A 72,089-nucleotide genomic window follows, 5' to 3' on the forward strand; every position below is an offset into this window, starting at 1 on the left:
GGACATGTTCCATATGCAGGCAGACATTGACAAGGCACTGATGAGCATACCCCGGTCACTGAGGGGCTTGTCCCAGATATAGGTGGACATTGCAGAGCATGGCCCAGTCACTGAGCAGCATCGCTGAGGGTGTCAACACCATGTTGCTGACAATGGGGAGGTGCCAGGGCTGGCAGTGACAGATGACAGAGAGGCCTCTGGAGTTCAAGCTACCTGACCCTCCATGGGACCCCCAGGGCGCTATGGGCACCATTAAGTTGGAGGAAGCATTGGAGGGAAATGGGCGGGTGAGCTGATGGACAAAGCCTTGTCGTATAATTCACGGGCAAAAATGAGGACCTCCCTTGCCCTCTGGACTCTTTCCAGCACCTGTCCTCCATTCTCTGGCTCCACCCCGGGCTTGCCCACCACCCCCTCCTGATCCGGCTCCGCCTCCTCTTCCTCAGATGAAGTCGCTCCTCCTCCAGCATGCCGCACTGCTGCTGTGCCAAGTTGTGCCACAAGGCAGGATATCCTTTGGGGGGTGCACTGCAATGCACCACCAGAATGACCCAGGCATTAGATCCGCATATTCAGCGGTCTGATCACATCAGGAGCCCCTAGACCCCAGATCCTTGCCGAGACCATTAGGGAGACCATGCTCAGGTGCCTCTACTGATTCACACACACTTTATGGCCACGAGGATATCCCCAGTGCTGAAATCCAGCACTTGAGTGCTGGCTGCTGCTTCTATGATGCTGACTGTTCAGGCTTCAAAGTTTGATTGGAATGCAATGTAATAATCATCCTCTGAGACATGACATGTGTGCCCTCGAGAAGCCACTTGAAAATATTATGTTTATTAAACGGTCAACAGTAACAAAGATTTGAGAATCAACTACGTAACATGCCACATACCACACTAACCATTAAACAACAAGGAAACATCACCATTCCATATTGGTACCAATACAAAGCTATATCAGCTCATAGAATCCTGGAATTTACAGTGCTGAAGGAGGCAATTTGGCCCATCGAGTCTGCATCGACCCTTGAAAAGAGCACCCCACTTAAGCCCACGCCTTCACCCTATCTCTATAACTCAGTAACCCCACCTAATCTTTTGGACACCAAGGGCAATTTATCATGGCCAATCCACCTAACCTGCACTTCTTTGGACTGCGGGAGGAAACCAGAGCACCCGGAGGAAACCCACGCAGACACGGGGAGAACGTGCAGATTCCGCACAGACAGTGACCCAGCGGGGAATTGAACCTGGGCCCCTGGAGCTGTGAAACAACTGTGCTAACCACCATGCTACCCTTTCCATACACAAAAAATAAACATACAATATCACCCATTGCAGATCCTCAACAGAAACGGACAATAAGCCTGAGAATGTGCTATGTCCAGAACTTTGTCAGAGAACTGATCTGTCCATCAATGTGTGACTTATTCCACGTATCAGTGCCATTCTCTATCCAGGAACCGCAACTGTGCAGGCCCTCCCACACGGCCTAATCTCACCGGAATCAAATCCTGGCATCCACATATTCCACTGGTGCTCGATGTGCAGTTGAACATCCTTGACTTCCAACGGTGTCAATCCACGGTGACGTGCCAGTTCCATGCAGCACTCACCACACCAGCAACAAAAGCATCAGCGATCTGCGAAAGCATTTTTTCAGCAGCGTCAGCAGGTGGCCTATATGGAACAATGCTCAGCAGGTCACGCAGCGTCTTCTTGATTCAAACCAGGTTGCCTTCTGGAGTCATAGTCCCCCTGGTGTTCCAGAACCCAACTATCTTAGAAAAAAAAACCTGTCCTTTTTGCTGGCTACAGAAAAGGAAGGAAACAGCAACAGCAGTCTCCAGGCACCTGCAGCCACCAACAGGAGCAAGCACAACCTGCAGCTGTGAAGTGCTCTCACAACTGACAATACCAATTCCTTATTAGCAACAGCCTTCAGCTGTGGAGCTGGATGCTGCTCACAGTCAAAGAGAGTTAAAATGACCTTCAGCATATAAGGAAGAGCAGGGCTCTGTCCTGGAAGTGTTCGGTAGGACAGACAGGCAGCAGCTGTAGTTACTCCTGTTATGGGTAACCACAATATTTAAAAATGTCTTGAAGGCTTCCGGATGAAAAGCCCCCACTGTCCCACTCTTCCCACCCCGGCCGCCCACAAACCCGGATTAGGGGAGACGCCTAACCTGGAATGCCTCAGCGCCCTGACCAAGCCCAACCCCCCCCCCCCCCCCCCTCTGAGGAGACCCCACCCACCAGGACCCCACTCACACCCTCGAGCAGCAGCTCCAGTGCCCTTGAGCTGCATGTCGGAAAATGGAAATGACCACTCACCTCAGTTTTCCTCAGCAGCCATTCACGTTTTTAAAAAGGAGTATTAAACAATGTGATTTCTCGCTAGGGAGCTGGTTAATTCCCAGGAGGCCGTTGCATTCAATTTCTATTGGGTGGCACGGTGGTTAGCACTGCTGCCTCAGAACACCAGGGTTCCGGATTCAATTCCAGCCTTGAGTCACTGTCGAGTTTGTACATTCTCTCTGTGTGTGCGTGGGTTTCCTCCGGGTGCTCCGGTTTCCTCCCACAGTCCAAAGATGTGCAGGTTAGGTTGATTGGCTATGAAAAATTGCCCCTTAGTGTCAAACCTTACGTGGGGTTACTGGGTTGAGATGAAAGGGTGGGCGCTTGGGCCTAGGTAACGTGCTCTTTCAGAGAGTCTGTGCAGATCCGATGGGCCGAATTGTCTCCTTTTGCACTGTAGTGATTCTATCACTCTCGCTTAATGCTCATTGGGGTTAATGTTATGCTCGCCATAGTATAGCGAGATCTGTAATTCACCATTGGGAGCAGGCCATTTAGATTGCAAACTGAATCCCGCCTGGTCCTTTCCCACTATTTAACCAGCGTGCCCAGATCTGCGGGAGCATCGTGGTGGCCCAAAATGTCAAACCCGAAAAAGTGACACCAAAACTGAGTCCTCTTTAAGACACAGTTGAAGAACTCCAAAGATGTTTCACTGATGAAGTGGGGGCAGGATGAGTCACAAAATCATCTTTCAACGTCATGCAGGGCTGCAGCACAGCACTTGGTGGTCGCTGAAGAAAATCCTGATCCAGTGATCGCCCACTTTGAGTTGGAGAACCAAGCAAAGATTATGGAACTGGTGAGGAACTCTTAAAAAGGGTGGACATCAGTTTTAACCATGCACTGGGTAGGCAGCACTGGGAGAACCTGATCCCCAGCAAAGGGAGGTTTTGGTAAACCTTGCAGGTCCCAGTCCTTTACACATGATGACCGTGAGGCAGTGCAAAAGAACGGACTGCCAATCCGCGATGCTCCAGGGATGCAGATGAAGAGGTTATTGGAATAACTTGAAGCAAAAGCAATTTTTAACAGCTTTGCAGCGTTCAAGAAATAAATACCGAATTGTTTAGCTGAGGGCGGCAAAATAGCATAGTGGTTAGCACTATGGCTTCACAGGGCCAGGGCCCCGGGTTCGATTCCGACCTTGGATAACTGTCTGTATGGAGTTTACCCATTCTCCCCAAGTCTGTGTGGTTTCCTCCGGGTGCTCCGGTTTCCTCCCACAGTCCCAAAGATGTGCAGGTTAGGTGGAGTGGCCTTGCTAAATTGCCCCTTAGTGTTCAGGGATGTGTAGGTCAGGTTACAGGGTTGTGTGGGGGGTGGGGGGGCGGTGGTGCTCTTTCAGAAGGTCAGTGCGGACTCGATGGGCCGAATGGCCTCCTTCTGCACTGTGATTCTGAGAGATCCCTCGGGGAGAGACAGTGCCCACCGCGGAAAACGTCAAATACTGGAAGATAAAAGTTAAAACTTTGGGTAAACCGGCAGAAAGCTGAGAAAAGCCATGGATCCTGTGTGCTGTCTAAGAGGTTTGGACACATGGAATGATCCAGTCAAACTCAAAATTGAGCACTTTGTATAAAAAGGCTCCCGAAGTTCTAAATTGCTTCAGGGATGGCCATTATGTCTGCAGCTGAACAGGTCAACACATTGATATACTCCATAGGCACAGTAGCAGATGATGTGATTGCAAGACAGGAATTTAAAGAAGTTAAAAGCTTTGATAATCATTTCTAACTGAGGAGCAGTAAGACTCTAGAAAATGTAGTTTCAGCAAATTTCCAGTGACTACACAGTTCCTTAAGCCCAGAAATGTAAAATAAATATCTGGAAAAAGGTACAATTTGAAGGGAAAGTAAAAGACACCAGAAAACCCTGACAGTGCTGTGGAACCAAAAAATGCCCACAGGAGCAAACAGTGTCTCACAAACATTGCAGATTGCTTTCTCTGGGGAAGACTTCACCATTTCAGGAAGATGTGCCAAAGTAATGCCTCTAGTTTCAAAGGTTTTAAAAAGGTCTTCATGCATAACGCTATTAATGACAGTGAAAAATTTCTATCTGAGGAGGAAAAAATGTTTCCTGGGTGAGATGAACCGTGCATTCTGGTACACAGATATATGTACCAATGGACATATCACCAACTTTAAAATAGGTCCTGGAATAGATGTGACAGTTTTATTGGACAACAAACCATAGTTACCAATGCATTGCCTGCAGCCAATCGAAATCCAGCTAGATGATCCGGGAAAGATTGAACTAATAGGGGGAATTTGCAGGCAACACTTCAGAACAAGGGAAAGCAACTATTGGAAGCATTGTTTGTTGTACAGGATCAGGAATTTTCTCTTTACAATCTGATCAGGAAAGTTGAGGAAGTCAAGAGTTATAGAAATTAATGAAGAACAAGATGATACAGGTGGGATTTTACCGATAATCATGGGGACATTCAAAACTCCATTGACTTCAGCAGGAAGGCAAGATCCCGCCGGCCGGATGGGCTGTACAATTCTGCCCTACAACTCGCAGTGAAGACCGTTCAAGTTAAGAGAAAGGAGTTCAGGGAAGAGACTACTGAACTGCCAAGGCTGACGAGAACAGGATCAGGGAGCGTTGTAAAGCCTCCTGGCTGATTGAATCTATAATGTTAGAGACTTAAGGGGATATGAGGCAGCATGGAAATATGAATGTAAAAAAAAAAAGGACAAAGCCTTGGCTGAGATGTACTATTAGTTTTGGAAAAATTAATGTGTGGGACTGTATAAATAACACCTGCCATAAAGATGATGTAAAAGAGGAGTGGCGAGGAGTCGAGTGAGAGAAGGTTTATGGATTCAACAGAGTAGCAAATTGTCATGAGTAGCTGTACATCCTTTAGCTGTATATAATAAGCCAGTTATTGTTTGGTTAAACCATTGTCTCAATAATCAATCTGAAGCTAGACTGGGCAACATACAACAAGCTTCGCTGAAAGGTTCATACTGTTTACTCTATTATACACCTGCATGGCAGTCAGGTTAGAAGAACATTAAGAGAGTAGTAATCACAATATGATAAAGTTTAAGATCATGATTTAGTGAAATACATATTGCGCAATATTTTTTTTAAGCCTACAATGTGGATGGAGGCAAATTTGAGAAAAATATTGAGAGGTAGAGAGTTAGCACATGAGAGTTCAGGAGAAATGTACACTAGTAAAATATGAGAACAAAGTAGCTAAGAACAATATTCCACAGATTAACAGAGACAAGAATCAAACTGAATCTAAAAGTGAAGGCATACACAAAAAGTAGTAAACAATAGTTGAGTTGACAAAAGAATATGATGAGATTAGGAAAGTGGTAAAACAAGCACTTAGGATTATAGGGAGGAAATATCAGTGGAGTCCATAAAATACAAAGGATGTATCGGTGCATAAGTAACAAAATTCAGGCAGCGCTCAGACAACTAGGAGGAGATAAGTTTGAAAACAAACTCCAAGGAGATGATCCTAAAATGGCCAGGATAACGAATGGATGCCTTGCCTCAGTTTTCACTGAAGAGCTGAACTGGAGGAAAGACATAAGAAAAGTCAAGTGAGGTATTATGGCACTTTGGATAAAAGCAATGGAAATACAAGACAAACTAACCAAATATAAAGAGAATAAGATTCAAAGTCCAGATGGATTGCACCGACAAAGAAACAAGAGAGGAGTTAACACAGATGCTGGTATCCATGTGTAAAAGTTCAACACAAAATGGAAATGACTGCCCAACAGCAACTGTAATTCCTAACTTCAAGAAAGCAGATGGAATAAATTCAGGGAACTATGGACTAGTAGGAAGGATATGGTAGGAAGGATAGTAGAATCTTTGCTAAAGGACAGGAAATTGAATCCAGAGCTGGAGAACATGTAGCCACCTTGGATTTCTAAGACCAATGTCTTTTTAATTAACTTTGAAGACAGTGGATGCGGTTCATGTGGATTTTCAGAATTAAGGCCTAGACTACATAAAGACTCACGATGGAGGTGGGTGAAGCTGAAGTCCAGGTTGAAGAAGATGACTGCAAAAGAAAAATCAGAGGGTGGGAGGTAAGGGGAATCTCTTGGGGTGGCATCAAGTGGTGAGCCACCGACACCTATACTGTGGGACCCTTATTTCTCATACACAGAAATGTCTTGGACTCAGGAAGCAGAGACATGGTGTTGAATGTGTTCAGGTGGCCACATTAGGAAGTAGAACTAATAATCTGGGGGACTTTGCCAAGGTACAAGAAGAAATAAGGAGGCTTGATGAGTGGGTCAGTAAATGGGAAGTACAATTAAATATAGTGAGGTGGTACCAATTGGTGGGAGAAAATCGGAAGCTACTTATTCCTTGGAAGATAAATTAAATTCAATGCAGGAGAAGAGCAAATAAATTTTGGAATTGAGATACATAAAGTGCCAAATGTAGCAATACAAATTGATAAGCTCAGCAAGAGTGCATTTTTAGCGAAATACTAATAAAAATCAGGGGGAGGCAATGATGGATTCATATAATGCATTGGTTCAACCACACACTTTGAGTGTTGTGTGCAGTTATGGTCTCTATTTTAAAAAAATATATATATTGAAGGATTGTAGGAATTTCTGCATGAACATATTCAGGGTGTAGCTTGAATAGTCAGGTGAAACTATCAGGAAAATTGACCAGATTGTGTCACTTTGTACTGGAAAATAGATGGAGGTTGGATACTAGAGGTCATAAAAATTTAGAAGTGGGTCAAAGTGGAGAATCTATTTCTACTTGTCGGTGAGCCCAGGCACAAGGGCACAAACATATAAAATAGCCTCGAGCAGTTCAAGTAAAGACTTTGGGAAAATGTCTTCATCCGGAGAGTGGTGTGAACGTGGGTCTCGCTTTCAAATAGAATGGTTGAAGCAGATTGCGTGGACACGGTTAACGGGAAACTTGCTGCGTTCATGTGAGCGAAGGGAAGAGTGGGACAGGGTGGGAATAGGTGGCCAGAGAGATTGGAGTTTTATATCAAGCATTAACACTGGCAATTGACCAGTTGTGCCAAACCATCCATTTCCACGTTGCAATATGATTGTGTTGTGTGGTGAAAAGCCTCTTGCATTCCTCAGTGCTAAAGAAATTCAAATATCACAAAGGGCTAAATGACTAATTTTCTCCAAGGAAAAACATGCACAGTGATTTCATAAGTAAACTGTTTATGCTAAATTGCCAGACACTTAAGTCTGCAAATGATGCTGCGCAATCATGTTTAACCTTCTGTGTCAAGTAAGGAGGAACGGCAAAGTTTGCAAAACTACACAAGTAATTAGTAGTTACTTTTCTTCTCCAACCCAAGTGTGTGCATTTATTAAGTATCATAAATGGAAGAATCATTGAGACTGAAAAATAAATGACTGCCTGCCAGTTCTAATTGATCAAATTCCTTGCTGTTAAATTAGGTCATAAATTGCCTCTTCTGCCCCATTTGTACATCACTATTTAATATGCAGGCAGCAGGAATAGCATCAGAATTACTTGTATTTACAGCGTCCAATGACTTTTCGTGGTAGTTCGGCACTTTCTCTTGAAGGTAAAAACAAATACTCAAATGGGACTAATATATGTTTTACTTGGGCCAACCTTGGTTGTAGGTCAAGCATATTCAAATTGGTGGACTAACCTTTGTTTGAGGAGCATCTTCCAAAATTGGGTTAGATTAACCCAATCAGAATAACCAGGTCGGCCGGGGGCCTTGCTCATGGAACTTAAAGGGACCACTGCAAGCTGGCAAGAAAAAGATACGTATTTTTGAAAAATAACCAGTCGTCCTTGGAACTGTGAGGAGCAGAAATGCACATCTCGTCTCCAAACAAACCCTGGTACTTTTTCTGGCCCTACTATTCCTGAATTCTGATTTTCTGCCTATACCTTATGGTTTTATCCCTCCCCCCTCCCTCAATCGTCACAGCCCCTACTTTCCCTCCCCTCCCCCTCAATTCCACAACCTTCAATCAACCCCCTACTTTTCCCAGGACCTACCAGTTGACCACTGGCAGTACGACAGACAGCCTAGCATTGTCCTTGTGGCGCTGCCTCCGGGCACCTGATTGGCATCTGCAGCGCAACAGTGATGGATGGATAAGTTTGGAGACTCCCTGAAGTTGCTGCTGTTCAGCAGGCAGAGTTTACACTGTCAATCCTCCTCTGTCTTGGAGGTGGTGTTATCAAACATTCCTACACTAGAAACCCATAATGTCCCGACCTTTATCTTCCTTCAGTTACCTTGCCCTAAAAAGTAATTGATGACCACAGGCCTCCAGGTTGACCTTGCTCCAGAAGCATGGTTCACCTTCATTGGTGTGCATTCATCCACTTTTAGAGGCCCTTTAAAAGTATTGTTCCTTTCCTGCCCCCACTCTTTTATCATCGATCTTTCCCATCATCATCAGACTTTACAGGCCCAAGATATTCCAACCATCTCTTCTTGATCTTGGTCAGCAGAGTTCTTGTGGTCTCAGATATTACTAGCATCTCTTCATTGGTAGTGTGACTTGTCCAAGATCTCTTCATTACTCACCTTAAAAGTCACAACTCTGCAGCCTCGATTCTTCTCTGCATTACTTCACTGATCTCCCAAAACTCGCTTACATTTGTCAAACTCGATGTGATGTAGTATTTCAGGATTCTCAGCTTCAATTTTGTGGCTAATTTTGAATCAGTCATAATCTTTTTCATTTTTTAAAATGCATCTTTGGCCATTTTAGTCCTTCGTCTTAATTCTTGGTCGCGCTTTCTGTCCGATGTTAACATACGTCCGAGAAAACAAAACGTGTCCACCTTTTCAATCTTTTCATTCTTCATTGCGACCTTACATTCTGCCATGATTTTCTGTTTGGATTCTACTAGACATTTTGTTTTCTTACAATTTATGCTCAGCCCTTTCACAGCCTGTAATTGTGAAATCGTCTTTTGATTAGAAATAACACTTCAGACATAGATCAGAAGTTAAAAAAAGAACATTTGGAGAAGCTTCATAAAACACAAAAGACAAGTGGCCCTTGATTTGTTAACAAAATAAGTATTGCTGAAAAAGCACATGCTGTTGAAGTTTTTTTTTTCACCCATCAGGACAATTCACAAGCATACTAAATGTTAAGGGAACAACAACTTATATTTATACAGGAAGAGAGTATTGATCGGTTGGTAATTAAAAGGTCCAGCTCTGGCAAGGCTTAATGCCTATTTATTTGCAAAACTTGATTAAAATGCAAGCCACTTCATCATCTAACTGGATGTTACTTGTGCTCCGAAATTCATCCTTTTGTTCCTGTTTTCCACCCTGAGTCACAATGATGATCAACTGGAACATCAGTGTGTGCAATTTCCGGACTCGAGTTGTTGATGGACATTTACAAAAATTGGCTGCGACATTAAATAATCACTGCTTCATAATCAAAATCAAAGTGTATATTTCCTTAAGCTGACCAACATTTCATCTCACTGACTAATTAGTAATGCTACCAATTTCAGGCCAATTAATAAAAGAAGGTGGGAAAAGGTTCCATTTGTTAGCCAACTGGAGTTTCTCATTACGGCATGGCAGTTACTCGGGGTACGGGGAGGCTGTGGTTATATTATTGGACTAGTAACCTGGAGTAGTCATTCAGAATATGTGAGTTCAACTGCTAGATTGTCACTTCAGACCAACTAGTTCACAAAAGCTCGTTACGGAAGAACATATCGCCAGCTCTGCCTTTAATATGTCTCCAATCTCAGACCAACATGCAAACTCTTACAGCATCTGAAGTGAAAGCCACGTCACTGAGGAATGGACAATCACTCCCTTTACAGGAGTACCCAGATCCAAAGAAAGTTCTTTTTAACTCTTCAATAAGTGCATTTGTTGCCCTTGGAATTTACTATTTGAATAATATTTCTATTAGTCAACATCTTTTCCCAAAGGTAGGGGAGTCTAAAACTAGAGGGCATAGGTTTAAGGTGAGAGGGGTGGGATTCAGAAGGGCCCAGAGGGGCAATTTCTTCACTCAGAGGGTAGTGAGTGTCTGGAATGGGCTGCCAGAGGTAGTAGTAGAGGCGGGTACAATTGTGTCTTTTAAAAAGCATTTAGATAGTTACATGGGTAAGATGGGTATAGAGGGTTATGGGCCAAGTGCGGGCAACTGGGACTAGCTTAATGGTAAAAACTGGGCGGCATGGACTGGTTGGGCCGAAGTGCCTGTTTCCATGCTGTAAACTTCTATGATTCTATAACGTGTTCGAGTTTCCTGTGAACCATGATTATAATACTACAGAACACTATTGGTGCTGCAGTTCCAAAGTAAATTGAAATATAAGATGATTAATTGACCACAGATTACTTTTATTGCAATTCTTAATGTAATAACCCCCCCAAGACCCACAGGGCCAACCTGATTGATCTCCCCATGGGGCTCGTGGAATATGAACTCCCCTGCTAATGGGCAGAGGCCTATCAGCTGGGACTCACAGAAATCACCTCTTAAAAGCCGACCCGGATTGGGACCGGAATGATCAGTATTCCCGGTTGGGAACTTTGTGCTGAATGCTGCATTACTGCTTTTTCTTTTGACTCAAAATAGATTGCCATTTGGATTTACCTTGGGTCCCCTGGGCTTTTATAATCTAACTTGTCAGCTGGGATTCAGTGGGTAGAACTCTCACCTCTCGAGTCAGAGGGCTGTGGGTGCAAAGTCCACTCCAGAGACTTGAGCATGCATGTCTAGGCTGAGAGGTCAGTACAGTGCTGAGGGACTTCTGCATTATTGGCGATGCTGCCTTTCAGCTGAGCCATGTGAGTGAGCGAGTTAGAACCATGGCACCACAGAAATGTTAAGGTGCACAAAGGGGCCATTCAGCCCTTTGTGTCTGCACCGGCCAAAAAAAGAAATAAAAGAAACAAGCCGGTTATTTAAACCCCATTTTCCAGCACCACAGCCTTGCAGGTTAGAGCACTCCAGATGCAGATCCAGGTATCATTTAAATGAGTTGAGTGTTTCCGCCTCAACAAGGACTCCTGCAACAGATTCCTATTTATTGACTACAGCTCCACCTTCAACACTATAATCCCAGCCAAGCTCATATCAAAGCTCCAAAACCTAGGTAATTTCTTCTCACTCTGCAACTGTATCCTCGACTTTATGACCCACAGACCACAATCAGTAAGAATAAACAACAACAGCTCCTCCACGATAGTCCTCAATACCGGGGCCCTACAAGGCTGTGTACTTAGCCCCCTACTATACTCCCTGTACACACACGACTGCGTGGCAAAATTTGGTTCCAACTCCATCTACATGTTTGCTGCCGATATGACCATAGTGGGCCGGACCTCGAATAACGATGAGTCAGAATACAGGAGGGAGATAGAGAACCTAGTGGAGTGGTGCAGCGACAACAATCTATCTATCAATGCCAGCAAAACTAAAGAGCTGGTCATTGACTTCAGGAAGCAAAGTACCCTACACACCGCTGTCTGCATCAATGAGGCCGAGGTGGAGATGGTTAGCAGTTTCAAATTCCTAGGGGCACACATCTCCAAAAATCTGTCGTAGTCCACCCACGTCAACGCTACCACCAAAAAGCACAACAACGCCTATACTTCCTCAGGAAACTAAGGAAACTGACTCTTACCAACTTTTACAGATGCACCAGAGAAAGCATCCTATTTGGCTGCATCACAGCTTGGTATGGCAACTCGGCCCAAGACCGCAAGGAACTTCAGCGAGTCGTGAACACAGCCCAGTCCAACACACAAACCTGCCTCCCATCCATTGTCTCTATCTATACCTACCGCTGCCTGGGGAAAGTGGACAGCATAATCAAAGACCCCTCCCACCCGGCGTACTCACTCTTCCAACTTCTTCCATCGGGCAGGAGATACAAAAGTCTGAGAACACACACGAACAGACTCAAAAACAGCTTCTTCCCCGCTGTTACCACACTCCTAAACGACCCTCTTACAGACTGACCTAATTAATACTACACTCCTGTATGCTTCACCTGATGCGATGTCTATGTATTTACATTGTGTACCTTGTGTTGCCCTCTAATGTATTTTCTTTTTCTTTTATATTATTGTTATTTACTAAATGATTGTTTGAGCTGCTCCCAGAAAAATACATGTCCCCTCTGTTCCTGCTACTAATCACCTTAAATCTATACCCCCCGGTAATTAATCCCTCAGATAGAGAAAAAAGTCTTTCCTGTCTACCCTATCTGGCCCCTCAGAATTTTGTACACCTCCATAATAAGACCATAAGAAATAGGAGTAGGAGTAGGCCATTCGACCCCTCCAGCCTGCTCCACCATTCAATAGGATCATGGCTGATCCGAAATTCCTCACGTCCACTTTCTTGCCCTCTCCCCCGTAACCCTTGATTCCCTTACTTATCAAGAATGCATCTATTTCAGTCTTAAATATATGCAAGGAATCTGCCCCACAGCTCTCTTGTGTCACTGTGCTGTCCATGATTATTGCTCTATTCTTTTTAAATGTTCCTATTATTTGTTGATTTATACTCTTTCATACAGTGTGGCTACTGTTTGGGGGCTTATACACAACTCCTACCACCAAAGTCAGACTGACCAGCTTATAGTTTTCTGGCCTATCCATCTCACCCTTTTAAAATAATGGTACACACTCTTAAACCTCCAATCCTCTAGGACCTGACCTGTATCGAGTGAGGATTGAAAAATGACTTTCAGAACATCAATATTTCCTCCCTGGCTTCCTTCAATAGCCTGGGATACAATCCATTTAGCCCTGGTGACTTATCCACCTTCAAGGATGTCAGTCCCTCCAGTACTTCCTCGCTCGCTATGCTTATTGCGCCAAATATTTCATATTCCTTCTCTTTAACTAGAATGCCCAAATCATCTCTCTTCTTAGTGAGGACAGAGACAAAGTACCAATTGAGAGCCCTGCCCACGTATTCTGAATTGACCCACAAGTTATCATATACACCTCTGATAGGCCCTACCTTTTCCTTAATTATTCTCTTGCTCTTAATGGATTGGTAAAACATCTAAGACTTTTCTTTGATTTTACCTGCAAATATTTTCTCGTACCCTCTCTTCCCTTTCCTAATTTCCATATGGTCTTCACTCCCGTACTTTCTATACTCCGCTGGGATTTCTCCAATATTAAGTCTGTTGTGACCATCATGAGCTTTCTTTTTATGCTTTACCTTGGCCTGTATGCTTCTGGATAACCAGGGGGCTCTAGATTTGGCAGTGTCACCCTTTTTCTTTTTGGGGACATGTTTACACTATGTCTGCAGAATTGAGCCTTTGAATATCTCCCGCTGTTTTGACAGTTTTTCCTTCTGAAGCAGTATCCAGCTCATTTTTCAGCTTTGTAAAATCTGTCTTCCCCCAATTTAGAACTTTTAATCCTGTTCTATCTTTGTCTTTTCCCATAATGATAAATCTAACTATATTATGTTCACTATCTTCAAAATGGTCTCCTATTGCTACTTCATCCACTTGCCCAGCTTCATTTCCTGAGACTAACTCTAGTTGGGCATATTACTTGCTGGCTAAAAAAGTTCTCTTCGATGCAGTTCAAGAATTTTACGCCTTCTGTGTCCTTCACTGTTTACACCCCAATTGATATTACTGTAGTTGGAAGTCCCTACCGCTGACCATTGAGCTCAGAAATCTGGCTACATATTTGCTCTTCAAATCCCTTCCTCCATTTGGGGGTCGACAGTACACTCCTAGCAATGTAGCTGCCCCTTTTTTATTTCTGAGCTCAACTCATATGGGCACCACGGTAGTGGTTAGCACTATAGCTTCACAGCGCTAGGGTCCCAGGTTCGATACCCGGCTTGGGTCATTGTCTGTGCGCACCCTGCACGTTCTCCCCGTGTCTGCATGCGTTCCCTCCGGGTGCTCCTGTTTCCTCCCACAAGTCCCAAAAGACGTATATTAGGTAATTTGGACATTCTGAATTCTCCCTCTGTGTACCCGAACGGGTGCCGGAATGTGGCGACTAGGGGCTTTTCACAGTAACTTCATTGCAGTGTTAATGTAAGCCTACTTGTGACAAGAAAGATTATTATTATTTGGCATAATTTGCGGTTTACTTTATTATTGTCATGTGAGAGTATCTTTAAGAAATGGGTGTTTAAGAAATGTACCTTTAAGAAATGGGTGTTTATCAGTGATGTCAGAGTGTGGGGGAATCTGGACTGTCTGTCAGCTTTTTACTTTCATTTAAGGCTGTTTGCTGCAGGGTGTGTTTTAGTTTCATTTTCAGTGTTGGAGCTGAAGCCAAACCGAGCAGGTACACTGTTGATCTCTCTGCCATGAAAAGACTATCTCTTGATCATTTGGTGAATTCAGAATTATAAATGTTCTCAGTAGTGAATGTAAACGTAATGCGCTTCTGTTAAAAGATGTTTCTTCTGTCTTCTGGATGTTGTTTGGGAATTTATTAAGGATTACTTAGTGTTGTATTCTTTGGGGGTTGTATTTGAATTGATGGTTGCTAGGTGTTCACTGTATGTTTTAAAAAGGTTAACTTGAGTTCATAGAATAAACATTGTTTTGCTTGAAAAAATACTTTCCATTTCTGCTGTACCACACCTGTAGAATCGGCCATGTGCTCCCCATACAACAATCTATTAGAAATTGTGGGTCAGGTGAACTCCATGATACACTTTGGGGTTCTCTAAACCCTGGCCCATAACAAATTGGGGCTCGTGGGGATAAAAGTCTATCTATTGGATTGGCTTAGTGAACTTAAAGACAGTGAGGGGTGAGCATATTGTGCTTTTCAGGTGTAGTATTTTAGTTTAAGTGGGGAGTGTGCTGTGGACAATAGCTCTTTCAGAGGCTTTGAAGTTTTTGGGGGTGGAAACGGTCACACGCAGTACCTTACGGACAGAGACTAAAAGCAGACTGTTAGATTTGGCAAAATCATTGCAGTTAACATTACCTGACAAAATGTGAAAAGGTGAGGTAATTATGGCGGTGGCTAAGCATTTAAAGTTGCCTGAGATACAGCCTGACTCATTAGAAATGGCAAAGATCCAGTTGCAGATTAAGCAACTTGAACATGAAAAAGAATTAAAGCAGCTTGAATATGCATTGAGAGAAAAAGAAAGAGAAAGAGAAGTACAGATCAAGAAAAAAGAAAAGGAGAGAGAAGAAAGAAACAAAGAAAGAATAGCCTTGGCAGAACAAAAAGAAAGAGATAGACTGGAAAGGGAAAAAGAGAGAGAGTTTGAACTTCAGAAAATGGCTATGAAACATAACAGTCAATTAAAATTGGCAGACATAAAGAGAAACGTCCATTTGGAGGATAGTGATGAGGATAGTGAGAAAGAGCATCATAGTTGAAGGGTTGGTGGGACCTATTTGAATATGTCAAAGCATTGCCAAGGTTTGATGAGAAGGAGGTAGAAGCCTTTTTAATTTCATTTGAGAAGGTATGTAAACAAATGAAATGGCCACAGGACATGTGGGTATTACTGATTCAAACAAAGCTGGTAGGTAGGGCTGGTGAAGTATTTGCATCACTGCCGGAGGAGGTATCTGAGACGTATGAGGAGGTGGAAAAATCCATCTTGGGTGCATATGAACTAGTGCCTGAAGCCTACAGACAAAGATTTAGAAATTTAAGGGAAGAATTTGGTCAAACATAATGGAGTTTGAAAGGCTCAAAGAGTAATTTTGATAGGTAGATAAGGGCTTTGAAAATAGACCAAACGTATGAAGCGCTCAGAGAAATTATACTTTTGGAGGAGTTTAAAAATTCAATTCCTGATGTATTGAGAATTCATGTGGAAAAGCAGAGGGTTAAAACTGCGAGATTAGCAGCAGAAATGGGAGATGATTATGAATTAGTTCATAAATCAAAGCTTGGATTCCGACATCAGTTTCAGCCTGTGAGGTAAAGAAACTGGGGACATGAGAAATGCTCAAGTGGAAAAGGTAAAGGTGATCTGATGGGAGATAATAATGAGAGTGCACCTCAGATTAAAAAAGAAATCCAGGAGGGTGGAAAAGAAATGAAAAGTTTCAAAATTTTTCACTGTAATAAACTAGGCCAGGTAAAGTCACAGTGTTGGTGATTGAAGAAAAGCACTGGGAAGGCTGATGTGGTAAAACAGGATAAGACAGTGGGGTTTGTTAAAGTGGGAAAGGAAAGCCCAAGTGAAGCTAAAGAGGTGCAAAAGATTGTACAGCCCGATCAAGAGGTAATTGATAAGAAGGTGCCAGATCTCTTTAACGAATTTACTTGTGTGGGTAAAGTTTACTCATGTGTATCAGTAAGATCAGGTAAAGAAGTCGCAATTTGAAGAGATATGGGAGCTAGTCAATCTTTAATGGTAAGAGATGAGGAGTTATGTAGTTTGGGAAGAATGTCGCCAAAAAAGGTGGTAATATGTGGAATTCAGGGTGAGAGGAGTAGTGCTCCATTATATAAGGTAAGGTTGGAAAGTCCAGTGAAGAGTGGTGAAGTGGTAGTAGGAGAAATAGAGAAACTATCTTGTCCAGGAATACAGTTTATCTTGGGTAATGATGTAGCTGGATCGCAAGTTGGAGTGATGCCTACTGTGGTTGATAAGCCAGTGGAAAATCAGACAACTGAAGTGTTGAAGGACGAATATCCTGGGATTTTTCATGATTGTGTAGTAACAAGGTCGCAAAGTCACAGGTTAAGAGAAGAGGAGAAATCAAAGAGTGAAGATGAAGTTGAAGTGCAATTATCAGAAACTATTTTTGATCAGATGGTTTAAAAAGAACAAGAACATATGGAAGATGAGGCGGACATTTTTAGTTCAGGGTAATTGGCGGAGTTACAACAAAATGATATAGAAATAAAACGGAGGTATCAGAAAGTATATACGGAAGATGAATTTGAGTGAATACCAGAGTGTTATTACGGTAAAAGTGATGTCTTGATGAGAAAATGGAGACCTTGACATATACAGGCCAATGAAAAGTGGGCAGACGTTCATCAAGTAGTATTGCCGGTAGGGTATAGAAAGAAGGTTTTGTGAGTTGCACATGAGGTACCAGTGGGAGCTCATTTGGGAATAAGGAAAACTCAAGCTAAAATCCAGAAACATATTTATTGGCCTGGACTACATAAAGATGTAGTTATATTTTGACAATCATGTCACACATGTCAAGTGATAGGGAAACCTCAAGCAGTGATAAAACCATCGCCTTTAATACCCATTCCAGCATTTGAGGAACCTTTTACAAGGGTCCTAATTGATTGCGTAGGACCGCTTCCTAAAACAAAAAGTGGGAATCAATATCTTTTGACTATAATGGATGTGTCTACTAGGTTTCCAGAGGCCATTCCAGTACGTAATATTACAGCTAAAAAGATTGTGGAGGAGTTATTACATTCTTTAATAGATATGGACTATCCACAGAAATTCAATCGGATCAAGGATCGAATTTTACCTCGAGGTTATTCAAAGAAGTTATGGATAGCTCAGGAATAAAACAATTTAAATCAACTGCATACCATCCAGAATCACAGAGAGCGTTAGAAACGTGGCATCAGACATTAAAGACAATATTGAGGGCTTATGTCACGATTATCCAGAGGATTGGGATAAAGGAATTCCATTTGTACTGTTTGCAATTAGGGGTGCACCTAATGAGTAAACCAAATTTAGTCCTTTTGAACTAATTTTTGGTCATGAGGTAAGAGGAGCACTAAAATTGATTAAGGAAAAATTGGTGAGTGAGAAATCAGAAACTGCATTATTGGATTACGTGTCAAATTTTAGGGAGCGATTAAATAGAGCAGGTGAATTGGCTTGACAACATTTAAAAGTTGTACAAAATGTGATGAAATGGGTAGTGGGCAAGAAATCCAATGTTCGATGTTTTGCCTGTGGAGATAAGTATTGTTAGTATTGTTACCAGTGGTAAGTGAACCTTTAAAAGCTAGGTTTTGTGGACCTTATGAGATTGAAAGGAAATTAAGTGAAGTGAATTATATGGTAAAAACACCAGATAGAAAGAGACTCACCGAATGTGTCATGTGAATATGCCTAAAAAGTACTTTGAAAGGGAAGGAGAGAAAAAGGAGGAGGTTTTAATGATTCTAACTCAAAGTGACGAACCAAATCCAGATGATTGTGAATTTGACATACTTCAAATTAAATTGGAAAACGAGAATGGTCTTAAAAATTGGGATACATAGTTGAGTTACCTTCCAGAGGAAAAACAGACTGACCTGAAAGAGTTATTGATATCACGTGGGCAAGTTTGTGGAGGTAAATTGGGAAGTACTAAAATGGCTACACATGATGTAGATGTGAGAAATGCAATTCCAATCAAACAACATCCATATAGACTTAACCCTTTGTTAAGTCTCGGAACATGTTTACAAAGAGATTGAGAGTATGCTTAAAAATGGCATAATTGAAGTGGGTTGCAGTCAATGGAGCTCACCCATAGTGATGCCACCAAAACCAGATGGTACCCAACGGTTGTGTATGGACTATAGAAAAGTTAATGCAGTTACAAGAACGGACCCTTATCCTATCCCACGTTTGGAGGATTGCATTGAGAAAGTGGGACAATCAGCTTTTATTTCCAAACTGGATTTACTTCAAGGTTACTGGCAGGTACCTTTATCCAAAAGGACGAAGGAGATTTCAGCTTTTGTGACACCAGATTCCATATACCAATTCAAAGTTATGCCATTTGTTATGAAAAATGCCCCAGCCACATTTCAACGGTTAACTAACAAAGTCCTTTCAGGATTACCCAATTGTGCGGTGCACATCGACAATCTGGTAATTTTCAGCCAGACATGGACAGAACATTTGAAACATCTGATGGAGTTATTCGATTGATTTCAGGAGGCGGGTTTGGTGATAAACCGAGTCAAAAGTGAATTTGGAAAGACCCAAGTCACTTTCCTTGGCCATACATTCGGACAGGGTCAAATGGTCCCACGGGATGTGAAAACAAAAGTTATTGGGGAGTTTCCGATGCCCTCGACACAATGGGAAATAATGCGATTTCTTGGCATGAGTGGATTTTACTGGAAATTTGTACCAAATTTAAGCAGTGTGGTCGCTTGCTCAAGAAGCGTAACAAATTCCAGTGGACAGCGAAGTGTCAACAGGCATTTGACGGCTTGAAGGCTGTGTTAACCACTGCTCCTGTGTTAGCCATCCCAAATTATACGAAACAATTCAAAGTAGCAGTTGATGCGAGTAATGTGGGTGTGGGTGTGGTGCTTCTACAAGACGACGACGAAGGGCTAGAGCGACCTATTGATTATTTTTCAAAGAAATTGAATTCTCACCAGAAAAAGTATTCCAGGATTGAGAAGGAGACTTTGAGTTTGGTGCTGGCTTTGCAACATTTTCACATTTATGTGACCAGCAATCCACCTGACACAGTTATATATACTGATCATAATCCGTTGACATTTTTGGAGCGATTCCGGAATAACAATGCAAGGCTGTTTCGCTGGAGTTTATTGTTACAGCCATTTCATTTAAAAATAGTACACGTGGCAGGACGAGAAGATAACCGATGCTTTGTTTCAGTTGGAGGAAGAAGAACGAAAAAAAAAGGACTATATTATTATTCCTGTTTGCGTTTGTTGTTTTTTTTAAACGAAAAAGTATATTTACTGTGTGCATTTGTTCAAGGATAGTGACAAGGTGAAAAATGAAACCATCTTGAAGTTGATGGTTTATTTTTTGTTCTTGGGGGGAGGTGTCATGTGAGAGCACCTTTAAGAAATGGGTGTTTCAGAAATGTACCTTTGAGAAATGGGTGTTTTTCAGTGATGTGAGAATGTGGGTGGAGCTGGTCTCTGTCAGCTTTTTACTTTGATTTTAGGCTGTTTGGTGTGTTTTAGTTTCGTTTTCAGTGTTGGAGCTGAAGCCAGACAGAGCAGGTGTACTGTTGATCTCTCTGCCATGAAAAGACTATCTCTTGATCATTTGGTGAATTCAGAATTATAAATGTTCTCAGTAGTGAATGTAAACCTAATGTGCTTCTGTTAAAAGGTGTTTCTTCTGTCTTCTGGATGTTGGGAAATTATTAAGGATTAGTTTGTGTTGTATTCACTGGGGGTTGTACTTGAATTGGTGGTTGCTAAGATGTTCACTGTATGTTTTAAAAAAGGTTAACTTGAGTTCATAGAATAAACATTGTTTTGCTTTAAAAAATACATTTCCATTTCTGCTCTACCACACCTGTAGAGTGGGCCGTGTGCTCCCCATACCACAATCTATTAAAAGTTGTGGGTCAGGTGAACTCCATGATACACTATGGGGTTCGCTTAATCCTGGCCCATAACATTATATCATCCCTCCTAACAACTGTAATTGATCCTTTCACCAATAATGTTACTTTCACCCCACTTTTTTTTCTCTCCTCCACCCCCACCCTGCTTGAAAACTCCTTATCCAAGGATGTTGAGCTGCTGTATTTGCCCCGCCGAAAAACAAGATTTTGTTATAGTGATGATATGTTGCCATGTGTCCATCTGTACTCTCAGATCATTGGCTTTATTTACTATGCTCCTTGCATTTACATGGAAACCTTCTAACGCTGCCTAATTCTTGTACTGTACACTTTTTAAACCCGTGCTGCTTCTGTCTTGCAGAGTCATTCGCTAATTCTCCACCTACATACCCTGCTTTGAATTTCCCCCCCAGGTTCCCATCCCCCTGCCAATCACGTTTATACCTTCTGTCAGAACTCGCAAATCTCTCTGCAATTATATACATCCCAGTCCTGTTCAGGTGTTCTATGTTCTATCCAATTAATTATTAAAATTCCACGGAGAATTGAGAGTATCCCTGAGATTACCGCTTTAAAGGTTCTGTTTATCATTTCCCTTCCTCGATCCCTGAAGTCTGCTTTCAGCACCTTATCCCCTTTTCTACCTAGGTCATTGGTAGCAATGTGGACCACAACCTCTGGTTGATCACCCTCCCACAGAAGAATGTCCTGCAGCCGCTTTGTGACATCCTTGACCCTACCATCAGGAGGGCAACATGCCATCCTGGAGTTATGTCTGCAGCCACAGAAACACCTGTCTGTTCCCTTAACTAACAAGTCCCCCATCTCTACTGCTCTTCCTCTATTCTTTCTCCACTCCTGTACAGCTGAGCCACCTGTTGTGCCACAAACCTGGCTCTGATTGCACTGCTATGAGGAACTTCACTGTTATCCAAAATGGAAAACTGATTAATGAGAGGGATCTCAGGGGGTTCCTGCACCACCTGCCTAGTTTTCCTGGACTGCCTGGCAGTCACCCATTCCCTTTATGCCTCCAGGTTCCTAAGCTGTGGCATAAGTACTTCCCTGATGTGCTATCCACTTAACTCTCAGCCTTGCGGATGCACCACAGTGACCACAGTTGCCGCCCGAGCTCTGAAACCCAGAGATCAAGGTTCTGCAGCTGGAAACACTTTCTGAATATATGGTCACCTAGGACACCAGGAGTCTCCATGTCTTCCCACGTGTTACAAGACACGCATCCCACATGACTGAACTGTCCTGCCGTAGTTTCAATTTACTTCTCTTCCTTTAACTTAGTTTTACTTTAGTTGACTTATGCAACTTTATTTTACCTGACCTCGACTTAACTTTATGCTTGTGTTTCTTATTTAAATGTAAGTGCACCCTTATTTTAAAAACATGTTTTTCTAATTCTCAGCTACTTGATGACCCTCCCGAACAGCAATTTCTCACCAACCACGAACTTACGTTTGTCTTATAATGTGGTATGTGAAGGCGTTAGTTCCTCTGAGGAGTGCAATCAGAGCCAGATTTGTGGCACAACAGGTGGCTCTTATAATGTTAGGTGGTAACTGCATGGCTCAGTGTCCTCGGCTTAGGGTCCATCTCTTGCCCTCTTAAGTACTACTGGCTGCCCGGTATGATGTCCTCCTCTCGCATACTCCTCTAGATGCTGCTGACTGCCTGTCTCTGGGTCCTCCTCTCGTGCTCCCCAGTTATCCCCAGTTTCCTGGCAAATAGTTATCCCTCAATCAACATCATCAAAACAGATCATTGGCACATTAGCACATCACTATTTGTGGGAGCTTGCTGTGCGCAAATTGACTTTTCCATTTCCTAAAATATCACCGTGACTACACTTTAAAAGTATTTCATTGGCTGTAAAGCACTTGAGGATGTCCTGAGCTTGTGAAAAATGCAAGTTTTCATTCAGTTTCAAAATTCACTTCTGTTGCAAATGGAATTCTTATTTAAATTCCAAATTTTCTTGACAGATCGCAGGATATTAAATGCATTCCTTCTCTGTGTACTCGAGACTGATAAACTACCCTGTCCTTTGTAAAATTGAGCATGAAATCGCCAGCAAGCAAACTTCTCGATCATTTTCACACAGCAATCTCATGATTTTTACCTTACCTAAGATTCAAAAGGAATAATGCCAGAGCGAGTTCCTCTTTGTCATAGTTATAAGTCACATTTTGTTCAAGTTTTTAGTTACTGAAGAGTTTTCGAACACATAATTTCATCTGCGCTTTCTAACCCTGACAATTAGTTTGGTTGAAACTATTGCCAGAGAGCTGTTGAATCAATCGATTAGCACCCTCTACAGGATGTCTGTGCAAATGGCTGCCAAATTGTCTTCTGACATGAAAGCTGTGAATCCTTGGAGTGTTGGAATGTGTGTATAACTGGGATTGTGATTTGTGCTTATAATGTTGCATTCTGTAATAATGGCCTGTTACAGCACAATGAAACTTTTTCCAGCTATTTAGAAACACATTTACCAACGCATCTTTGAAATAAAGCCTCACTGAGAGCTGGGTGAAAATTTCCACAGAGAGAAGAATCATTTATCTTGTCACAATGTCTGTCTAACAGATGCTGGCAATTTTCCAACGCTAAACTTTGTCTCTTTGTACTCCATGACAACCTGTGCAATGTGCAGCTGGCTTACCTGCAAACGCTGCGACAGAATCCCACTGTTAAACTGTGCCTGTGAGGTCCCTCCTTATTTACTGCCAATGCTGTGCAGTTCCTTTCAGTTAATTCTAATGCGCAAATGAGCAAAGTGCTTCTTTTTTAATGTATTTTCATGGGGGCACAGCAGGCTAGTGGTTCTGGCACAGAGATGGTAAGCTCACGATCCCGATCATAGGAAACTGAATTTTGTAAATTGGGAATATGTGGACTCCCACCAGATAAAGTGAGCACGATTATGATAAATCATCATGCTTTGCGGGGTGTCCAAAATCATCTTTTATGGGGAGTTTGGGGATTTCCTCAAACACATCCTCATCTATGGTTGTGTCGCAGTTTAGGAATTCTTTAAGTGTTCTCTCCATTGGGGGCTGATATTTTCTCTTGTCTCTCAAAAGGGTTCCGTCCTTGCTACGTACCGATTTGAGGCCGAGAATGCTGGGTCGTTATTTTGCCTCGGTGGTACTGAAAAAGCTCCGGGTGTCGTGCTTGGCGGCAAGGTGTTTCAGTTCCTTAGCTTTCTCAGTCCATCATTGGTTCTTAATTTCCCTGATTCTTCTTTGTACCTCCATTAGTTCTCCTCTTTGCCTTGCTGGTGAAGTTGTTTTGCCAGGCACAGGAATCTTTGCTCTTCTTGCAGATGAGGTCTTGGATTGTGTGGTCATTCTCATCGAACCAGTCTTGCTGTTTCCTGGTCTTGTATCCGATGGCTTTTTCACAGCTTGAGATGATGCCTGTCTTCAGCTTTTTCCCATTTTCCCCAACTCCATTAGAAGAGGGCACTTTTGGAGATTTTGGCGAAGACATTTTTGGAGGTTCACTCGCATGCTTGGCTCATGAAGCCGCTGAACGTTAATCTTTTTAGAGCTGTTTCCTCATCTTCTGCTGCTTCTGGTGGAGTTTGATGGACATAGAGGAGCAGATGAGCCGGTAGTCTGTCTAGCAGTCATCTGATTTGGTGATGAGGGCATTCTTTTAATCTCAGAACTGGACAATGATTAAGTCAATCATGTGCCAATGCTTTAATCGTGGATGTTTACAGGAAATTCTGAACTTGACATTTTGTTAGTGATGGCAAGTTGGTGTTTCACGCATTTGGTGAGCAGGAGAACACTATTGAGCTGTAATTTCCAACTCACTCCTTTCAAATAGTTCCTTTCAAAAGTTTTGAGTCCTTTCCAAACCTGGAGTTGAAGATCCTAAGGATCTTACTTCGGAATATTGGAAAGTATGGTGTCCATGGTGGAGTAGGATCTTCCTTTGGACTCCTCATTGGTATCAAGGATTGGGGTGTAGGCACTCATGATGTTGCCTGCTGGTTCTTGGTAAGTTGTAGATGGAGAGTCATGAGTCATTCTTTGATGCCAACGGGGAACTCCAGCAGTTGGATGATGAGTTTGTTCTTAATGGCGAATCCTATTCATACGTCCTGGGCTGAACCTTCGGTTTTCCTCTCCAGAAAAAGGTGTAACCACTGCCTTATTTCCTCAGCTGCCCTTCACCCGTTCTTCGGGTCTCTTGCTGGGCAGCGACATCAATGCTGGTGTCTGGGTTCACGGGCAACAAGTTCAGGGGCAGTCCTCTGTTCCGGCCGATTGCTTTGCTCATTATCCATGAGGGTTTGTACGTTCTAGGTTAACTTTGATTCTCTGATTCAGTTAAATGAGCCTGCTGAATGCGTTTTTCCAACCAGGTCGGAGATGGAACAGACTATTGTTGGGGCACCTTTTCTAAGTCCTTTCCCCATGCGGGGTGGGCAGAGTGGATCCTGAAGAGGGCTTCTCAGTCATGAAGAAAGCTGCCAAAATGCTCTTCTGTTCCTATTCGAAGAACAAAATGGCTGAACAAACTCCACCGCCTAGGCGCAGTTCCGAAGCTAGGGACTTCCAGGTCTCCCAGTCAGGTCCCCATGATCTATCGCCAATCGTCACAGGCTTGATAATGTGGGGTTTCTTGGTTTCCTATAGGTACATACCCTATATAATCTTTATTATCACAAGTAGGCTTACATTAACACTGCAATGAAGTTACTGTGAACAGCCCCGAGTTGCCAATTTCCGGCGCCTGTTCGGGTCCACAGAGGGAGAATTTAGAATGTCCAATTCACCTAACAAGTACGTCTTTGGACTGTGGGAGGCAACAGGAGCACTCGGAGGAAACCCACGCAGACACAGGGAGAACGTGCAGACTCCTCACAGGCAGTGACCCAAGCCGGGAATCGAATCTGGGATCCTGGCGCTGTGAAGCAACAGTATTAACATCTGTGCTACCGTGCCACCATGCAGGACATCTTTTAATGTGGGTATGTCTTTGCACATCAGCAGACAAATGGTGCTTGACAGAGAGTAGGTCCAGTTCCAGTGGGAAGGGAACCTTGACGACTGGGGATTTCCCCCCTGCTGCAGCCTTCATTCGCCATCGCAGCCTTTGATATCATACAAGTATCTTCCACCGCTGTTTTGGATTGCGCTTTGTCTGGTTCCTTCCCTTCAACTTTACCTTCATGGTCAACCCTCATATGAGTTTAAGACTCCGGAAGGTATCGCTCTTGGGACCAATGGAACGGTCAAGCCTCTCCACCGTGGCTAGGTGGCAATCCACGGAAGGAGGCCTCAGCACTGTACAGCAATACTGAAAAATAAGAATATCTCCACCAAGTGGTGTTGACCAGTGTGCTCAACGTGGTGAGTCCAACAACTAATGATGACCGCATGAGTTAAAGCAAGCCAGTTCTTCACATCATACAGCTGTAGCCTATGCTGTCTTCCATGCACTAATTGTATTTTTAACCCTCATCTCTCACAAGGTACAGACCATTGGACCATTCGTCAGAACTGCGCAGAATTGTTAAAGTGCCCAGAATTATTTGTTGCTGAACATTGCCCTGGTGTAAGCAAAATGAAGATGCCCTGCCACTGCCTCCTTCTCATCGGCATTTAAGCCGACATGTTTGACAATCTTAGCATGCCAGTGTAAATGGGGTGACAGCTGGCAAAAATGACCTGGGTTAGAACATTGTGATGCCTGCCAGGAAATGTTGGCACATTTCCCATATTTGATATTTCATTTCCTTAACACAAGGTATGAAGTATTAAAAGTAATGTCACAGCACTCGAGCCGCCTGCACTTAGTGCAAAGCTTCCACTTTATGCCTCTGATTTATTTTCTGAGTTTTGTGTACAGCATGATGCACACTGGTACCTGAACAATACATGACAAAGCCATATTGATATGCAAACAGTGTACAAGCGCATCCATTTTGCTGCCTTCTCGCCTCTCTCAGGAGCTGGTATGAGAAGTACTGGTTCTTCTCCAGTCACAAACAACTGAAAATGAATGCAACAAATGTAGTTAGTCCAGGTTAGTGTGAACGTTGATAGATTCCTAATGCATTTAAACCAAAGGAAACTGGTTAACCCTAAATTAATACATCACTTTCGGAAGCGACTATATACGCCTTTGGTTAGATAACATTTCATGTAATGAATAAAGCTGATAGAATGGATCTGCATATAGGTTTCTCGTCTTTTAAAAAAAATAATTGAATGTGGGTGTCTCTGGCTGGGCCAGTATTTATTGCCCATCTTTATTTGCCCTTCAGCTGAATGTCATTCTGGACTCAACCTCATTACTGTGATTCTGGAGTCAAGTGCAGGCCAGACCAGTTAAGGATGGTAGATTTCTTTCCCCAAAGGACATGATAGGAACCAGATGGTGTCTTTATTTTTTTTAATTTTTCAAATTAAGGGGCAATTTAGCGTGGCCAATCCATCTACCCTGCACATCTTTATGGTTGTGGGGGTGAGGCACATGCCAACACGGGGAGAATGTGCAAACTCCACAAGAACATTGACCTGGGGCTGGGATCGAATCCAGGTCCTCGGCACCGTGAGGCAGCTGTGCTAGCCACCGTGCCACTCCTTCAGATGTTTTTTTTTAAATGATACTCGTTTCATGGTCATCCTTAATTCCAAATGTTATTGGATTCAAATCTCAGCATCTGCCGTGGTAGGATTCGAACCCCGGTCCCCAAAGCTTTGCACTGGGTCTCTGGATTGCGAGTCCAATGAAAATAGTGTGACATTATGGGAATGTTCAGAATACAAAGAGTTAATGTCATATTATAATTCACCACTAGATGGAGCTAGATGCAGAATTATATAGAGCACTGACTCACAGACTTCTGGGATAAGGCTGGAGAGAAGATTATAGGAGTAGTGAGAGAGAGCACAGTTATAGATAGTGTAGAGACTCGTGTTAGTTGAGTGTAGACTGCAGCTTACTAGATTATTGTTTACTATAGGAGCAAGTGGTTGAGCTTTAATAAGTAGTGTAAATAAATGTTAGCTTTGTTAATGAACTTAGCTTCTGTGGTCTTTGTGAACACTACAACATCCATCCCGAGAATCACAAAGAGCACCACAAATACCATTATGGCATCGCTTCTCCAATGAGTCACATTTAATGTGGAGAAATGAAAGATAATGAGGTTAGAGGAGAGAAAAAACAGTGGAAAAATGAACGTGACTCAACACAGATCATGAGGATATTGGTGGGCAGAAAGCATTAGCACCATGTGCGATAAGGAAAGCTAACTGAATCATGAGGTGTTTACACATGTTTTAATGAGGTGAAGTAACATGGCAATCATTCCATTAATTTAGAATCATAGAATCCCTATTGTGCAGAAGAAAGCCATTCGGCCCATCGAGCTGCACCAACGTTCTGAAAAAGTACACCACCTGGGTCCACTCCCCTGCCCACCCACCCTAGCTTCTGAACCTAATCTGCACATCCCTGGACACTGAAGGACAATTTAGCATGGCCAATCGACCTAACCTGCACATCTTTGGACACAAAGGGACAATTTAGCATAGCCAATCCGCCTAACCTGCACACCTTTGGACTGTGGGAAGAAATTAGGGCATCCGTAGGAAACCCACGCAGCCACTGGGAGTACGTGCAAATGACAGTAACCAAAAGCCGAAATGAACATGCACTGTGAGACAGCAAGTGCTAGCCTCGTTGCTACCATGCTGGAAAATTCTCTCTACATTTGAAGAAAGGTAAAAAATCATTGATTAGCTTCAGTCAGCCATGTTACGATACCAGACCAGACCCCAATATTTTATTTGAATTTTGTAAGACAATGAGGAAAAGATATCTCGCTCCAGGAGTGATTTCACAAAGAAATAGGCATATGGTATATTAAAACAAACATTATTACCAACGCAGTATTGAAACATTTTTAACATCACACCAGAAAATAGCTTACAACCCCTTAAACAATACTGCTTGATACAGTGAATACAATACCCTTAACTGCTATCTTTATTCCCACTCAAATAACAAGGAAAACAAAATTCAGCTCTCAATTCATAATTAAATACCATTGGCACTCAGGAATACTTGCTTCACAGAGATGTTTTTTGAGAAAGGGAAATCTATGGGCACTGCTCTAAAGAAAAGATCTGACTCCTGTCAGACCAATGCAGAAGACCTGGCAGTATTTCTTCAGGAGCTGCTTCAGCTGGTTTGTTCATCTTTCCAACCACGCAGCTCTTCTCTCTGCAGGCATATCTTTTAACTGAACTGCATGAGCAAACTGCTTACCTTGTGGTCACAGCTTCAGCTAGAACGGCACTGACCTTATCCTGCAAAATGCCTGATGCCTTGGCTCCGCCCAGCAATGATATCATCCAACCAAGCTGAAATCTAATTAACTCCACAGGGGATCCCCTTAATCAAAAACAAGTTTTTAAACGATGCTTTAATTGCACACGTGGCTCCCAAAAGCTTTGTTGTCATTCAAACTAGGATGTCTTTTAAAACATTGTTGCAGCAGTAACACACACTACCCCAGGCTTTTAACCCTTAATGCGCCAAATACCTATAATACAATACATCTGAAATTCCAACATTCATCACAGTCATAGCATTGAAACTGTGTTTCTGATGAAGCATCATATTGGACTCAAAACATTCACTGTTTTTCTCTCCCCAGATGCTGCCAGACCTGCTGGATCTTTCCAACAAATTTAGATTTTTATTTCAGATTTCCAGCAGCTGAAGTATTTTGCTTGGGCTTGGTTGACATTGGCCTGACTTTAAAGTGCAACCCCCCCCCCCTCGCTTTGTCTCGGCAGATCATCCCACCTGAATTAGAATTGGCTTTTCTACCCCACTCCTTGTAACTTCTGACCACAGAAGTGTGCAAGAAGTTAATCCGATTTCATTCGTATATGAGAGATTCCCCTCTCAAGAGTACTTTCTCAGCGGGCACCATAATGCTTGGCTATAATGAATGAGGTTTGAAATATAGTTCCAGTCTGAGAAGAGGTTGCTCGTGGTCCTTTATTAATCAGTAAGGGGATCAGGGTTCTGGGGATAAGGTGGGGAAGTGGAGTTATAATACCAGATCAGTCATGATCTCATTGAATGGTGGAGCAGACTTGGGCCGAATGGCCTATTTCTGCTCCTACTACTTATGGTCTGATTGTCTTATGTTCCCCAAAGTGGGTGGATGTTGTCATTGGCCTGTGTGTGTGTTGAAGAGCAAAGCTAAGCGCGGCTCATGCCAAAAAGTGTTGTACCTTGTGGGAGAGTGGCAAGATTGTGAGGACTACACCTCAGTAAACAGTCAGCATCTTACAGGAAGAAAGCCTCCTGAAGAAAGTCACTGAGCAGCAAGTCTGAAATTTAATACCTGATTTATGCAAAGTTTGCTGATCGCAACTATAGCCACGATGGGGGAGAGGCATAAATTACCTCAGGGTACCAGAGTTAGGCAGGATGTAATAGTCAGGGGCCCCTAACTGCGCTTTAGCAAGAGGCTCTGTTCCTCACTGTTATTTAACAACAGGATAGATTACTTCCTCTTCCTACAGTAACATGCCCTAGAATGATAGAGTCACAGAGGTCTACAGCACAGAAAAGGCCTTTTCTCCCATCGCATCTGCCCCAGTCAAAAACAACCACCTAATTATTCTAATCTCATTTTCCGGCACTTGGCCCATAGCCTTGACATCGCAAGGGCATTGTGATGAGAGTCTCAACCTCCACCACCCTTTCAGGTAGCGGGATCGAGACTCCCACCAGCCTCTGGGTGAAAGTTTTTCCTCACATCCCCTCTAAACCTCCTATGCCTCCTAGTAACAGCCTCCACGAACAGGCACCGGAATGTGGCGACTAGGGGCTTTTCACAGTAACTTCATTGAAGCCTACTTGTGACAAGCGATTTTCATTTCATTTCATTGATCCCTCCACCAAGGGGAAAGTTTCTTCATGTCTATTCTAAGAGTGTTGGCGACCATGGACTTTTATTGAAATAAAAACAGAAAATGCTGGATAAAGTCTGTTGATAGAGAAACAGAGTTAACTTTAAGCAAGTTACAGAACTGATTTATTTTGATTGTTTTGGACTTCCATTGCTTGAGTCCGTGATTATGTTTGGCAAAAAATGCAGTATGGCCGACCTGGAAACTCTCCTGTTGTTTACCACCTGCTAGTGGGTCTATTGAAAGGATTTACAGGCTAATCTTGAACCTACTTGGCCACATTAGAAATATACTCCCTGAAGTGGGACTTGCACCTCGAGCTTCTGGCCCATGGGTAGGAACACTAGCCACTGCACCACAAAGCCCTCCAGCACGTATTACTTGCTGGAAGAAAATGTAAGAAATATACAGCAATTCTATCAGCTTCTCTGAGTGAGAGAAAAGGGTTAACATTTCAGATCAATGTCCTTTCATCATAAACAAAGTTCAGCATTTCATGGCCTTTTCTTTTTTTATTTCAGATTCCCAACATCGACAGTATTTTGCTTTTGTGGCATATTCCTCACTGTTGTTTGGCAAAGGTCGATCTGTATGAAAAGGTCAATGTCTTGAGCAAGGAGCTGTTCTCTTGGACTGGCATCCCATCTGCACATTAAAGCAATTGAAGGTTGTTGCTTGGCCCCAGCTTCAGCATGGATTATAAAACGTTTTGTTCCAAGTGGATGATCTGGCAACCAAAAGATTTGCCCGCTGTGGAAGTCTGCACCGTTTTCCCCGCAGTTTGACGATCAGTCGATAGTACCAATGCAAGAATCTTTCATCTTCCCAAGGACTCAAGGTGACAAGATGTGTTGGTGGTAATCTGAGATCCAAGGGTAGGTACCTAAAGCCCTGCCAGCAACCCAATCTGAGAACACAAAGTTAAATAGTTTGGGCTGGTTTAGCTCACTGGGCTAAATCACTGGCTTTTAAGGCAGGCCAGCAGCGTGGGTTCAATTCCCGTAACAGGCGCCGGAATGTGGCGACTAGGGGCTGTTCACAGTAACTTCATTGAAGCCTACTTGTGACAATAAGCCTTTTTGGGGCAGCACGGTAGCCTTGTGGATAGCACAATTGCTTCACAGCTCCAGGGTCCCAGGTTCGATTCCGGCTTGGGTCACTGTCTGTGCGGAGTCTGTACATTCTCCCCGTGTGTGCGTGGGTTTCCTCCGGGTGCTCCGGTTTCCTCCCACAGTCCAAAGATGTGCAGGTTAGGTGGATTGGCCATGATAAATTGCCCTTAGTGTCCAAAATTGCCCTTAGTGTTGGGTGGGGTTACTGGATTATGGGGATAGGGTGGAGGTGTTGACTTTGGGTAGGGTGCTCTTTCCAAGAGCCGGTGCAGACTCGATGGGCCGAATGGCCTCCTTCTGCACTGTAAATTCTATGATAATCTAGGTCAATTACAACTATGATAATATTCCCTCTGAGAGCTTGGATCCGGGAAAACGCATGACATCAGGAGTTCTTAAAATATAATCTGAGTGTTGCCCTGGAGTATTCATCGCGACCTTCCTGGTAAATCACCACTATCCCATTTAAGTGCACAGCTGCAAGCATTCAGAAACGATCAAAGCCTGGTATTATCAGTTACAGAACACCAACTACCGAACATACCTCATGGAAATCTTGATGAACGGAAAACTGTTGGACTATCCGACTGTAATGTTATGGGCCAGGGTTTAGAGAACACCAAAGTGTATCACGGAGTTCACCTGACACACAACTTTTAATAGATTTTGGTTATGGGGAGCACAAGGGCCCACTTTACAAGTGTGATGCAACAGAAATCTAAATTATTTTTAAAGTAAAAACAATGTTTATTCAATGGATCCAGTTAACATTTTATAAACACACAGTAAATTTCTTATCAACTACCAACACTGATACATTCCCCAAAGGTACAGTACTTTATAGGTAACCCTTAGTAACTTTCCTAACAACACCCATAAGTCAAAGACAGTAGGTTTGCATTTCTCACAGAAATAGGTATTACTTTTAAATCATCAAGTGACCTGGACACATTCGTTAGCATGCAGAGAGAGAAAATCTGAAAATACACCTCCTTGGTTTGAATGCAGCTCTCCAACTGAAAATGAAACTAAAACTCAGAGCCCAAAACAGCTTCCAGCTCAAAGCGAAAGTAAAAAGCAGAGCCAGAGCCCAGCTCCACCCACCCACATCACTGCAGCCACATGAGAAGACAAACATTTCTTAAAGTGACATTCCCATGACAGTGGGGACTTGCCATCAAACCACAACTTACATGTAACTCTTAACTGCCCTCTGAAATGGCTAAGCAAGCTACTTAGTTCAAGGACAATTAGGGAGGGGCAACAAATTCTGGCCTTGCCAGTGATGCCCATATCCCATAGATGTCGTAATCATTATTTAACCCTTTAAAAGCCTCCATTCAATTTTGGTGAATTTTGCATGGTTTACTTGTAGTTAATATTAAGATATCTCTTAAATAATAATGCCCAAATATTTTTGGCCAGTGCAAGAAAAATAATAAATGTTGTCTGGGAGTGAACGTAATCACCATTTGTTGTGTGGAAGTACACAGATCAAGTGACATATACATTATATAAGAATGAGGGTTATCATTATAGGGTGTATGCTGCATGACAGATTTTGCACCCTAATATAACAGTGGGGTGCCTGTTAAGTGTGCTCAACAATTCCAAGTGGTCATAGAATAGAAATGTTTGGAGGCGGCACATTGGCACAGTGGTGAGCATTGTTACCTCAGAGCACCAAGGCGCAGGGTTCAAAGCCGGCCTTGAGTGATTGTCTGTGGGGAGTTTGCACTTTCTCACTCTGTGTTTTCCTCCGGGTGCTCCGGTTTCCACCCACAGTCCAAAATGTGCAGGTTAAGTGTCATCACAGGGTTAGAGCAGGGGAATGGGCCTGGATAGGGTGCTCTTTCAGGAAAAAGGCAGTGGAGACCGGATTTTGTTCCGGGAGTCTGAAGATGGGGCAGTGATGGTGCAGCCTGGAGTAGGAGTTTGCGCTCTGCCCATGGACCAAGTGCTTTGGAGGTGGCCTTAATGGAAGGTCTGTCCTTTGGCATTTTGTTGGAGCTAATTAAAAAAATTATTTGAGAAAAATACAACAACCTTCGAATCTTCACCCCGTGAGCTCACCCCGTGAGCACTCCCTATGCCTCATCCATACTAACCGATGTTGCCTCATGTCCCTACCCACCCCAATGCCACTCTATGTCCTGCTACACACCCTCCATGGCTTCCATCCCCCTATGACACCCTATGTCCCTCTATTCTTTATAGCTCCTATGCCAACTTAGTGACAGCTCAAAGCAGCCCATGCCCACCACCCTTTTCCCTTACCTCCCTTCTGCCAACTCAATTTTTATCTGTCATGAGAAAATCTCAGGAGCCATAACAACATGATATAATTATATCTACTGATAGCATTGCTATTTTAAAAATAACCTCTCATTGGTAAAAAAAATTGGAATACATTGTAGTTTTTTTCCACTAATTTCTTAAGAAAACAAACATTTCTAGTCTAGAACCATGATAACCCTCATGCTTACAACCACAGACTGAGTTGAATAGCATGCACTGATTTTTGTAAAAACTCCAAATCAAAGCCCAACAGCGTTAAATCTCTTGACAGTTTTGGCAGTTCTAATAGCCTTTGATAGTTCCAATGAATTTTGACAGTCCTTTTTAAGCTTTGAAATTTCTTTGACAGCTTGACAGTTCTTTGACAGCTTGACAGTTCTTTGATAGATTGACAGTTATGTGACAGCTTTCACTGTTGTTTGACAGATTGACAGTTCTAATTAGTTATGCACTTTTTACACACTCGTGTCTAATTTTAACAATCCCAGGGGCATCCAACCTACATCAACCTACATCCCTTACCTCTACCAAGGGGTGCCTTACCAACCCAAAGTGTACCATATCTCCATCAAATGACTCCCAAAGGTGTCCCAAGGCTATATGAAGGCACTAGATACAGCAAAGGCTGTGGGCTCTGACAATCTTCTGGCAATAGCACTGAAGACTTGTGCTTCAGAGCTTGACGTGCACCTAGCCAAGCTGTTCCAGTACAGCTAAAACATTGGCAGCTACCTGGCAATTTGGAAAATTGCTCAGGTATATCCTATTCACAAAAGCGGGACAAATGCAACCCAGATAATTACTTCCCCATCAATCTACTCTGGATCATCAGCAAAGTGGTATCGGAGGGCAGCAACAGTGCTATCAAAAAGCACTGGCTCAGCAACAACCTGCACACAGATGCCCAATTTGTGTTCCCTCAGGGTCACTCAGTTCCTGCCCTCATTATAGCCTTGGTTCAAATATGGACAAAATTGCTGAACTCAGGTGAGGTAAGAGTTATTGCACTTGACATCAAGGCTGCACTTGATGGAGTATGGCTTCAAGGAACTCCAGCAAAACTGGAGGCAATGGGAATTGGTTGGGGGGGGGGGGGGGGGGGGGGAACTCTCCGCTGGTTGGAGTCATACCTGACGTAAAGGAAGATGGTTGTGGTTTTTGGAGGTCAGTCATTTCAGTCCCAGAACATCACTGCAGGAGTTACTCAGAATAGTGTCCTAGACCCAATCATCTTCATCTGCTTCATCAATGGCCTCCCTTTCAATATGGTGGGAAGTGGGGATATTTGCAGATGACTACATAATGTTCAGAACCATTTGCGACTCATCAGATACTGAAATAGTCCATGTCCCAATGCAGCAAGACCCAAACAATATCCAGGCTTGTGCTGACAAGTGGCAAGTAGCATTTGTGCCAGGCATTGACCGTCTCCAACAAGAGAGAATTTTACCATCACCCTGTGGCATTCAATGGTGTTACCATCGCTGAATCGCTCACCATCAACATCCTGGGGGTTATCACTGTCTAGAAACTGAACTGGACCAGCCATTTTAATATTGTTGATTCAAGAGCAGGGCAGAGGCAAAGGGTCCTGCAGGAAATAACTGACCTCCTGACTTTTCAAAGCCTATCCACAATCAACAAGGTACAAGTCAGGAGTGTGATGGAATATTCTCCCCTTGCCAGAGTGAATGCAACATCACTCAAGAAGCTCAACAGCATCCAAGACAAATCATCCCGCTAGATTGACATCCGTTCCACAAATAGTCACTCCTTCCACCACCAACGCACAGTAGTAGCCGTGTGTACCATCTACAAGATGCACTGTAGTAACTCACCACGGCTCCTTAGGCCGCATCGAAACCCACGGCTATTTCCCATCTAGATGGACAAGGACAGAAGACACCACCACTTATAGTTCCCCTCCAAAACAATCACCAACCTGACTCGGAAAGAGATCACCATTCCTTCGCTGTCGCAGTGTTAAAATCCTGGAACTCCCTGTGAGTGTACCTATACCACAGGGACTTCAGTGATTTAAGAAGGCAGCTCACTCCACCTTCTTGAGGGCAATTATTAATGGGCAATAAATTTTGGCCTAACCAGTGAAGCACACATCCCTTGCAAAAAGCAAATCATCCAAAGATGTACCTTACCTCTCCAAAAGGGTACTCAAGGTTATCCAAACAAATCCATAAGGTTCAGAGGGTTTCAGACATCTACGTCTCAAAAATCATGAGCGGGCTCTGCTGCTGATTTTTATGGGCAGCTGTGTGATTTATAACCAGACCCCATTACCCCATCCCCCACTAACATGGCAGAGGCTGAGGGTTTAAGGGTGGGACCTTCAGTTTTGGGCCTGCCACTCGTATTTCCCGCAGATGAAGAGCTTTTCCAGCCACAGTTTTTGTTACAACTACTTACTTAGACCATAAGACAGGAGCAGAATTAGGCCACTCAGCCCATCGGGTCTGCTCCGCCATTCAATCATGGCTGATATTTTTCTCATCTCCATTCTCCCGCCTTCTCCCCATAAACCCTGATCCCCTTATGAATCAAGAACCTATCTATCTCTGTCTTAAAGGTGCTCCGTGATTTGGCCTCCACAGCCTTCTGCGGCAAAGAGTTCCACAGATTCACCATCCTCTAGCTGAAGAAATTCCTCATCTCTGTTTTGAAGGATCATCACTTACTACGTCGAGACACGCACTGTACCCATTCCAATCTTGATTTGCTTGGTTACTCCAGTTATTATAAAATAAGGAACATGATACATGGAGAGGAGATACAAGATGTGGGTCTGTAACAAGGTACAGACAAACTAGGCAAGCACCAATTTGTTTACATTGCAAATTAGTTGAGCTGCGACGCATTCAGTCGATCACAAACAGAATGATTCTCTTGCTGCTTGTCACAAAGGGGGCGGGGCCAGAAAATGCGGCAAGTCATTCAGAAGCCCATTTACCTCAACGGGTCGAGAAGTTCCCGCCAACGTGAGGGGCTGGAAAATTCCAGCCTCCGAGATACAGCAGTCGTAATTTGCGATGCTTCTCGGGTTCTCTCTATAATGTATGACGGGCTGTCAAATGTTTTTACGGTTTAAAATCTACAAATATTGAGATCCTCCAGGCGATTCCCAATAAATGCCGAGATGCTTTTCAGGCAAATATTGATACATATTGACCAAACAAAAGTCACCTCACGTCGTATTCTTTTGAAGTAAGGGAGAAAGACTCTCCTTCGTTAAGACCTGCTTAAAACCCATCACTTTGACCAAGTTTTAGGTTACCCCCTTAACATGTCCTTAATTTTTCACTGTCCATTTTTTGATTACATCTCTCTGAAGATTTTTGATTCATTGAACTACATTAAATTTCTTTAAAAATTAGTCTCTGTTCAGCAATAGGAGAAGCTTTTATCCTATTGCTGTTTCTGCATCCCTGTTGTACACTAATTGGGTGCAGCGTTTACCTACATAACAGTAGTTATTGTGAATCAAAGCTATTTCATTGGCAGTCAGTCATTTTGGTACTTCCTGCGGCTAGGTAATACACCCTCATCTTCCTCTTTGTGCACAGTGCTGGCTGAGGCGAGAAAACCGACACAGCCATATTTTCTCTCCAGATTGAGGTGCACTCTAAGAAGAAGTGTGGAGGGATGGCTTTCACCATCACTCTGGCAGAGCGGGGCCTGATAGAGCCTAATTCACCCAGCTGAATGCTACCATGCATATCATTAGTCAAACACTATGCCCAACACTACTCCCTCGGCTTCCTGTCCTGACAAACATCACCCCTCCACATATCTACCAACTTGCACCAACCAACAAAATTGTCGAAAGATTTTACAATGCCCCCCACCTGCCAGATCAAGCTGATCTCTTCAGACGACCCCAAGGGCACTCCGAGGTTTTCCTGCCATATCTTTTGACGATTAATTTTTAAAAACGTGATGGAGGTGGGTCCCACAATTTTATGCTGCTGGGGCGGGCTCTGACTCAACCCAATGCGTCAGAAGCCTCAGTCAGGGGGCAGTACCAAGGGTTTCTGCCAGGGTACTGCCCAGGCTTAACCGTCTCCCCTGCTGCAGGCTGTACTTACCTGTGAGTATCCGGTGGTTCTCTCCGCTAGGTCCCTGCTTGTCAGGACCTGGTATAAACTCTTCTAACGTGACGTCGGTAGGGGGGGGGACTTCCTAATGTGGGAGGATAGTACAGTGGGGAATCCCTTGAATGATATATTAATGTATGGTGATGGACGGCACGGTAGCACAGTGGTTAGCACTGTTGTTTTACAGCACCCTGGTCCCAGGTTCAATTCCCGGCTTGGGTCACTGTCTGTGCAGAGTCTGCACGTTCTCCCTGTGTTTGCCTGGGTTTCCTCCAGGTGCTCCGGTTTCCTCCCACAAGTCCCAAAGACGTTTGTTCGGTAATTTGGACATCATGAATTCTCCCTCTGTGTACCTGAACAGTGCCGGAGTGTGGCGACTAGGGGATTTTCACAGTAACTTAATTGCAGTGTTAATGTAAGCCACTTGTGACAATAATGATTATCATTATCGTCATTAAAAAACCTTTCATGATGGGAACGCAAGACGCCATTGGCAATGGGCGGAAACAATCAGAACGAGATATCCTGCTGGATAGAACATTTTTTAGGGAATCCCGATGGATTCTCCAACCTGCCCAGCGTTCCTGCCCACCAAAAACAGGGTGTCATGTGAGGGTCCCTTCAGGAAAAGTGTGTTTTATCAAATGGCTGCAGTGATGTCATTGTGTGGGTGGAGCTGGAATGTGATTCTGGTATTTTACTTTCGTTTTGAGCTGGAAGCTCTTTTTGGCTCTGTGTTTTGGTTTCGCTTTCAATTTGAGAGCTGCATTCAAACCAAGCAGATGCATACTGGTGTCTCTCTGTATGTTAACCAAGGTGTTTCGATCACTTGATGATTTAAAAGTGATAATTGTCCTCTGTAGAGAATTCAAACCTACTGTCTTTGTTAAAAAGTGTTTAGGCTTATGGATGTTGCTCGGAAAGTTACTAAGGGTTACCTATAGAGCACTATATCTTTTTGGGGTTATCAGTGTTGGTAGTTGGTAAGATGTTTACTGTGGGTTTATAAAAATATTAACTGGATTCATAGAATAAACATTGTTTAGTTTTAAAAATACTTTTAGATCTCTGTTTCATCACACCTGTAAAGTGGGCCCTTGTGCTCCCCATAACCAAAATCTATTCAAAGTTGTGGGTCAGGTGAACTCCATGATATACTTTGGTGTTCTCTCAACGCTGGCCCATAATAAGGGGCAGAGAGTCCCGGCCCTAGTTTCAATGATGGTGACCATGAACCTATCGTCAATTATAGCGAAAAACCCACCTGATTCATTAGTGTCCTTCGGGGAAGAAAACCTGCCATCCTTACCTGATCTGGCCTACATGTGACTCTTAACTGCCCGCTGAAATGGCCAAGCAAGCCACTCAGTTCCAGGGCAATTAGGAAGGGGCAACAAATTCTGGCCTTTCCGGTGATGTCCACATCTCATAGAATAATAAAGAAAAAAATGAGTCCATTTTATACAACCTGTCCTCGCCATTGTTTAACCCTTGAAAAGCCTCCGTGTAATTTTGGTGAATTTTGCAAGGTTTACTTGTGGTTAATATTAAGATATCTCTTAAATAATAACGGCTAAACATTTCTGGCCAGCGCAAGGCAAAATAATAATGTGTGGGAGTGAAAGTAATCATCATTTGTTGTGTGGAAGTGCACTTATTCTACAGCTGAACACTATAAGGCTGCGTGCTTTGTTTAGAAATCTGTTACCTCCAGACCCACTTTGTCTAGCACTGAGGTTATCTCTTTTAACATGCGTAAAATTATGCAAATATCATTGAACCTTAACCCACAAAGCTGTTTTTAAAAAGTACAGGTTGATATACAGAATATATAATTTTTTTAAAAACTCCCTTGGCAATGGCCACTAAAAGAGGGTAAAAAAAAAAGGATGGTGTTGCTTGTTTACACCAGAGTATTGTTGATGCAGTCATTCCATTAACACTATTATGTTGCAATGTTAGGAGTGTCACATAGCACAATTACAGACTCAGAACAAAACAACTTAACTGTCACTGCGATGATGAGATTTAAACGTGTTCAAATGAGGGATAGCGGTAGCACTGTGATCCTTGCAATCAGTTGCTAATCTGATGCAAGGTTCAGTTTTCCCACAGAAACCTTTGGTGCTCTTTCCGATGGCGAATAACGAAAAAAAAAACATAATTATGAGGAGGATGGTATATCCGAGCCACTGTCGCTCGGCCTGTTTGTTTGCCAACAGAGATTGCTTGAAAGGGAGTAATTCCAGACAGCACACAGCCTTTATGTGAGGCTTGTAGTGTGTGTGATTTATAACCAAACAGAAATCAAAGAGAATTGGCTTCCCAGACGCCAGGTACTTCACTCATCTCTGCTCACTTGAACCCTCATTTCCATAGTGACGAGAATCTGATGCTAAGGACCTTTCAGCAACAGTGCAACTGAGAAATCTCAAAGCTGATCGGTACACACCTTACCTAGTGCGAACGCAACAGTTTTAGAAAATCAAAGAGCAGCAGAGACCGCATCATGTGTGGTCCTCATGGTCACTATATCCAGAAATGCCACAACATTGGGACATCCTACGAAAGAAGCCATGAAAATTAATCATTGGCTTTTCCTGGAGGAGTTTGCTTTGGATGTGGGTTTGTGTCAATTTGAAAGGGCATTCGCCATTGATCATTAAATGGCTTCATAAATATCAGTTTTTTTTTAAAGTCCATGACCATGAGGCCATTTCACACATTTGCTTCCTGGCAACCAGGTTGTGCTACGAATTCAGGGAATACAGAATTGAAGTTGTCATAATATCCACTCGTGTATAATGAGACGCAGACAGGCAGTGATTGACACATAGGATGACCAGTAAGCATACAACACAGCACAGCCAATCACCAGACAGGACACTACCACTATAAAGCCAGAGGGCACTAGGTTTCCCACCCTCTCGGGACCCAGCTACTGAGACAGTCCGAGTCCACGAGCTAGCAAGCACAAACACCATAGGGTAGCTAGTAAGTCTGGTCAGGCTACTACAAGGTCACTAGTCAGATCAGCATAGTGTCGACCCACAGCTGAATATGTTCAGCAGTTCATCTAGTTGAATAAAACAGTGTTGGATCTTCTCCTGTGTTAGACGTCTGTCTCTAACTTTCCTGCATCGAGTGCAGTCCACATTGAACCAACCTGCCTAACACATCAGAAGTAATATGACTGGCAATTAAAGGCACCTATATCAGTAGGCATACATTTGTTATGTAAGGTTCCGGGTTCACATTCTAGTTCACTATTGATAGTGCTACGCAGTTGGAGGTGCCGTCTTTAAAGGACATTAAACAGAGGACCTGTCTGCTCTCTGATATGGGTCTAAAAGATCCCATGGCACTTTTCTGAAGAAGTAGTGGAGTGTTTTTTATTTTTTTATAGAATCCCTACAGTGCAGAAGCAAGCTTTTCAGCCCATCGATTCCCCAAAAGAGCACCCTACCTCAGCCCAATCCCCCGCCCAATTCCTGCAACCCAACCCGAAGGGGCAATTTGTCATGACAAATCCACCTAACCTGCACGCCTTTCGACTATGGGAGGAAACCGGAGCACCCAGAGGAAACCCACGCAGACACAGGGAAAAGTGCAAACACCACGCAGTCACCCAAAGTCAGAATCGACCCCAGGTTCCTGGCGCTGTGAGGCAGCAGTGCTAACCACTTTGCCACTTTACTGCCCTATTATTTCCAGTATCCTGGTCAATATTTATCCTTCAATCAACACCATTCAAACAGTCCATGAAAATCAGGACAAATCCAACCCAGCCAATTACTGACTGTCCATCAGCCTACTCTCGATCATCAGCAAATATTGGGAATTATTATGATATCGGACCAGTGACCGTCAAGGTGATAGCTCCCTGAACTTCTACGTGATCGGACCCATAAGACCATAAGCCATAGGAGCAGAATTAGGCCACTCGTCCCATCGAGTCTGCTCCGCCATTCAATCATGGCTGATATTTTCTCATCCCTATTCTCCTGCCTTCGCCCCTTAACTGGATCCTTCCAGTCGTCGAATAGGGACCTGTCCAGGATCTCGCAGAGCTCAATGCACAGGTGCATCCATGCCGTCATGGAGGACCTATATGCCCAGGTTGAGCAATACATCCATTTCAATGTGGACCGAGCCCACCAGGATGCTCAAGCAGCGGGGTTCAACACCATTGCTGGGATGGTCCAGGGGGTGATGGGTGAGATGAATGTCATCCTACGGCCACCGATAGATGGCAGGTCCCTGACATGTTCGAGGGGCACCCCCCACGGCTAAGGGGTTGGCTCCTGGGTGACAGAGGTTACCGTTAGCAGCCGTGGCGGATGCCACCTATCCAGAGGCCACAGACAGACGCGGACACCCGTCACCACGACGCCCATACAGCGACCAGGAGTGTGATCGAGTGGTGTTTCGGTGTCCCGAAGATGTGGTTCAGGTCCCTGGACGTCTTTGTAGGGGCCCTCCAGTACGAAGCTGAGAGGGCGTCCCGCATCCTGGTGGCCTGCTGCCTCCTCCACAATATAGTGCGGCAAAGGCCGATGTGCTGGAGGAGGAGGATGAGGAGGAAGGGCAGGCCTCATTTGATGAGGAGAATCCGGGGGAGGGGATGATGAGCAGGACATGGGGCACGGGCAGGGACGGGAGGCCACACAACGTTATCTCCAGGGCCAATGCGAATGGGACGCTCTGATTGGCTCCAGGTTCACCGACTAGGAGGGAGGGAATGGAGGGGGGTTGCTGGCCAGGGACACGGACACCACATTCCAGCCCCACACCCCTCACTTGCCACATCGCTAAACCGTCCGCTTGCACAACCCTCCGTTATACATACTTGCAGATATGCAATATGGCCTGTCCATCACACGGTCCTGTCGAATCCCTGAGGTGGGGGTGCTGGTAACGGCCGGGGCGCGGGAGCATGGGAGGGGAGAAGAACGGTCCTCCCACAGGGCCTGTGTTGCTTCCCCCTCTCCCCACAAGCTCCTGCCAGCCCGGACAAGCCCACACCCATCAGCCAGAACATCGCGGCAGGTTGTAATGGTGGTAGCAGGTGTTTATTGTGAACAAATACAAATGTCTCTGCCCTAATCCCTATAACTTAAATGTGCCCTGCACCCATGACAACCTAACTGGTGTCTAACTTTCTGGCCTTACGGGCCCGAACGCTATGCCAAGGTGGTTCCCCAGATGGTACAGTAGGGGTGGAGGCGGACTGATGTGACTCCTGCCCTGCGACAAGGTGCGTTGGTGCGTCTCTTGGGGTGATCCGGCCTGGGTGGACCCGCCGCTGCTCGGGTGTCCCAGGTGGCGTGGTGCTGCCCTGTTCTGCCTGTAACCCACCAGATGCAGCAGGGACAGAAGGGTGGAGTCCGTGGGGCTGCGCTGTTTTAGCACCTCCCCTACGGAGTCACCGGCACAGGCCCCATCACCTCTTCCTCCCGCGGAGAGCCCGATAGCTCCCAGGCTACTCCATTGGACTGCCGTTGCCAGACTTGGAGGCTCGCTCTGGTCTTGACCGGGGTCTGCATGCCCGTGGCCATGGAGCACAGGGAGTTGACAATCTCCGTCTGGGACTGCACCACATCACGCTGCAACTGTGCCACCATCCTGTGGGTCTGTGCCACATCAGCCAGTGACTGAGGCACCTCCCCGTGGGACTGGGCCACCTCGCTCAGTGTATACGCAATGTCGACCAGCGCCTGGGCAATGCCGCCGATGTTCCCAGCCATGGCCTGCTGTGACTGGGCCATGCTGAGGAGCGCCGCTGCAATGTCCAGGTGGCTCTGGTACATGGCTGTCTGTGAGAGGGCAGCCCTGTCCTGGACCCCGGCCACCGGCTGCACAGAATGCCCCAGGCCTTGGACACGTTGATCCATAGCCGAAACTGCCGCCCCCAATGCCACCCGTGCAATGTCGGCCTGGCACGCATGGCCGGCATCACACCCTGCTCCGGCACACGGATGGACTCCTCCATCTGCATTTGCAGGTGCTGAATGCCTGCCGTCATCCCCTCTTGTAGTCCCTGGCTCTCTGACTGTATATGCACTGGGGCTAGGACTGGATGTTCCAGAAGCCCGGGACCCGTCTTGATGGCAGCTGGTTCATGGGGCTGGCCTGACCTCCGACCGTCCGGCCCCTTGGCTGCTCCTACCACTACCTGCTGTACCGGATGCGATGTGTGGTGCGCACCAGATAGTGTCCCAGGAGCCTGTTCACTAATGTGCCCAACTGAAGTGATAGTCTCTGGGATGGTGGACGGTGTGGGAGACAGTGTAGGAAAGTCAGTGTTATTGTCCGATCCAAGCTCTGGGTATCCGGAGTCGTGGTCGGAAGGCTAGTGTTCGTCTGCACTCCCCGTCAGTGCTCAGCTCTTTGGGGGGCACCGGCTCTGGAACTGGCTGGGGGCGGGGGACTTCGGATGGACTGTCCCCATCTCCGGCAGGTCCTGCAAGACACAAGACGACGGATGATTAGACAGCGGGGGGGGGGGGGGGGATAGAGGTGCGGGGCTGAGGTGGGTGAGGGGCTGAGGTGGGGGGGGGTGAGGGGACGAGGGGAGGTTGAGGGGGGGCCAAGGGGTGTGTGTGTTGGGGGGGGGGGGTGTCCACACACACACATGGCATGGGCAACCTCTACTCATCGGGGTCTCACTTGCTCGCCTGTGACTGCACGCCACCGCGGCGACATCCCTTTCCTCTGGGTCACTGGTCATGCTTGGGCATGGTGAGGGGCCGCAGGTCTGCTGATCCCCCTCCGACCTTTTTCCCGCTCGTGCACGGCCTTCTCCTGGGTGGTTGGGGGACACATGCAACGACACCGTTAGATGTTACGACGTTACATACCCCGGAGTTGGATGGATGGTGGCTGCGGTTGTCAGGGCAACCAGCCATGGTGGCTGGCATGGGTGCTGGCATGTGGGGCAAAGTGCGGCATTCAGCCGTCCCGTGTAGGGGGAAGGGGCCGGGTTAGGAGTGTGTGGGGGGTTAGTGCCAGGGGCATGGAGCAACCAACTCACCCTGGCCGCCCTGAGAAGGTCGTGACATTTCTTGCGGCAGTGCATGCCAGTCTGGGCGATGTTGCCTACGGTGCTGACCGCTTCTCCCACCTGTGCCCAGGCATTGCGAACGACGGCGCCTTCCTCCCGGACCAGAGTATAGGGTCATCCTTCTTTCCTCCATGGCGTCCATGAGGGTGTCCAGCTCAGCGTCCCTGAACCATGGCGCTGCTATCCTTCCAGTCAACTGGGATGGTGTGTGTGGTGGAAAGGACCGTTTAAGTGTGGCTGCGGTGTATGAGCCTCATGAGCGCCAATCACCGACCCGACAAATCCGGCACCGTTTTTCATGGATTTGATTGCGTTCCACATGGCAACGGTGCTAGCCCATTTAAAGTAGCTGAATCGGTGCAGGTGTTGCGCCAATTTTTATGTCGTAAAACGTCTCACATCCTCCGCTGGCGTCAACACTTAGCCTCAGAAATGGAAAATCCAGCCCTATGTTCTCCCACCGAAGCTGAATTGCACTTAATTTGCATTCTCGAGGCGAAGGTTGGGAGGGATTTCCAAAGGAGTCCCGCTAATGGGCTGCCGCTCAAAATTGTGAGGGCCCTGTGGGGGGTTTATTCATTTACGGGGTTGGAGGAATGGACCTCTGGTGGGTTTCTTTATTTAAGGAGTCTGTGGGGAGGTCCCTTTATTTAGGGGGTCTCTGGTGGGGAAGAAGTGGGTGTTTGGGTTACCCTTGTACTGGGTAGGAGGGGGGGGGACAGCCGCGGGACCTCACTTCCACACAAACCCAGCTGTCAGCATTGTTCTATTCGTCTCCCTTCATGGTTGAGTAACTTTGAACTGGTCAGCTGTGAAACTAACTACAATGTTTATAAACATCAAGCTTTGATTGACAGATCCTGGATCATTTAAAACAGAGGTACGTGAAGCTGGTTTCACATCTGACCACTTAAAAGTCACTCAACTGTGAAGGGAGATGATTGGAAAACACTTTGAAGTGGTCCAGGAGCTGTTAATCAAGCCTAGCTTGCTGATCACAGATCTGAGGGGGTTTAAATCCAGCTGACTGGTTTTCTCTTTCCAGAAATTGACAGGTGCTGTCTGCCCTGCCTGAGCCAGCAGATGCTCGGAGCACAGTGGTTAGCAATGTTTGCTTCACAGCGCCAGGGACGTGGGTTCGATTCCCGGCTTGAGTCACTGTCTGTGCTTTATCTGCACATTCTCCCCGTGGCTGCGTGGGTTTACTCCGGGTGCTCCAGTTTTCCCCCACAAGTCTAGAATGATGCGCTGTTCGGTGATTCAGAGATTCTGAATTCTCCCTCAGTGTACCCGAACACAGCCGATATGGTATCAATTGGAAGGCTGGATGGAATTTTCCATCAGCGGGATTTTCCACTCCCACTGAAGTCAATGGACACTTAAATGGCTCATCACATTTTACAGCCCCACCCTCCACATGGTGGGACCATAATATTCAGCCAGTTGCGTACAATTCTGAGCACAGGCAGTGTGTGAAAGCTTTAGAGAGCATGCAGGAAATATTTACAAGAATCATTCGATGTTTAATCTATATGGATGATTTGGAGAAGCTGTAGTTGTTCTCCTTAGAGAAGGAGTCTGAAATATGTCGGCCATTTTTGCCAGCATGATCTTCCAGTCCCGCCGATGGCAGATCTCCGACGCGGATTTCCGAAGCGGGTTAAGGGGTGGGGGTGGGGGGTAATAGTTGCATAAAACGGGAAACCCCATTGAGAGCGCCGGGACCAGGATATCCTGCTCCTGGCCAATGGGTGGCCACGTCTACCGCCACAAAACACACAGTGGGAGACACTGCAAATCCCACCCGGAAAGTTGAAAGAGGATTTGATGAAGGTGTTCAAATTATTCAAAGATCAACACAGAGTAAACCGATCAAATCTGTATAAAAGTAAAGAAGTGTTGTTGCAATTGTATAGGCTGTTGGTGAGATCGCGGGCGGGATTCTCCGACCCCCCCCCGTCGGGTCGGGGAATCGCCAGGGGGCGGCGTGAATCCTGCCCCTGCCGGCTGCCGAATTCTCCGGCGCCGGGGTTTTGGCAGGGGCGGGAATCGCAGTGAGTCGGCCAGCAGCGGCCCCACCGGCGATTCTCCGGCCTGTTCCGCCTGTTTTCTGCAGGTCCCGCCGGCGTAAACCACAACAGGTCCTTACAGGCGGGACTTGGCTCCACGGGTGGCCTGCAGATTCCTCGGGGGGCGCGCGGGAGGATCTGGCCCCGGGGGGTGGCCCCATGGTGGCCTGGCCCGCGATCGGGGCCCACCGATCCGTGGCGGGCCTGTGCCGTGGTGGCACTCTTTCCCTCCGCTCCGGCCGCTGTCAACCTCCGCCATGGCCGGCGCGGAGAAGAACCTCCCTGCGCAGCTGGACAGCCCAAGCTGAGGATCCTGACTCCCTATGAGGAGCGAGCCATGGAGCTTGCAGGGGAGGAGTAGGAGGTGAGTTTGATGCATGCCAAATCCTAATCAACCCATGTACTAAAATCATAGCCGGGATTCTCCGAAATCCTGGCCAAGTGTTGAAACCGGCGTAAACACCGGAGTGGTGTACGCCGGCGTCAACTGTCCTCCTGGCTCAGCAATTCACCGCTTTTTAGGGTGCCAGCACGGTACCAGAGTGCTGCGCGCTGCTCCAGCGCTGAAAGGCGGCCCTGCATGGCCGGCATGGGTCCGCGCATGCGCGCCACGGCTGTTTCTGTGCTGGACCGCGTGGGAGGAGGTAGGCCCCCTCCAGATCGCCGCCGCCCGCCGATCGGAAGCCCCTGATCGCGGGCCTGGACCCCGTGAGGCCCCCACAGAGACAGACCCGTGCCCCCTCACCAGGATGTCCACAGCGTCAGCGGGTCTGAGCTCCGGCTGGGTGGTACCAGGTTTGAACTTGGCGGGAGTTCAGCCCGTAGCCCGTGGAGAATCGCCGCGGGGGCCTATTTCAGTGTAGCCCGACCGGCGCCGTGGCGACTGGAAAATCGGCAGCCCGGCGTCGGAGCGGCGTGGTGGTAATTTCCTGTGCCCCCGCCGATTCTCTGACCCATCGCGGGCTCAGAGAATCCCGCCCATGGAAAGGAGGCCGGGAGACTGAGAGGCCGGCCCCCGATCCGTGTGTCCTAATCGCAGGCCAGGCCACATCGGAAGCCACCCCCCCCCGCCCCGGGGTCGGTCCCCCCCCCCTTCCCCCTCCCACAGGCCGCCCCTGGAACCTTCAACGCCGAGGTCCCGCTGGCTGAGAGCATGTTAGAACGGCGCCGGCGGGACTCGGGTTATTTTTTTACGGCGCGACTGGTACCGCGCAGATCACGCCGGCCCCAATGGCACGATTCGCGCAGCCCCCCCCCCGGCGATTCTCAGACCCGGCACGGGGTCGGAGAATCCCACCCCATGTCCCTTGCCTCGCAGCAACATCATTCAACGAGATCGTGGCCCGTCTGCCAGCAGTGCCGCACCACCCACCCTCAAAACCAACTTAGAGAGATCTCGGAGGAGGACATGGCTGAAGCGTTACAGTTATTACCCTCACCATTCACCATCGCGGAGCCACACCCTTCGGCGGGCAAACATACCCAATGAAAAATCTGCAAGAAATTCTGATAATGAAGATCTGCTCGGTGACGAGCATACATTTGTCACGCAAAATGTTTTGTCATGCAAAGGATGCTTTATTAGTTCCTGGGAAATCTGAGCCATGAAACATCGCTTACCTCTTACATCTACCGACACATCTCTCACAAGCTTCAGTCGAAATTCTTTTGGTGCCTTTTACCCAAAACCCAGCAAACTCTTGTAACAGCTAAAACCTCTGATCAGCCATGAGGTTGCCCACAAGGGGGCCCACCAGTAATGTTCCATTTGCTAGCATGCGCACTTTCTTTCTGTAACAACTTGGTCAAAATTAAAACTTCTCAGGAGGGCAAACATCTTGGGATAGATATTCACATTACTCGCAATGACTGTATGATGGAAACCAGCTGACAATTGCAGAATACCTCAAAGAATCAGTAGCTGCTGATGTAACATAGATATAATCAAAATGATAGCAAAGTGAAATTAAACTCCAAAGTCCCTGATTCCCTTACAGTGAGTGAAAATATAATCGTGGGTTGGTTAACACTAGTGATGTTCAAAATGAACCAGGATAAAATAATATGGTTGGAAATCCAAACTGTGGCAAATGTCTGTGAAGCTATTCAGGCCTTGACTAAGCAGAGACAGAAACGCTAACAGCAACCCCCCACCCACCCCCATTTACCCAATAGAGTGCAATAATTGTACGGTGTTCCCTTTACTGTGAACTTGTTTGAAAGCAACTATGATAATATCCCTAGCACACATTCCAATAATTATATCTGCCCTGTGTCAAGTGAGAGTCCCTTTAAGAAATGGGTGTTTATAAATGGGTGTGTATATAAGCTTTTGTGACTCCAGATGGTATATGCCAATTCAAAGTTATGCCATTTGGCGTTTAAAATGCCCCAGCCACATTTCAACAGTTAACTAACAAATGGACTATATTATTCCACCTGTTGGCGTATGTTGTTTTTTTTTAAACAAAAAAGTATATTTACTGTGTGCATTTCTTAAAGGATAGTGAAAAGGTGAAAAATGAAACCATCTTGAAGTTGATGGTTTATATTTTTTTCTTGGGGGACGGTGGTCATGTGAGAGTACCTTTATGAAATGGGTGTTTATAAATGGGTGTGTATATAAGTATCTGTAGTGAGAGTACCTTTAAGAAATGGGTGTTTATTAGTGTAGTGATGTCAGAGAGTGGGTGGAGCTGGGCTGTCTGTCAGCTTTTACTTTCATTTTAGGCTGTTTGCTGCAGGGTGTGTTTTAATTTCGTATTATGAGCTGGATAGCTGCAGTCACAGCCAGAAGGTGTATTAGGGTCTCTCTCTGTAATCTAAAGAATGTAAATTGATCCTGGTGATTTAAAACTAATAACTGCTCTTAGTAGTGACTTTAACCTGATGTGCTTCTGCTGAAAGATTTTTTAAAAAGTCTTCTGGATGTTAAAAGGACAGCTTAAGAATTACTTAGTGTTGTATTCTTTGGGGGTTGTATTTGAATTAATGGTTGCTAAGATGTTCACTGTATGTTTTAAAAAGGTTAACTTGAGTTCATAGAATAAACATTGCTTTGCTTTAAAAAAATACTTTTCCATTTCTGCTGTACCACACCTGTAGAGTGGGCCATGTGCTCCCCATACCACAATCTATTAAAAGTTGTGGGCCAGGTGATCTCCATGATACACTTTGGGGTTCTCTAAACCCTGGCCCATAACACTGTTGTATGAATTGAATCATGAAATATTCGCTGATCAAAATGTTAATTGGGATAGTTTTTTCTAGAGTGGAATCTTTATATGAAATTCACCATAGGCTGTGACACATTGTTGAGAATTCATCTGAAGGAATCACTCCACTAAGACAGATATGCGTGATCTGCTGTACTTTCTGGTACTGAGCTGATGACTCATGTTATATTGAGCAGCCACAGCCTTCATTGATCCCCATCTTTCATCCACGCTTTTGTTATTTCTGGGAATGACTACTCCAACATTTTCTTGGCTGACCATCCATTTTCTGACCCTCCAGAAATCAGAGTTCATCCAAACGTCAATCCTTCATCTCCCAATTTGCATCAAATCCTCTTCACTCATCTTACTTTGTGTTTGCTGGCTTGCTTTGGCTTCTAGTCCAAATGAGGCATTCTAGTGCCTCATTTTTAATATTTTTATTCTCGTGCTCAAATCCCTCCAAAACTTCACTTCTCACCATCTTTGTAATCTTGATTGCGCTGCAACACCGAGAGTTCTGCAATCCTGCTACTTTGACATCTTGTGGATCCTCCCCCCCCCCCACTAACAACATTCACCCCCATCGCTGCTGACCATGCCTTCAGCTAACTCAGACTTAAGAATTCCCTTCCAAACTTCTCTTTTGAGACACCTACGTTTTTGATCATGGGTTGGTGTCAATTTTTGTCAGTTAATGTTCCTGTGCAGTGCCTTGGAATGCTTTGCTGTCTTGAAGCTCTATGCGAATGTTGTTTCTTGTTGAGCCTTTTACCCCACCGAAAATTATGTTCTGGGAGGTGGATTGTGTACTTTGAAAAGCATTTGGATTTATTTAAATCTTATCACCTGTACTTCGCAGATTAAGGTTGGATTATATTATGTTGCTTATTGGAAAGTTGAGTCTGTTGGTGGCTGCATTAAGAATAGTAGGGGGCGATTCTGCTTTTCTGAGCTTCTAGTCTCATTTGTTGGAGCTGGTAGATAGAAAATAGGAGGCATGCAATGTTTTGGAACCATCTGCAGCTCTTGCGTCCTTTGGCATTGGTTTTCTCTTTGAATGTAAAATAATGGAATCATCCATATTTGACACAACAAAACAGCCGTCATATTGTTTATAATTTAGTTGCTCCAAAATTACAGCAAATTTAAAAAGGTTGTTTTATTTGACATGTTTACCGAGACGATTAGGATAACGTCTTATTGAAATATTGATATCTTGTGACTGTGCACCCGTTCAATATAAATCTGTGTCCATATTTATAATGGTAACCACCTTGCCATGCTACAATGACATTTGCCAGTAGAAGCACTGTAATGTCTAAATTGTACCTCTTCTCTCCTAAGTCTGTGCCGTAGAGAAACTCGCTGAGCTCCAACAAACTCAACTTCAGTCTTTTTCAAATTGCCTGGAGAGTTTTTTTTAACTGCCTGGAGTTTTGATACTTAATTACCAATAATAAAATAAAATAGAAGTGAAGTATAAGAGTAAGTACAAAATGTATGTTTTTAAAATGCATGCTTCTTAGCCAAGTGGAGAAGCTGGATAAACTCAGTTTGTTCTCACTGTAATGACGGCAGTTGAGGGGCGACCTGATAGAAGTCTACAAAATTATGAGGGGCATGGACAGAGTGGATAGTCAGAAGCTTTTTCCCAGGGTGGAAGAGTTAATTACTAAGGGACATAGGGTTAAGGTTTGAGGGGCAAAGCTTAGAGGAGATGTGCGAGGTACGTTTTTTTATACAGAGGGTCGTGGGTGCCTGGAACTTGCTGCCGGAGTAGGTGGTGGAAGCAGTTACGATAGTGACATTTATGGGGCGTCTTGACAAGTAATAATAATCTTTATTATCACAAGGAGGCTTAAATTAACACTGCAATGAAGTTACTGTGAAAAGCCCCTTGTCGCCACATTCCGTCGCCTGTTCGGGTACATAGAGGAAGAATCAGAATGTCCGAATTACCTAACAGCAGGTCTTTCGGGACTTGTGGGAGGAAACCGGAGCAACAGGAGGAAACCCATGCAGACAGGGGGAGAACGTGCAGACTCCACAGACAGTGACCCAAGTCGGGAATCAAACCCAGGTTTCTGGCGCTGTGAAGCAACAGTGCTAACCACTTGTGCTATCATGCCGCCCACCATGAGTAGGATGGGAATAGAGAGATATGGGCCTCCGAAGTGTAAAAGGTTTGAGGTTAGACGGGCAGCATGGTCAGCACAGGCTTTGAGGGCCGAAGGCCCTGTTCCTGTGCTGTACTTTTCTTTGTTCTTCGTTCTTTGTTAAAATGAGGGTTGAATTAGGTCTACATGCCTTTGTTGAATTACTCATCGCCCTCCAACAAATCTCTCAAATCTTGCAAGGGCAGCATCAGGAAATACCATAACTTCTAATGCAATTCTATATGTAGTTGTTTGGCAGTATAGAACTTGACGACTACTGGAAAAGGAGACATGTTGTCAAAGCTTTTCATCTTGGACTCATCAGGGCAGCTCACCAGAATACCAATAGTAAAGGAAGTGAAAATTTACACTACATATGAAAAAATGGTGGAGGCAGAAACTAAGCAGGAGAGGAATGTGACAAGCCTAATTTAAAGATAAACTGGTTATTTTGCCTATCACTTAACTGTTCTTGGGCTGGGGTGGGGGGAGGGTGCAGCATTTAATTTCAGCATTTCGTCGCTTCACAACAATTTCCCGTCTGCAATAGGTGGAAAGACAGCTTGCAACATTTAAATGAGGCCTCGAGTAAAAAAAAACTACGCCAGCCCTAAATTTTGAAGCAATTCAAAACACACCTGCCAAAAACGGGCCCACTGATTAAATGAAGCCCTAATGCAACACAACCCGATAGTTGACTTAAGTATGCTTTAAATCCATGCAAATGATAGCTCAGTATTCACTGTTAAAGCAATTATTGTTTAGATTTTATTTGACCCATCATAAAAATGGTTGAGAGTGAAAATGCTATATAAATGTGTAAAAGTAATTGCTACAGCTCCATTTATCTTTAATAATCACCTGCCACTGATGACAGTGCTTTGTGGGACTGACATAGCAGATGGTAAATGTATTTATTTTTCTCGATGACAAGTATTTTGCTTATATAAGGTTTGCTTTGTGTGAACAGGACTTGACAAGATGATGGGCAGTATCGTTCTTAATCAGCCCGAGCGTGATGGTGCTGCTTGAACCGTTTGCGTTATAATTGTCTGTTTGCTCTGACCTTGTCTTTGCCTTCAGTACACAGGATGTAATATTTCCTCCCAATTGTGAGTTACTTGCTTATTGCTCACCTTGTGTTCCTGGCTTATTTGTAAAGTGGAATTGTTGGGGTCTCACTACGCCAATAGCCAATAGGTCATCATTTGTTGCTATATTTCACAGCTAGGATGCTATTTATTAAACGGACGTCATGGAAATAAATTACACCCTGCAAAATTGCTAGCAGCACAGCTCAGTAAGTGAAAGGGGAAAAAAAAATTACACGGCTCTGACTGGTGAGATGCAATGAATCTTAGCAAAGCTCCATAGCAACAACATATGTTTGACCGCATAATGGGACCTTGTTAGATATCATAGTGTCAGCATTGAGGAAACACCAGCACTAAATCTTCAGTTTTAAAAGTAAATATTGGGGCAAAGGATCGCTTTCATGCAATGAAACTGTTGACGCATTTCATCGCTTTCATTGTGTAAGTAGTGTAGCTTGTGACTGATAGATGTCTCACCCAAGTATTTACATAACAGGGACACAATGCAGTCCATACTTTGACACGTATATGTTATACATTTGGGATCACTCATTAGATCAATCTTCCATCACACCACTGGTCACGAGAAATAAAATACAATATGAAATCCCACAGAAAGTATTCAGTCAACATTATGGGATTCTCGCATTGAATAATGGGCAAATTGAATATCCTTGAACATCAGTGAGTGCTGTGGATACCCCGGAATGAATTAAGTTCTGATTAGGTGTTAATGGGGTCCTCAGTGAACGAATTTTGGCAGTGCGGCACTGTGGAATCTTTCTATGTATGTTTACAATGCCACTCAGACAGCACGATTAGTGTTCCAAGGCAATTCACAAAGGGTGAAATTAACACCCAAGTATGAGTTAAGTGAGCAATTCAAATCATGGTTGAAGCCAAGTTTTAGAAAAGGACTTTTGAAGATGAAGGGATTTTTAAAAAAAATGCGGAGATGTTTACTAAGAGAATTCCAGAGGGTGGTATGGGACCAAAGGTACTGCCAGACCTGGTATGGCTACCAAACAACAATAGACCAGTGTTGGTCGAATGGCACAGGCCATTAGTTTGGTCGAGGAGATTGCAGAGGAAGGATCAGATATGGAGCAGGAGGAAAGCTGTAAAGTTAGAGGACATTTGTAAGGAGGCATTGCTGCTGGGTTCATGATCAGGGTTGCGTCCATGGCGCAGACAGAGAAAGAGCAAGAGAGAGAGAAACCAAGAGATGAGCAGAGCAATGGCAGGACTGGCTGCCATGTGGGCCTCAGTGCTGGTGCAGTGGGAGGTCTCAGAGGGTGGGGGGCTCAGCCTTGGCCTCACGCCTGTGAGACTCAGTCACATCGGAGCACCTGGCTTCAGGGTTTTGTGGTGTGATCATAACTGTAAGAACTGCAAGGGTTAATAAAGCATCTAGAGTCGGCACTAGAGGAAGCGAGTCGGCCTTGGGGAGGAGAATATTTCACGGGCGGGGTCCACGAGTGGCCAGCGCCATGTTGCACGGCGCGGCCGCTGCAGGCCACCGCTGTGCGCATGCGTGGCCACGGACCCGGCAATTCTCTGGGGCGTATCGGCAGCTAGAGCCGGGCGCCCCCAGCAAAACGGGGAATCAGTGGCCGTTTTGCACCATTTTTTCTGCCGTAAAATGCTACCGTTCCCACGCCAGCGTGGGGACGTAGCCCCGAATCGGAGAATCCAGCCCCACATGTTTAATTTTTTGATCTTTTGTCCATTTGAAAGCAAGATCTTACTTTGACTTTTTGCACAGCCCATGACAAAATGAATATCTTCTGTGTGAATGGCAGTACATTTAGTCATGGTAAGAATTTTCTTCACTTGTCAGCGGTGTCCAACTTTGGTCACTGCCTTCAATGGACGACATGACAACTTGAGGAGGAGGAAGAAGGAGAATTTTTTTAATGTCATGTTTAACCTTTCTTCTTGATAAGTAAATGTGTGTAATCACATTTTTAAAAAACATGGTTCAACAGTGAGTACAGTGTAGTCTTGACATATAGTGGTTTCAGGCACTTTTTAATAATCCAAAGGTTTGCTGTACATTTTCTGTCTGCCTCACTTGTTACATTTCCATTCCGAAGCAATAGCCTCCAGGGCTGTCTTTATGGTTACTTCGTCTCCCAGGAATTTGATGGGACAGGTGAGTTTCAGGTTTGCATCCAGCTCAAAAACGATTGGAATTTTGGTTGACAGGTTGAGTTCCATGATCGCAGCATCTGACACACCCTTGAGGTGCCTGACGATACCCCACAAATGGTTGCCATGTGCTGAAATCAGGTCACGCTTCCCCACCTCCAATCTCCGCGCATGAGCACATCGTCCCAGAAAGACAAATTTGACGGTATGGTATCCTTCAGATTTGCATATGTTAGAAGCTCAAAACATTGTAGACCCTCATAAGCACATTGCATTGTTGATGATACAGTAACAGTGGTAGTATTGGTCCATGGAGGGCTGTGCAATGTCAAAGGAGCAGCATCAGTTCTGACATGTTCTTCACAATGCCAAGGTGCATTCTGGCCTTCTTCAAGGCTGGTCAGGCCATCATAGCACAGTTCATTGAGGTGCCACATGTGGACGACAGGCAACCTCATCTGGTTGATGCCATCCATGATTGAGGTGCAGATGACCTGCATCAGTACACTTCCCAGAGAGCCTGGGGCCTCACTAGGCCTCCATCACCCCTTTCCAACTCAGCATCAAAACAGTCACAGAAGTGGTCTCTCCATGCTGATCACTAGCTGCTAATAGGCCATGGCATCTACCGGAGCTCTTCAAGGCGGTAGCTATGATGATTGAGCTAGGCTTTGTGCTGTTTCCCAAAGCCTTAGCCCAGACTCAGAAAGGTAAAAAGAAACAAACCCATGATTGGCCTTCCACAAAAACTTAATGATCTGCAATTGACAGTGAAAAACAACAAGCATGAAAACCTACAGAGGTTTCCCCAGTCTCAAGTGAGATATTGATAAAGTATTCAACAACATGGTGTAAATAGTCATTTTCAGCCATTTCTCTGTGTGCGCGACTGGTCCCTATCTATGTTTCCAGTGGTAGGTCAGGAATACACCTCCCCGCAACACCATCAAAGTGTTCTGACCGATGTGTTGATCAGATGGGTGCTTGTGTTAACAATGGAGATTAGCTGAAGCAATGAAGTTTCCTTCCAGCCTGCCAGTAGCTGTCTGCCAGGGCATCTTCTGACTTTCCTATTACCAGGTGGACGACAGGAGGCGAAACTGATCAGTGATCGTTCTATCAAGATGGTCATTTTGTCAATATCTGAACGTTTTGCGAGAAAGAACCTCACTTTACTATACATTAACAGAGGGCAGCATGGTGGGGCAGTGGTTGGCACTGCTGCCTCACGGTGCCAATGTCCAGGGTTCGATCCCGGCTCTGGGTCACTGTTTGGGTTCGCCCCCACAACCCAAAAGATGTGCAGGGCAGATGGATCGGCCACGCTAAATTGCCCCTTAATTGAAAAACATGAATTGGGTACTCTAAATTTATAAAAACACACACAAAAAAATTACATTAATAGACGCCCTTTGTTGCTCCACCGTGTTGTGACTCACAGTTTCGACATGGGAAGAAAACCCTTTTCCTGGCAGTTCAAGAAATTGTGCTGCTCTCCTATAGGAGAGCTCCTCTTCATTTATCAATATGCCCACTGTAATAATAGAAAGTAGGAGCAGGATAAGGCCATTTTGGCATTCGATCCCACCCACTGTATTAACAGCACTCCCTACATATTCCCCAAGCCCTTTGCCTCCCTTATATTCATTTGCTTTTCCAATGCAAAATACAAACCAATGCCCCCTCATAAAATCAGTTCCCAAATTTTAGTAAGAAAACTCTGTACTTACAACTATACTGCAGACATCTTTTTAATCTGTGCACCTTTATATATATTTGTGTGCCCATTCTTTTCCCTTGGTAATGTTGTTTGCTTGAGCATAAAGCAGAAAATAAATACTTGCATTTATTAATCACCTAGCACAGCCTCAAGATGTCTCAATGCGTTTTCCAAGTCAGTGAAGTGTAGTCCCTCCTGTGATGTAGGATATTTCACCTTGGTGTTAGATCTGTCATCTCAGCAACAATCATACTCCTCTTAGCCCCAGAAGATTCTGCACTCCATTGCTGGCTCAACTTGGCATTGCCTGCCTCTCCTCCCTCAGATATGAGAGCATACCCGAGAGTCTTTGGCAGGTTCACGGATGTCTATCAGGAGCAGCGGGCCGTGCCACAATGTCGTTTGATATCCACAACTCACTCGCCAACCTCAAAAGAGGCCAAGGTCTCAAAGTGTTGGTCACCTCTTGGCCAGCAGAACAGGTGAGTGACCATTGTGCTTCACCCTGCTCGACTGCCCGAAAGTACAAGTGGATCCTATTGAGTCCAGGCCGGGACACCGAGTGTGGTCTAATCAGTTGACAGGTGTCCTCGAAAGTTCAAAGTCACTGAACTCACGAGGCTCCTGTGGGACAAATTCTGTTCAGCCAATTGGATGTGTCTTTTTGTAGGATTGAATTGACATAAATTTGGATAATGCATGCCTGTAATTGTTGATGGGAATCTGATTCCATTGGTTGACTTTCCCAAAATCATGTAGAGGGCAGAAAGGAAAACTGCAAGTGATAGAAATGAAGACCTGGATATTAACTTAATGGAGATGCACAGGGGCTGGTGTTGACGGGTTTAAGGGGATGGGGTGGTGTGTGGTAGTGGGGGATGTCACATGGGAAAGCCAAAAGGAACTTTAATGTGCCTTTCTGTGCTATTTTAATCCAGCTACCACATTATCCTACTGTCATGTCCTAAAGCCTGGGTTGCCCCTGCACAGATGCAGGCAGAGCAGTCTTTGGCAGAGTCTACATCCCAGAAGATGGGGTGACTGCCCAACAGTGAACAGATTCTTCCGGTCCAGCTCGGGGGGCCGGAGATTCCTGCCCGAGGTCAACGGATCTTTAAATAGTCCGTTCAGTTGTCCGTCCCACCTATGACGATTCCTGCGGTGGGTGAGACCAGAACCTCAGCAGTGAGAACAGGGATTGGAACGACCTGTGTCTACCCCTGTTGAAGCCACAGTCATTGCACTACCTAATAGGAAAGGGAAGAGGAAAAGTTTGAAGTATGCACTTCAATTTATGGGAAAATGTTATATTGTGAAATTGGACCGGATGTAACTGCAACTTAGGGGGTATCCCAGGCCATTGGATACCCCCTGGTGATCAGGGATAGGGCAGAGTAGCACTCTGGCACTTTCCTTGACACATTTGCACCTTGGTCCTGTCAAGCTTTGTATCCTGGCAGTACCTGGGTGCCACTGGCAGGGTGCCAGGGCACTGCCAGGGTGGCCCAGGCACCAGGTTGGCACTGCCAGTGATCGTGGCTGGAGGGGAGCCTTGTAATGAAGAGAACCAAGAACAATACAGCACAGGAACACTTCTTTCGGCCCTCCAAGCCTGCGCCGACTATGGTACCTGCCAAAACTAAAACAGTCTGCACTTACGGAGTCCGTATCCTTCCATTTCCAGCCTATTCATATATTTGTCTAGATATCCCTTAAATGCCACTATCGTACCTGCTCCCACCACCTCCCCAGACAGCGCGTTCTATATATTTACCAACTTCTGTGTAAAAAAAATTGACTCGCATACCTGTTCTAAACCTTTCCCCATGCACTTTAAACCTATGTTCTCTGGTACTTGACTCTCCTACCCGAGGAAAGAGCATCTGACTATCCACTCTGTCCATGCCACTCATAATAAGAACATAAGAACTAGGAGCAGGAGTAGGCCACCTGGCCCTTTGAGCCTGCTCCGCCATTCAATGAGATCATGGCTGATCTTTAGTGGACTCAGCTCCACTTTCCCGCCTGAATACCAGAATCCTTTATTCCTTTATTCTTCAAAATACTATCTATCTTTATCTTGAAAACATTTAATGAAGGAGCCTCAACTGCTTCAATGGGCAGGGAATTCCATAGATTCACAACCCTTTGGGTGAAGACGTTCCTCCTAAGATCAGTCCTAAATCTACTTCCCCTTATTTTGAGGCTATGCCCCCTAGTTCTGCTTTCACCCACCAGTGGAAAGAACCTTCCCGCATCTCTCCTATCATTCCCTGCATATTTTATATCTTTCTATAAGACCCCCCCCCGCATCCTTCTAAATTTCAACGAGTACAGTCCCAGTCTACTCAACCTCTCCTTGTAATCCAACCCCCTCAACTCTGGGATTGACCTCGTGAATCTCCTCTACACACCATCCAGCGCCAGTACGTCCTTTTTCACGTAAGGAGACCAAAACTGAACACAATACTCCAGGTGTGGCCTCACTAACACCTTATACAGTTGCAGCACAATCTTCCTAGTCTTAAACTCCATCCCTCTAGCAATGAAGGACAAAACTCCATTCGCCTTCTTAATCACCTGTTGCACCTGTAAACCAACTTTTTGCGACTCATGCACTAGGACACCCATGTCCCTTGGCACAGCAGCATGTTTTAATATTTTATCATTTAAATAATAATCCCTTTTGTTGTTATTCCTACCAAAATGGATAACCTCACATTTGTCAACATTGTAATCCATCTGCCAGACCCTAGCCCATTCACTTAAACTATCCAAATCCCTCTGCAGACTTCCAGTATCCTCTGCACTTTTTGCTTTACCACTCATCTTAGTGTCGTCTGCAAATCTGGACACATTGTACTTGGTCCCCAACTCCAAATCATCTATGAACAATTGTGGGCCCAACACTAATCCCTCAGGGACACCACTAGCTGCTGATTGCCAACCAGAGAAACACCATTAATCCCCACTCTTTGCTTTCTATTAATTACCCAATCCTCTATCCATGCTACTACTTTACCCTTAATGCCATGCATCATTATCTTATGCAGCAACCTTTTGTGTGGCACCTTGTCAAAAGCTTTCTGAAAATCCAGATATACCACATCCATTGGCTCCCCATTGTCTACCGCACAGGTAATGTCCTCAAAAAATTCTTAACTAAATAAGTTAGCCACGACCTGCCCTTTATGAACCCATGCTGCGTCTGTACAATGGGATAATTTCCATCCAGTTGCATCGCTATTTCGTCCTTGACGATAGATCCCAGCATCTTCCTGACTACCAAAGTTAAGCTAACTGGCTTATAATTACCCGCTTTCTGCCTCATTTTTTAAACAGTGGTGTCATGTTTGCTAATTTGCAATCCGCCGGGACCACCCCAGAGCCCCAGAATTTTGGTAAATTATCACGAGTATAATTGCAATTTCCCTAGCCATCTCCTTTAGTACCCTGGGATGCATTCCATCAGGGCCAGGAGACTTGTCTCCCTTTAGCCCCATTAGCTTGCCCATCACTACCTCCTTAGTGATAACAATCGTCTCAAGGTCCTCACCTGTCATAGCCTCATTTCCATCAGTCATAATCTTGTAGATCTCTATCAGGTCACCTCTCAACCTCTGTCATTCCAGTGAGAACAGATGGAATTTATCTAACCGCTCCTCATAGCTAATGTCCTCCATATCAGGCAACATCCTAGTAAACCGCTTCTGTACCTTCTCCAAAGATCCACATCATTCTGGTAGTGTGGCGACCAGAATTGTACACAATGTTCCAAATGAGGCCTAACTAAGGTCCTGTACAGCTGCAAAATGACTTGCCAATTTTTATATTCAATGAAGGCCAGCATGCCATATGCCTTCCTGACCACCTTATACACATGCATTGCCACTTTCAGTGATCGGTAGATATGCACGCACAGATATCTCTGCCTGTCATTATTCGCAAGAGTTCTCCCATTTATTGTGTAATTCCTGCATGCATTGGACCTTCCAAAGTGCATTACCTCACACTTGTCCATCTGCCATTTCTCCGCCTAAGACTCCAACCAGTTTATATCCTGCAGTATCCTCTGCCAACCCTTGTCACTATCGGCAACTCCACCAATTTTTGTGTCGCCTGCGAATTTACTAAGAGATTCCAGGGTTTCCAGAGGCCTCCCCAAAGTTGTGGAACTGGGGGGAGATCAAAAGAGTGAGGGACGGCTACAAAGGCACGGGAAGATTGGGGCAGCCTTCCAAAATGGAGCCTTTCCTGCTGGCGAGCTTCAGACAGTGCTGGTTTGAGCTCTGGCCTAATGCAACTAAGAAATTTTACACCCACCCCAATCTGATCCAGTAAAAATCTCAAAAGTTTACAATGTGAACCCTGTCTGATTATTGGGTAAGATTATAAGTGCTGTGAATTTATTGCTGTATTTCCATGAGGTTGATGAGGGGCAAGAGAAAATAGAGACTAGCGAATCCTACACTTACTGTCTACCCCTGCAGCAAGTGCGACAGAGACCACACCAGGTGATGTTTAACACAGAGTTGACCACCATGGTGAAGGCTATCACCTTATGAGACAGAAGGTCGCCACCCTCCTTGAGTTTTAATCAGCCTCCCTGACGGCTCGCGTATTGTCGCCTTACTGTCACCCATGTGTTTCAGGAGGCCTGGTGTTCAGTTTCAAAGTCGGTTGAATATTATTCTAAATAAACGATTATCATATATTGGCAACTGGATTCATGCAAAGGGGTCGTGCAATACCAGTTTAACGTGCTTGAGTTGAACATGGAAGTCAGTGAGTCAGGGCCTGCTCCTGGGCAAGCTGACACTTTTTGCTGTTTTTAAACTCCAAGCCATGTTCTGTTGGAATGGCTTACTTCTGCTTCTACATCTTATGGTCTTATAGTTTAATTGAAATTGATAGATATTTCATCTCCAGTAAGGCTATTGTGGGAGTTCTGGAGCAATGATGGCGGAGTGGTAATGTAACTGGACTAATAATCCAAAGGCCTACACAAATGCTCTTGAGGCTTAGGTTCAAATACCACTGTGGCTGCTGGTGGAATTTCAATTTAATTGATAAAAGTCTGGAACTTAAAGCTAGCCTCAGTAATGTTGACCGTGATACCATCATGGTTAACTCTGTTTCTCTCCACAGATGCTGCCAGACCTGTTGAGTTTATCCAGCATGTTCTGATTTTATATATGAAACTACCATCGATAGTTGTAAAAATCCATCTGGTTCACTAAATGTCCCTTAGGGAAAGGACTCAACCATCCTTAACCTGTCTGGCCCATGTAACTCCAGATGCACAAGAAGGCTGAATGGCCTACTCCTGTTCCTGGGCAGGGTTTTCCATCCGTTCACGCTGGCAGGATTCTCTGGTCCCGTTGCAGTGGATGGGGATTTCGCTGAGCGCTAAATTCTCCGTCCTCGCTGGGAGCGGGGCGCACTGGGATCAGGGAATCCCGGATCCTAAGTTGCAAACTGCATTGGCCATTTGAGAAAATCACCCCCAAAGATGAAAGTATCAAAAACAAACTCAGGAAATTGTAGATGATTCCCCGAATCAGAGATTCATGTTGATGTGGATTCTGAATCCGCTCATTGTAGAAACATGGGAGCACAGAAAGATTTACAGCAGTATAGGTGGCCATTGTATTAGTTCTTTTCTTGCTTCCTCAGAATGAATTAATCACCGGAGTATGATGCAATCATTCACTCGGAGCTTTAGTTCGGAATTTAACATATAAATTCGATAAAGAAAGTAATGTGTTGATATTAGCACATCTTTACCTTTTCTTGAAGATAATGAGATAGCTGCATGCAAGGTAATATGTAGGGTGCTGTTATGAAAAGATCAGAGTATCTTTGTGTGAAAAAAACCCCAACAGCTCACGCCAGAATGTTTTATAATGCCTCCCAGCACTATATAAGCTGATCTCTTGACAGCTTCCCTTCTTTAATATTAGGCTCATAAAAGTTTCACAAGTAAATCATTTTCAAGTTGCTTGGGCTGGTAGCATTGGATTGTAACAGAGTTTGGGAGTCAGAAGATTTGATGGAGGTCGAGCTCACTGTACCTGTTCCTTTCACTCGCAGCATATCACCCTGTAACATTTAAGGCAAGTCTAAGATGTTTGCGCCTTTGATTAATATCATAATCTTTCAGTATTATAAGCGATTGAAAGCATGGGCAAAACTGAGATAAGGCTGTGTGTATTCAATTTGTCCAAAATGGAGTGATGGGACAGAGAAATGTTCTGCATTGCCAAAAACCTCACCACGTGTGAGGACGCTGTGTTCTAACGCCAGCATATCTGGAAGTGAAGTTTATTTGTGCATTTGTGAGAGAGGAATTTTTTCATATCAATGTTTTTTCCAGGTGTTTCTGCCCAAGAGATTAGGTAGCAAGAGCTTTTTCTCAGCTTCGTTCAGTGGTTTTACCTCGCTTGCTGCTGCGGCAGAAGGTTTTGAGTTCAGCAGGCATTTTGGCAGAGAATCCAGTGCAATATGAATCTCGCCAAACTGTTTCAAAGGGTTGTTTCCAGTGAGAAAACTGGGGGAGATGCCCCCCCCCCAACCCGGCACCGTAAATTCGGCCTCTTTAACAAAATATTTTTACTCCACCTGATTGCACCCTGGGAAACGTTAATCTCTGTAATCAGTGGGGCGCTCCTTTTAAATGCCTCCCCAGCATCTGTTCCAAATTGAGTTGGGGAGTGGGGGGGATGACGGCCAGGAAGATTGCAGCAAGGTTTATGGAGGGAGCCCTCACTAAACTTCTCAATGAGGTCGAGCAGAGGCGGGAAACCCTCTGCCCACGATCGAGCAGACGTCCATCCAGCAAAGTGACCAACCTTGCCTGGGAGGCTGTGGCCACGATTGGTAGTGCCACCTCACTCCAAAAGAGGGCAGGGCTGCATTGTCATAAGAAGATGAATGACTTCCTTTGTGCAGCCAAGGTAAGGCTGCCTCATCATGTTTCCCTCACCACCCCATAACACGGCCCTCACACCTCCACGGTCATCTCACTCTCACCCACCTCATGAGGTTACAGCACTTGTCATGTGCTACCACACATCACCCCCTCACCCCCTGCACCCCCCCCCCCCACCTTGGCCCCTCTGATGCCTCCTAAATGTCAGCTTCTGCTCACCTACCATGTATGCCATGCTTCATCCCTATCTGACGTGGTATGACTCCCACCTACACCCCTCCCACCTGTCTCATTGCAGGACAAACCCAAGCACAACAGGCGTAGGCGGGCACAGACAGCCGGAATGATGCCGGAGCTTAAGACCCTAACCCCCTTTGAGCTAGCAGGCAAAGAGCTGGACTGCTCCTATGCAGAGGGCCAAAGACAAAAGTGAGACCCCGCAACACATCCAACCATGATGCAAACTTCACGTGAGTGACCTTTATCCTATCAGCATTCCCCTGTCCAGCACTAATACTATCTCCTTTCCATTGCAGGTCAATTAGCAGTCCAGCTCGGACAATCCTCGCAGCCGGTAGATACCACGACATGAGCAGTTCCGAAGCAGACATCTTGGAGAGGCGTCACATCTGCCACCCTCGCCCTCCACCAGTGCAGATTCTCATGCCTTGGTGGGATTAAGTAGTGGGCAGGCTTCTTTCTGCGTCACTCACTGGTGAACATCTCACACCTGATGATACATAGTAGGCAAAGGCAGGGATGACCCAGGGATCCAGCACTCGGAAGGATTCTGGAGCCCAGGACTCTTCTGAGCCACAGACTGATGATGCGCCCCTGGGTCCGGCCATCCAAGAGCTGCTGGAGCTGCAAAGGCAGAGTTGCGAGCATCAAGAATGGATGATAGCATCCCTCCTTAGACTACAAGGCTGACTGAAGGAGTCCCATCACCATCGCTTTCTGTCTGAGGATATGGTGTCATCAATCTGACGCAATGAGGCCAACACTGCGAAGGTGGTGTCTGCAGTGGAGACCTTGGCGTAGGATGTGCACTCCATGGCAGGGGATGTCCACTCCATGGTTCAACTCATGGCCTCCAAGGCTGAGGGCATGAGATCTGTGGCCACGTGGCCCTTTTAAGATGCAATCCTTCGCAGGCCATGTGACCGGCCGGGAGCCTATTGGGAGCAAGCGTGCGAAGGTTACCTTATCTGGTGCTTAGGTGTGGCTTGGCTGTTGGGGTTTGGTCAGAGTTAACTTGATAGTCGAGGGAACAAGATCTGTGTAGTAGTAGTACTGTATATAAAGTTCTTGAGTTAAATAAGCCATTGTTACGATTTAACAGTGCCTCATCATTTGTCTTGCAATATAACATTGGCGATGAGACCAAATCAATCTGGTTGAAGGAAATTTGTTGAAAATTGGAAGTGGAGGAAGAGTGGTCTCTCAGAGGCCTGAAGAGGTAAACATTGTCAGCAGTGAATAGCTATGCCACTTTTTGGAAAATTGGTTTGTTTGGGCAGCACGGTAGCATTGTGGATAGCACAATTGCTTCACAGCGCCAGGATCCCAGGTTCGATTCCAGCTTGGGTCACTGTCTGTGCGGAGTCTGCACATCCTCCCCGTGTGTGCGTGTGTTTCCTCCGTGTGCTCTGGTTTCCTCCCACAGTCCAAAGATGTGCAGGTTAGGTGGATTGGCCATGATAAATTGCCCTTAGTGTCCAAAATTGCCCTTAGTGTTGGGTGGGGTTACTGGGTTGTGGGGATAGGGTGGAGGTGTTGACCTTGGGTAGGGTGCTCTTTCCAAGAGCCGGTGCAGACTCGATGGGCCGAATGGCCTCCTTCTGCACTGTAAATTCTATGATAATCTATGATCTTGAGGTTGAAAGGAACTTGGGGCCAATATGTTGAAAGGCTTTAATACCAATCTTCAATAGTGTCACAAGTAGGCTTACATTAACACTGCAATGAGGTTACTGTCCCCTAGTCGCCTCATTCCGACACATGTTCGGGGACACTAAGGGAGAATTTAGAATGTCCAATTCACCTAACAAGCACGTCTTTCGGGATTGGTGGGAGGAAACCGGAGCACCCAGAGGAAACCCAGACAGACACGGAGAACGCGCAGACTCCACACAGACAGTGACCCAAGCTGGGAATCAGACCCAGGTCCCTGGTCCCTGGTGCTGTGAGGCAACAGAGCAAGCTACTGTGCTGCCCTTGGGCAGCATGGAAGCACAAGTGGATAGCACTGTGGCTTCACAGTGCCAGGGTCCCAGGTTTGATTTCCCGCTGGGTCACTGTCTGTGCGGAGTCTGCACGTTCTCCCCGCATCTGCGTGGGTTTCCTCCGGGTGCTCCGGCTTCCTCCCACAGTCCAAAGACGTGCAGTTTTCAGAATGGGCAGCACCCATTGTGCCAGTATTGAAGCCGACCTGCGCAGTCTGAACCTGCGGTGATTATAAGTGAACAGGGCAGCTAAAGTAGATAAATATTAGATACCCAGGATAGAAGATTTATGTGCCCAGTTGGCAAGTACACCAAATTGGATTCAAGCCATGTGTACCAACAGCTTGAGCTGGAACATGAGCCAAGAAAGTTTGTTACCATAAATACCTATAAAGGTTTGTTCCAATATACAAGATTGCCTTTCGGTATTTCATCTGCCTGCTTTATAATTCTTGTACAATGGAGGGCCTTTTGCAGGGATTTCCGAAGGTTGGCATGAATCTGAACGATGTCCTAGAGATAGGAGAAACACCAGAGGAACACAGAGCAAATTTGAATGAAGTTCTCAGGCGATTTAAAGAAGCTAGCTTTTGACTAAAGCGAAAGAATTTCACATTTCAGGCTGATGAGGTCACATATTTAGGTTTCAGATTTGATGTTCCGACCGGAGGACTCGTTTGTGATTTATAATATATTTAAATGAGTTTCCAGACCTTCTGTGGAGGGCTTTGTGTTACGCCATCTTTGAGGGGCCTGGTAAATCGGAAAACGTGACCTCACCAGCGCGAATCATGGGCTGGATTCTACGATTTTGAGGCTAGCGTGGGAACTGTGGAGTTTTATGACGCCAAAATCAGCACTGAACCCCCACCTATCCTGGGACCGGTGAGGGGGCTAGTAGCCATGTCGGGTGAAACTCGACAAAAATGGCTAGGGAATGGGCGGGTCCGTGGCCATGCATGCACACGGCTACAACCTGCAGCAGTCGTGCCGTAAAACACGGCGCCGGCCATGAATGGACCTGACCTGCCAAATACCGCTCCCTAGCCACCTGCTGGCCACCCCACCAGTCCCACCAGCCCTCGCGGAAGCCCCTCCGGCTAGCAGCACGGCTCCCAGCTTACTGTGGTGGCGCTGGACACAGACCGCTGCCGCCACGCGGGTTCCCGACCGCTGAGACCACATGTCGCCCGCGCCCGGGAACTCGAGCCATCGGGGGAGGAGCATTGGGGAGGGCCTTCCAATGACACACCAACGCTGTTCCAACGGCTTGAGGCGCGCAATGACACCGTTTTGGAGGGGGCGGAGAATAGAAAACCGGAGTCAAACCGGTGCCGCCCCTGATTTGACCATCGGAAAGGATTCTCTGCCAATCGGTGATTGCGATATCACTGTCGGGCAATAGAGAATCCCGCCCAATGTTTCCAGATTATCACCGTATTTTACACCCATGTTGCCATTCTCGCTGACACCAAACGTGGGGTCAAAATCGCCCCCCCCATGTGTTTTTAGAATTGCTGTGATTTGAATGAGGTTTTTCGCCTGCTTGCATGGACATAAACATCCCATAGGGCTTTCCAAAATCGAGCAGGAAGGTATATGTCTCAACCATCGCAATCAAAGTATATCTGGGCGTTTGTTTAATTATGGCTTCTAGCTGTGTGTATAAATTGATGTTTTATTTATTTAACCGAATGTGGCCGATGCTAAGGCCAGCATCTGCTGTTGATCTTGAATTGTCCTTGAACTGAGTGGATTGTTGAGCCATTGCAGAGGGAAATTTGGAGTCAACTACACTGCTGTGGGTCTGGAGTCACATGTAGGTCAGACTAAGTAGCGGTGGCAGATTTCTTTCTTTAAATGGCGTCAGTGAGCCAGATCGGCTTTTGCAACCGTGAATGATAACTTCCTTACTGAGACTAGCTTTCAATTCTAGACTTGATATAATGAATTTAAATTCCAATGCCCTCAAGAGGATTATCCTGGGCCTCTGAATTTCTAGTCCAGTGACATCCCCACTATGCCACTGATCACCCACCGCTCTCACCTCAGCACCCTGCCCGCCCCACCCCCCCACCACCCCTGCACACCCATCGTCAGGTTTCTCCTCTGCACAACACTTTTGAGAATTTCCCAAGAACAACGTGAGAGCCTCCGCTGATTTGTGAATATAGCTAAATCTACAGCTCTGTGAGCTTCAAATCGGTGATCCCACCACAGCTGCTGAATTCACCCAACTCTGCCTTGAAGAATCACAGAATGTTAAAGGACAGAAGTGTTGTGCCGGGTGTTCTGATGTACAAACGATCCAACATGGCTGGAGATGGTGTAACTCAATTTTATTAACTAAACTTAACAGCACACTGCTAACTTGGCTAAGTGCATTACCAGCTAATCTGTGGACCCTGTCCTATTACTATCTGGGTGAGGCACTCAGCACATGGTGAATGTCTGAGTGGCAGGCTCTGAGCTTGGTGCTCTGAGCTGGCTGCTGCTGGAATGGGCGGGCACTGTGTTGTCCCCTGTTTTTATAGTGCGTGTGCTCTCACTGGTGATTGGCTGCGGTGTTGTGTGTTGGTTGGTCCTACTGCATGTCCATCAGTGTGTGTTTGATTGCACCATGATATTCTGATCTAAATATCATGACATCCCCCCTTTTCGCAAAGAATATGTGCCTACATGATAATAAATAAAGAAGTGTGGTGAGTGCATCTAATCATGTGTGTGCAATATTTACAACAATATGTACATGTGGCTAAACTATATACACAGGAAGGTGCCAGGTGCAGAAACTAACTATGTTACACCAAGAACGAAACCAATGTCATTAACAAACAATAACAAAATCTTAAACAGCATGGCAAAAAGTCAAAATCTTAAACAGTATGGCAAAAAACTGAAACAGTACGTCAGAACAAGTCAGTGAGTCCAATATGAAAAGGTTCATAAATTAAGTCTCTCAGGTGGGCGACGAATTTGGGTTGACCGTCTCAAGGGTGGGTCAGGATCCACCGGCTGAGGAACGGGCCGGGCCACGGTCGAGTGAGGAGGACGCAGGGTGTCCGGAAGGTCAACAAAGTCCATTGCAGGGACAGCAGGAGGGCGTGGCACCGGTGCAGGATCACGTAGCAAGCGCGGACCCAGACGAAGGGCACGCCGATTGCGGCGGCGAATAGAACCATCCGGCAGACGAACTAGGAACGAGCGGGGAGCTATCTGTTGGAGAACTTCAGCGGTTGTCGACCAGCCGCCCTCCGGAAGGTGTATGTGGACATTATCTCCAGGCGCCAGGGCAGCTAGATCAATCGCCCAAGCATCATGTGTCGCCTTTTGTTGCTCACGCTGTTGCTGCATCAGCCGAAGTACCGGAGCATGGTCGAGGTCTGGGACGTGAATGGATGGCACAGTGGTCCTGAGGGTGCGATCCATAAGTAGCTGGGCCCGTCATAGGCCTGTGGACAGTGGGGCCGAGCGATAGGCCAGCAAGGCGAGGCAGAAGTCAGATCCTGCATCAGCAGACTTGCAGAGGAGCCTTTTAACAATATGGACGCCCTTTTCTGCTTTGCCATTCGACTGAGGATGCAGAGGACTGGACGTCACGTGTGTGAAGTTGTATGAGCTGGCGAAGGAAGACCATTCCTGACTCGCAAAGCAGGGGCCATTGTCTGACATCACAGTGAGCGGAATGCCGTGGCGATAAAAGGTCTCTTTGCAGGCCCGGATGACAGCCGATGACGTGGTGTCGTGCAGGCGTATGACCTCAGGATAGCTGGAAAAGTAGCCAATGATGATGATATAGTCCCTGCCGAGCGCATGGATCAGGTCCACGCCCACCTTCGACCAGGGGGACGTGACCAACTCATGGGGCTTAAGGGTCTCAAGGGGTTGTGCCGGCTGAAACCGTTGACAGGTGGGGCAATTGAGCACAGTGTTAGCAATGTCCTCACTTATTCCCGGCCAGTACACAGCCTCTCGGGGGCCCTCCACCGGCACTTCTCAACACCGAGATGGCCTTCGTGCAGTTGTTCTAAAACAAGCCGGTGCATGCTGTGTGGGATCACGATGCGGTCCAGCTTCAGGAGGACACCATCAACGACTGCCACGTCATCCCGAACGTTGTAAAACTGTGGGCATTGTCCCTTGAGCCACCCGTCCGTCATGTGGTGCATCACACGTTGCAGAAGGGGGTCGGCCGCAGTCTCACGTCGAATGTGGGCCAGGCGTGCATCAGTGGCCGGCAGATTGGCAGAAGTGAAGGCTACATGTGTGTCGACTTGGCAAACGAACCTCTCGGGGTCGGACGGCGTGTTGACTGCCCTGGACAGAGCATCTACTATGATGAGGTCCTTACCCGGGGTGTAGACAAGTTGAAAGTCGTACCTCCGGAGTTTGAGCAGAATGCACTGGAGGTGAGGGGTCATATCATTGAGGTCCTTTTGAATGATGCCAACCAGCGGGCGATGGTCAGTCTCCACGGTGAACTGGGGAAGGCCATACACATAGTCGTGGAACTTGTCAACGCCAGTCAACAGGCCTAGGCACTCCTTTTCAATCTGCGCATAGCGCTGCTCTTTGGGGGTCATGTTCCGTGACGCATAGGCAACTGGGGCCCATGATGAGGCGTCATCTCATTGCAGGAGGACTGCCCCAATGCCGGACTGGCTGGCGTCAGTCGAGATCTTCGTCTCCCTTGCAGGATCGAAGAACGCCAGTACCGGGGCGGTGGTAAGTTTGACCTTGAGCTCCTCCCATTCACGCTGGTGGGTGGGAAGCCACTGGATTTCAGTTGTCTTCCTGACAAGGTGCCGGAGAGCTGTGGTGTGGGAAGCGAAGTTAGGGATGAATTTTCCCAGGAAGTTGACCATTCCTAGGAAGCGTAGCACCGCCTTCTTGTCTGTGGGCTTCTCCATGGCTGTGATGGCTGCCACCTTGTCGGCATCCGGCCGCACCCCCAACTGGGAGAATTGGTCCCCCAGGAACTTTAGCTCGGTTTGTCCAAAAGAGCATTTGGCTCGGTTAAGGCGCAGGCCCTGGTCCCGTATCCATTTAAAGACGCGCTGGAGGCGACTGATGTGCTCCTGCGGTGGGGTGGATCAAATAATGATGTCGTCTACATAAACGCGCACCCCTTCGATGCCCTCCATCATCTGTTCCATGATGCGATGGAACACTTCAGAGGCCAATATGATGCCAAATGGCATCCTATTGTAGAAGTATCTGCCAAATGGAGTGTTGAAAGTGCGCAGCTTCCTGCTGGACTGATCCAATTGAATCTGCATCAAGCTTTGTGAATATTTTTGCCCGAGCCATCTCGCACGTGATCTCCTCACGTT

Source organism: Scyliorhinus torazame, chromosome 5, assembly GCF_047496885.1.
Source record: "Scyliorhinus torazame isolate Kashiwa2021f chromosome 5, sScyTor2.1, whole genome shotgun sequence".
Taxonomy (NCBI): Eukaryota; Metazoa; Chordata; class Chondrichthyes; order Carcharhiniformes; family Scyliorhinidae; genus Scyliorhinus; species Scyliorhinus torazame.